The sequence below is a fragment of the Protobothrops mucrosquamatus genome, unplaced genomic scaffold (genome assembly GCF_001527695.2).
Source record: "Protobothrops mucrosquamatus isolate PMUCROS unplaced genomic scaffold, P.Mucros_1.0 scaffold672, whole genome shotgun sequence".
In the NCBI taxonomy this organism is placed as follows: Eukaryota; Metazoa; Chordata; class Lepidosauria; order Squamata; family Viperidae; genus Protobothrops; species Protobothrops mucrosquamatus.
The window spans coordinates 54,041-112,374 of NW_015386960.1; the positions used below are offsets into that span (position 1 = coordinate 54,041).

The window sequence follows — 58,334 nt, forward strand, 5'->3', positions numbered from 1 at the left end:
AATAAATAAATAAATAAATAAATAAATAAATAAATAAATAAATAAATAATTTGGAATTAATACACGTGTATGGCTTTGAAATTTGGGGACTAAAAGTGCTTTTGAGACTTTTATAAAGAAATTTGAAAAGCTTGTAATATAAGTTTGGATTAAAAAAGGTGGAAAATGCTGCTAATGACGTCTAGTGGCAAATTATGGCACTACAATTTGTTATGCCTAAAGGAAACTTGGCTTGAAGCCCAGATTTAGATAAGACTCTTGCTGATCTTGAGAACTTTCACTTTTGAAGACTGCAGCTGGGAAAAGGGAAAAAAAACTTTGGGGCTGCTTATTGGTGTGGTAGAGATGATGAACTACTTTGAAACCAGCCTGCCTGAACTATGAATATAAATATTATCTGACTTTCAGAGCTGTGTTGTGGAACGATTTACCTGCAGGAGAACACACATCGTTGCTTGAGATGATGGAATATTTTGAATTACAAATTTTTGATTGATGAATAATTTTTATTATAAAGATCAACTACAAAAAATGAAATGGAAGTCCCATACTCAGTTTTAAATGGTAAAAAACCCAATATTTAACACCTGTCCCCAAAGTCTTCAGTTTGATATACCACCCAAAAAATATGAAGATCAGAAAGAAATTCTCTCCATGTTGAAATCAATACAAGAGACTATTGCTTTAGCTTGTGATGAGACTAGAAATAACACAAAGGAGATAAAAGAACAATTTTCTAATCTAAATTTACAAACCCAGTACATGACTACAAAGAAGGAACTAGCAACTCAGAAAATAGAAAGAAAACTGGATTAAGCAGATCCAAAGATAGAGAATCTAAAGGAAGGAACTAACCAACAGATTCAGACAACTGAAGAACTAGAAGACGGAGCGATAATATCGGAAATGGAAAAGACATCTTACCAACCAAGAATTCAGAACACATTTGAGGAAAAGGAAGAAGAACTGATTGAATGGAAAATAGAGCTGTTAGGAGAACTGTGGGGAATTGGAGAAGGAGGGAGGCTGTTTAATGAATATCAATGGGTTCGTTCTTCCAAAAATACTTTAATCAAATGGTCTTTCTTATTCCAAACAATATACACAAAAACAGAGGAAAAAATACTTCATGATTCAAATGCACTGACTTGGAAAGTTAGTTGGCAAAAGAAGAAAGCTAAAGTAAGACTGAAGAAAATAGAGTTTTTGACACATTAGATGGGATATTATATTAACTAGATGTTTGAAGATGGTGGTGAGTAGATAATTGCTAGAAATATAAGTATTATCATAACTAGAAAGGTAAAATTTGTAATTAGAAGATTAGATTTTGATATGAAAAGGGAAACAGGAAAATGCTAAGAAGTTTGAATAAGGGAAGCTTTTGGTTACCCAAATATAACTTACTTTGAAATTATAAACAATAGAGACATTTTGAACACTGAGGGGAAATTAAAATTTTAAAAAAGCAAAAACAGGATACTGATTGAATATATGGATATTAAGTGCAAATACAATTAAGATATGTTTTGGTTAGAAAAGTGTTCTAAAACTGACATTATTGATATTATGAGAAAAATGTAACAAAGATGTTGATATTCAATTCTATATTTAATAATAAGAATTTGATGGTGTAATATTGGATCTAGATTGAAAAAGTTAATATACACCACTGAATTACTAATGAACGCAGACAACACATTATCTATTAAGTATTTGACTGTAAAACTAGAAAATTAATAAAATATTTACAAAAAAATCACAGAAAATAGGAACACACTGTGTATATCATCCAGAAAGATTTATAATTGACTGTAACTGTTCAGTTTTCAGGGAGTTGCCCTGCTGATGGACAGAGAGATAGACAGATGACATCTGATGTTCCTTTAAATATTTTTGTTCCAAGATTCCATTGGGTGCAAAGAAAAAAAAAAGAGAAAAACCAAATTGGAGTTTAGTTTTACCAAGTCAGGTTCTTGGTTCAGCCAATCACTGAGTTGTTACTATAATGAACTTTGTTAACCTTTAGTTGTCCATTATGCTGTTATTTCATCCTGAGTTGTAGAAATGTGCCACTAAACACTGAGGTCATAGGTGATAATAACCCAATGACAAATTACAAATTCAGGACTTTAAGATGCATACTTGATCTTTACGGGGGATTATAATCACTGTATTATTGGGTGGTTGTTGGGCAAATAACTTCTCATCTAAATTGAAGGACATCTTGTCTCTATCAAATTTTTAAGATCCTGCTGTATTTGTGTATTGAAGGCAACTCACTCCATACCCTAGATCAGAGGAATTCTGTCTAGGGAATTCTAGAAGTTGAAATGTACATATCCCAAAGTTGCCCAGGTTGAGAAACATTGTCCTAGATAATTTACTCTAATGGTTGCATGTAAATGTTAAATAACACAGTTGTAAAACTGAGCAATCCAATGATGGAATTGCCAGTAAGAAGAGCCATGTCCCCCCAATTCATCCTTTGGAGATGGCCATCAGTAGGAAGAAAATCAATGCCTTCTTTTCTGGTGTAAAACTGCCAGTCTTACCTAATGCATTACTGAAACCTTCTCCAACTTGATTATCCTTGAAACATGTGGACTTGAAGTTGCAGAATACTTTTGAGTAAAGAATGCTTTTGGTTGCCTAAATATAACTTGTTTTGAAATTATAAATGATTGGGATACTTTGAACATGAATGGGAAATTAAAATTGAAAAAAGCAAAAATAGGATATGGATTAAATAATGCAAATTCAATGCAAATGGACTGCAAATGCAATTAAGATATGCTTTGGTTAGAAAAGATATTTTAAACTGATATTGATACTATTAAAAATATAACAAATGTTGATATGCGATTGTATGTTTATTAACAAAAATAAGAATTGTATTTGCTTAGTGCGGAAATGGTTATTACCAGAAGAGGACGTACTGGCGGGTGTAATATTGGACTTAGTTGGAGGAAGCTTATATGTACCACAGAATCACTAATGGATTCAGTCATCACGTTGTCTATTGAGCACTTGTTTGTGAAAAAATAAAAATAAAACCTATGTGTGTGTTTTAGACGTATATATATATATATATACATTATATTGTATATATAATGCTTCAAAAGTTATTGGGTGCGTCTAGCGGTTTGCGGGCAAGAATTATCGTGAACCAACACTCCAGAAGTCAGCATGCCCCGACATTTGTTATGGATGGCTCATCTGAGTTTTCGTAATGTTTCAGATGTCTTAATTGATGATCGAACCATGAACTTCACTAGCAGTACTCCTTTGGCATCTTCACATTTGGCGGGATTTTCTATGACACCACTTCCAGTGTGGTGTTGGTTCATGATAATGCTCCCCCACATACTAGACACACCCAAGAACTTTTGGAGCAGTTCCGTTGGGATGTTTTTGATCACCTCCCCTTATAGGCCAGATTTGGCACCGAGCGACTACTAAGGAATTTCAAACCTTGTAAGATATTATGACAAATGCCTCAATTTGAATGGCGGTTATGTTGAAAAGTAATGTTGTAGTTTTCTAATGTGAATAATAAAAGTTCTATATCTGCGAGTGTCTGTCCTTGATAACCAAACAGAGGTTTATTTCTGAATTGCTCTTGTATATACAGGGAGATTGACGGAAAACCAAGCTGGCAAAATTCAGTAAACCATAATGTATCAGTTCATTTTCTAAACTATTTTGTATGATCAATTAGTGAGTTCCAATATGTAGAAACCCAGTCACAGTACTCTAACATACTAGAACATATCTACATGATGTATAGGTAGCTGCAGAGGAAAATAAAAGGTTTCCAGTGCATGACAAAATTGCACTCTCATTAAAATATCATCATATAGATAAGACAGTGCCTTTTTTCATTCATTCTGTAATGTGTCAAAGAGGAAAATCAGCTTTTATTATAACTGTGAACAGCATTTTTTTTTTAAAAAAGAAAGAAAAACTTACCTTCAACAAAATGCTAGCATCTTTTTAAAAAAATAATTCTTCTGCTAAGAGGTTGAGGCATTCTAAGTGACACTTAGTGGCAACAAATTAAACAGGTTTTGAAGTATTTGTGAAATATATATCTGAATTGATGTAGAAGTACACTCATTCTGACTGGATAGACTTATCACTGGTAACATGGGTTTATTTAGTATGACTTAGTAAAAACTCTAGCAAGAATGAAGTAGGTATTGTATATAAATAAACTCAAAATGTGCATTAGTCAAAAAGATTTTGAAAATATAATTTCTAGCCTAGTTAAATTCTGCACCTTTTGCAGGATCTAATCTGGGTCAGTCACCGGGACCAGAGGTTTAGTCTTCTGAGATTTTGGGACTCGTGCTGGAGCCCTTCCTCTGCATCTTTTATACAGCTAATTTCTTAATATTTATATTCATTTATAGCTGAAGTTTTGAATTCTTGTTATCAAAGGAAACTTCAAATACTTTCAATATCCTTCTAGCAATTACACTTGAATATTAGATAACATATACATACAAAACTTGGGTTGTAGCAACTATATGTTTGAAATATTATGAAATATTGCCTAGAGCCCATGAATGTATACATTCTTTATTCAGATCCTTATGCTAAAATGAACTCTTAAGAAGTTGGAGGAATTTCCATCATGTCGACTAGGATTCAATGGAAATTCAACAATTCTGGATATTTGGAAAACATTTTAAGGGCCAAATGCATGACAAAAGTATCATTTGAGAAAGGAATTTTATTTCAAGCTTCTAAGGGGAGGGGGAATTACAAACCATAGGGAATAAAAACATTAGAAACTATTCCAAAATTGGTTGTAGCTTTAAAATAAAGATTCAAGCAGGTTTTACAATGAAGAATACCCAATGAAACGGTTTTAAAAGATTTTAAAAGTATTGGCTTTACCATATTTGCTAACCCATTATTTTTTAAAAAAAGCTGGGCATAAATATTCCGTGCATTCGTATGCATTATTTGGTGTTGCATATTATATATCTTGGTACAGTATTTAAATTATCAACGAAGAGTCCAACGCAGTGCACTTATAAATAACGTAGTCATTATAAATCACATTGAAAACATTGCTATTTTCATTGTTACAAATTCAGTATCCCAGTGAACATAGAAAGAAAGTAGCTACAACAATCAATAGTTGACTTTATTTTTTAATATAAAAGATATTAATGGAAACCCCCCTACCACTTCCTTCCCTAAATGTAATGCTTTACCTCTTTGAAATAAAAATAAAGTACTAATTCTATATACATCACATGTACCATACAAAAATGTATCCAAATTTTCTATTGCTACCAAAGTGTTCTAAAATTAAAAGTTACATAAATCCCCTCACTGAAGCAAAGATTACAAGTTACAAAAAAAGTCAAATTACACACAACCCATCAAGTTATTTTATACAACCATTTTCAAGACAACTTTTTCTCTCAAAGCAAATTGTCTTATGTGCCTGTATAAAAATGTATATCAATATACTTTCTTATTTATTTCTCTTTATAAAGCAAAGTAATACATTTTCTATAATAAATATAACACAGGGAGGCACATAAAATCCAGGGGAGATAGATGAGATACAGGTTTGTGAGAAATAATACATTTAACAAGTTTAAGCAAGTGTTGTGTAAACACAACAAATGTCTAAAATGGTATCTTGGGCAACAATGGAGTGTTTTTAAAGATTTTTTCAACTGATGTATATAGCATAATTTTATTTTCGTTATATTTCTCACAAAGTACCCTCCAAAATAATGTAATTCCTTATTTAAAATATTTATTTGTTGTCATAAATTTACAGTTTAGGTATGTGGTACTTTGTGCAAAGAGTAATGATTTTTTGCAAAGTCAAACATTCAGAGGCCTTGTTAAAAACTATGGATCACAAAAAAGTTACATAAGCAGCACCGCATCATAATATATGATCTACTAAACCAATCTGATGTTATTTCCTTAAAAAGTCCCTTAGCACCTAATGCTGGATAGTGGTGCCTATGTATTTTTTAAAAAAAGTGAAAACAAATGGAAGCGACAATCTATCTTTTTCCCAAATAAAAGAAAGAATTTTTTAAAAAGCTACATCTAAAATCAGAATAAGTTAAGAGCTGACTATACATATATATACATTTTATGAACACTATGAACAAGATATATTTTAATGGAAATGCTTGAAACAGCAACATAATGATAAAACTTTAAATCAATATGGCAATGGCGATTCAGAGAAGCTGCTCAACCAGTTTAGTCTGCAGAATTCTGCCACTGGATCAATGATTACTGAGCTGTATCTTCAATACATTCTTGTAGACAAAGAGGTTAATTTGTAGTTCTCTATACAAGGTTGTTTTATATCTTGGTGACAACCTATGTTAGTCAATATCACTGAAGTCACTGACTGGCTCTCCATGAACTCTATTTAAATGGTTCATAGCACGATCAAAAGCAACTCTTACAGCTTTACGAATACTTGAGTTTCGACCTTCCATCATTTTTAATTTATCTATTGTTTCGTCGATCCCAAGTGGAATCATTTTGGATTTTGGAAGCCACTGCCTGTAAACAGATTAAAGAAAAGGCTTTAAAAATGATACAAAATAATTAAATACTGAGTGCTTATCCAGCAATCCTTTTTTAAAATGTCTATCTTATCATTTTAACTAACGGTGTATATCTTTTGGGGGCTGGTGAAGCACTGAGTCTTTGCTACAGTTCCAAATGTGATGGGGCCAAGACAAGAACAAGGTTTAATTTAAACTTTATTTCATTTTAAGCTTGAAAAAATATAATCTGACAATCCATTCAAATTAGAACATTATAATTTAGTGGCAACTTTTAGAAGAAATATGGGAAACATAATCAATGTTATTTATGGTTTATTATTTATTTAACAAATTTATATGAGCCCCCATCCCATTGAAAGTGTCTCTGGGCATTATACTGTACAATTAAAACATGTATCACAATATCACAACTGTTGAAAACTTAAAAATAAATAAAAAGAACATCTAAACACACGGGATCCCCAAGATTGCTGTAAAAAACACATTTTCAGGAACTTCAGAGAGGCAAACAGAGATAGGGCTATCCTTATATGGAGGGGAGGAATCACATTCTGGCTGCACAGAAAAGTGAAGTGAAACAAATATCAGTCAGGGGTGATAAGTTACATATGTTTGAACTTGTCTGGAAGGAGAAGAAAGGAATCTTACACACAAGCATATAGACACAAACACATATTTCTTTTTCTCTGTACTTTTTTTGTATTCTTCTTTATTTGTATCAGTTTGTAAACTTGTACAGGTAGTCCTTGACTTACAACCACAATTGAGCCCAAGATTTCTTTTTTTTTAAAATAATATTTTATTGATTTTCTAATTTTACAATTAAACATTTAAAAAGCAATGTGGTGACTGGGTAATCAATGATTCCATAACATACATAAATCTTTAGCAAAAATCTCAAGTTACAACAGCAGATATTTCCTCTCTTTATCCCTTAATATCTACTATCTCATATTAAATTAATATAATTCTTATTGTTATCAACTAAGTAAAATAATCTTTGTTACATTTACCAATAATTTTGAACTTATACATACCTTAATTGTGTTTACATTCAATCTTATATACATCAATGTCCTGTTGTAGCTTTTTCCCCAGGCTTTAATTTCCCCTCAGTATTCAACTTAACATTTGGTATGTTATAGTTTCTAAACTTTAGGTAACTAGAGTTTCCCTTATCTCAACTTCTACATTTCCCCCTTTTTATAACAAAATCTAATATTCTAAATATACATCTTATCTATTTGCATATAATCTTATTCTATTTAAAAAAAAAATTCACCATATTAAACCAAAACTCTATTGATCTTATTACACATCTTACCTATTCAGTTATAATATTACTTTATTTTCTAAAAAAAATTCTATATTCGACCATCTTCAACCTTCTAATCAACAGTATAAAATTCTCCCTAATAAATCAAAACCCTAGTTTCGTTCAGCCTTACTCTGGCTTTTTTCCTTTGCCAACTAACCATCCATGTCAATACTTTTAATTCATCAAACAGTTCTCCCTCTATTATTGTGTGTATTATTTGAGTTAAGAAAACCCATTTAATTACAATTTTTTGGGAAGAACTAGCCCCATTATATTTCTTTGATCGCCTCCCCAGTTTCCAGTTTTCCCCAGTTGTCCTAATAAGTTTATCTTCCATTCAGTCTGTTCTTCTTCCTTTTCCTCAAGTTTCTTCTGATTTATGAAAAAAATATTTTCCATTTTCAATGTTGTCACTTTCTTTTCTAATTTCCCCGTTGGCTGGATCTGTTGGTCAGTTGGGTCCTCTGTCTTAATATTTAGTTGTTCCATTTCTTCTGTTGCTTTCTGCATTGTTAGGTCTTTGGTTGTAGTCAAAATCTGGGTCTGTATATTTAAGCTGGCATCTTGTTCCTTTATGTTGTCTCTCATTTTGTTACATGCTGAAAGAATGGTTTCATGTATTGATTTCAACATAGAAAGGATTTTTTCCTGATCTTCATCCGTATTCTCTTGATAATGTATTAAATTAAGGATTTTAAAATCCAATGTTAAAAGTAGTTTTTATAGCTAGATGTGTGACATCTATTTCACGTGTTGCGAATAGTCTTATAGTGAAATTTTGGCAGGTAAGAATTTATAGTCCAAAGTATTCCATTATCTCGTGCAATAACAAAGACTTCTTATGTAAAGAAATAGGAAAACAGTTCCCCACATATAATTCTGAAAGTAAATAAATTCATAGTTCAAACAGGCCAGATAAACCGCCTTGCAGTTCCCTCTTTACAGCTGTGTTTCTCACAGGTGATATGTCAAGGTTGAGAGGGTTTTTTTCTAATTTCTGGGCTTCCAGCCAAATCTCTTTTAGTCAATAACAAATTGTAATAACATATTTCACCACAAGATGTCACCACTGCCATTTAAAACTTTTTAAATCCCAAGTTTTAGTAATAGTTTTTCAAGGTTTGTTTTTTTTTTAAATAAAAGCCAGTAACTCCAGTAAGAATAGGAAAACTTTTAGTTTCCAAATTTCAAAGGTATAGGCATCCAGTTAAATATAATTGCTCTTTTCCCCTAGGTAGTCAATCGCCGCTGTTCTTAGAGGGTTGGGTAAGAATTCCCTTCCCTCTCTCCTCACAGGGGGAGAAATACTTTGGGCAGCTTTTGCAGGAAAAATATTTAAAGTCTTAAAGAGAACTTCAGATCTCACCCAGTTTCATCTGTGTTGCTTTAAAAGTGCTTGGTTGTAGTTTTGACTTCAGCTGTCAGCAGCTTAATGACGAGCCATATTGCTATAGCCGGTCTTTTTCCTGCTGGTTTGGAGAGCTGCCCCAGATCAAGCGGAAGGGCTACTGCCCTTCCGCGATCAAGCAGGGGTCCTCTCCTTACTCGTCACCCTGTTTCGACCCTTTCCAGAGTCCCCAAGCAGGATAAAACCGGACGCTGAAGACAGAGCTCGCCTCCATGCATCCGCCAGAGCCGGGATGGCAAACCGGAAGCCGAGCCCAAGATTTCTGTTGCTAAGCGAAAGTTATGAAATGAGTTTTCCCCATTTTATGACCTTTCTTGCCACAGTTGTACTGCAGTTGTTCAGGTAGTAACATTGTTGTTCAGTGAATCTTGTTTCTACATTGACTTTGCTTGTCAAAAGGCTGCAAAAGCTGGTCACATGACCTCAGGACACTACAACCCTCATAAACATAAACCAGTTGCAAGCATTTGGATTTTGATCACGTGACCATGGGGATGCTGCAATGGTTGTAAGTGTGATAAATGGTCACAGGTCACTTTTTTCAGTGCTGTTGTAACTTCAAATGGTCACTAAATGGTTATAAGTCAAGGACTATATTATAAACTTTACACTTTAATAAAATTTATTATATAAAAAGAAAAGTTAAATGAAATATCTCAATTTTATGATGTTTCCTTCAGCTGCCCTTTGCTTTGCAGATCTGTGAAAGTTGTAACGGCAAGGACTGGTTGTAAAACTACTTTTTCATCAAAGTCATAACTGCAGATGATTGCTAAACAAGGCTGTACTTACATACAAAGTCTGTTTATTTTTACAAATAACACACTGCTCCTCTAATACAGCATTTGGAGCAATCTTTTCCTATCAAAGAGTATTTCCAATAAATATCTATTTGTCTTACAAAGAAAAATATTTTAAGATGAGAGAAAAATTACTTACCAACTTCTTTTATTATCAAAAAATAAAACCAAAAAAAGTTTTTCATCTGATTTGGTCTGCATTTGTTCACCAATTTTCAATACATCAAGGGGTGGCACTGGTATTGTAACACCATTGTGATGACCAGCAACACGAGGCATTTTAGGGTCAATTATCTATAAAATGAAGAGGCAAATAATGGTAAATAACTAGCAATATTTTAAAGATTCAAAATATTTAAAAATTAATATTACTATGAACTTATGAATAAGTAAAATCTGGAGTTGAGTGTACCAACATTTCTCTCCTGAGATATTCTAACTCAGAATCTACAGTAACTTCCACACTAACTTCTCCATTCCCTCCTAATCACAGCTCTTCCTCAAGCACTTCCAAATGCTCCACTGGAAATCAAGAGACTGTCATATTAAAGTCTGCTTTTGTAAAGGGATTCTTTGGAAGAAATTTTCTCCAATACTGGACGTAAATTAATTCTGTACAGACTTAATATTCAGTCTAGTAGACATAAACTTAAATACATTACAGGTGTGCAGGATTTGGGATTCAAAGGCAAAAATTGCTATTATCTGGAACTTTCTAACTACTCTCTATAGTTAGAGAAATTCTGGTAAAATGTACTGATTAATAGATCACGTGAAGTATTAATACCACTTTACAATGCCTTAGTAAGGCCACACTTGCAATACTGCATCCAGTTTTGGTCACCACGATGTAAAAAAGATGCTGAGACTCTAGAAAGAGTTCAGAAAAGAGCAACAAAGATGATTAGGGGACTGGAGGCTAAAACATATAAAGAACGGTTGCTGGAATTGGGTATGTCTAGTTTAACGAAGAGAAGGACAGGGGGTGACATGATAGCAGTGTTCCAATATCTCAGGGGCTGCCCCAAAGAAGAGGGAGTCAGGCTATTCTCCAAGGCGCCTGAAGGCAGGACGAGAAGCAACGGATGGAAACTGATCAAGGAGAGAAGCAACTTAGAACTAAGGAGAAACTTCCTGACAGTTAGAACGATTAACCAATGGAACAACCTGCCTCCAGAAGTGGTGAATGCTCCAACACTGGAAGTTTTTAAGAAGAGACTGGACAGCCATTTATCTGAAATGACTTCCGAGTTCCCTTGCAACTTTATTATTATTATTATTATTATTATTATTATTATTATTAATTATTATTATTATTAGTTGCAGAAAGTGCTACATGCGTTTTGCCTTTGAATCTGAAGTTCTATAGTATACAATCCTAAAATTCAATTTATTGTAGTTCTTAAAAAATAGCATGTGAAGAAATTATCATATAACAGATTGCATTACTTTCCAGACTATTGTTCTCACAATTAGTAACAAGATGTGAAATACACATGTATACAAATGTGTATACACACATACATATCTAACGAGTTTCAAATATGTTTATGGGTTTATCATTTAAAGTCAGTGCAATGTATTCCAAAGAGTTTCAGAAAGTTTTGGTTTTTTTAAACTTATGTTTGCCTGTTAACTGAACAATCAGATATAAACTTGTTATTTCATTAAGCACTGTACTTCCTATGAGTGCAAGTTGGTTTATTTTTATGATATGCAAAATACATATTGTTAAATGTTTGTATAACTGAATCTACATGGCAAACAGAGCTACATCCTGACAACTTCAAAAAACAAGTTATTTATCATATTAGGAATTAAGAAATTACATACTAAATTTTAGATGTGAGTAACAGGATAGTTGGTTTTATCCCTAATGAAAGTTGATTCCTATATACAGATCCTTACTTTATAAATTGGGTTTTCCCCAAAAGATTTTGTTGCAGAGTGCTAACTTACCAGTGCTGGATAGGAAGGATAGCCACTACATTTGGCCCAAACAACTTTTAGAGGTTCAAGGACAGAATTGGAAGCATCCGTTGAAATCCACATGTTATTGTGTCCAACTTCTAAAATGAAGAAAGTTATTTTAGAAAATAATTCATTGTGATCTGTATACTTAAGCTGATGGAAAGGTAAATTCAGGATGCTTTTTTGAGAATAAAAGGAGGAAGAAACTGATAAACAACTTTAATCAACAACATCTTCCCTTGTCCTATAGCAAGCAGGTCAAACTGTCGGCCCACGGGACGGATGTGTCACAGTGAAACTGCGCCCACCCCATTGCCAGCAATAGGGAAAAAGTCCCGATACATCACGTGACGTCACGAGTTTGACATGCCTGTCCTATATGAACTAAGATCTAGAGATGTAGTGGTTAAAGTGCAGTATCTGCCCACAGCCTGGAGTTCAATTCTAACGGGGCTCAAGATTGACTCAGTCTTCCATTCTTCTGACGTTGATAAAATGAGGACCCAGATCGTTGGGGGCAATGTGCAAATTATGCTTCTACATTGCAGACTGCCCAGAGAGTGCTGTAAAGCACTATGAGGTGAAATTTAAGCCTAAATGCTATTGCTATTGTTGTCTGGCATGATTAAAAATCAATTTGGTTTAGAAGTTGCCTTAAACCAAATCTTTGCAAGCAATCTTCAACTTACGACAATTGGGACAGGAATTTTGTTTTCCTAGTGAAGTGATTATTAAGTGAGTTATAACACGACTGGACTTGATTTTATAACCATTTTTACCTGGTTATAAAATGAATCACTGCAGTGGTGAAGTAAATTTCAGCCATTAAATGAATCTGGCTTCTCTCATTGACTTTGCATGTCAGAAGCCAGCTGAGAAGAACACAAATCTGGGATCACATGGCTGCAAGATGTTGCTGTTTTAAATGCAAGCAGATTGCCAAATGGTGCAATGTTTGTAACTTTGAGGTTAGGTTGTAGGTCACTTTTTCAGCACCATTCTAACTTTGAGCTATCGTTAAGGGAGTGGTCGTAAGTCGAGAACTACTTGTAGTGCAATATTTGATATTTGAGAAAATAATCAAGGAAAGATCATTTGCTGACAGAAATTTTGCCAGCTGTACTGTGGAGCATGAAAATACTCAGTGAACTGGATTCAAATTTTAGCACGCACAGATCATTTATTTACAATTATGTATACGTTAACTAGTACAACTGTAGATGGTTCACAATAAAACAAAATTAATAAGCAACCATAAGCACTGAAATCAGAATCAACTGTACAAATGAAAGAGGCCTGCCACTGAGAAAACCTAATTTCTAGCTCCTTTCATCTCCTAATTTCTAGCTCCTTCTGAAAGGAAAATTTTTTATTTGCCCTCTCTGCCTATGTGGATTAATGGGGCCATTTATAGGCAACATAGTCTCAAAAGTAGCAAGGCCCCCAAAGTAGATAACCCATAGTGGATTTGAAAGCCAATAGTAACCACTGCAAATCTCACAAAATTGCTGTTACTCTGCTGTAATGGTATCAACCAATTGTATTCTAGACCAGCTGAAATTTCTGAATTGTCTTTAAGAGTACCTCTATGTAAAGCAGAATTACAGTAATTCAAGCACAAAATGGGAAAGTACAAATTACTACAGCCAGAGCATCCTCAACCAGAAAAAAAACACAACTGGGACACCTGTTAAAGCTGGGCCAATTGTCAACTTTTGAAACAAACCTGGCTGAAGCCATCTTTGTCATTCTCAGTTACCACACTGGCTGGGGGAGGGGGGCTAGAAACCAGGAAAGCCTGAGTTCTAACCCTGCCATCGGCATGAAACGCAACTGGGTGACTTTGGGACAGTCATTCTCTCTCAGTTCAACTTACCTCACAGATTTGTTGTGCGGAATATAGGGGGAGGAAGGAGTATTATTTATGTTTGTGTTATTTACAAAAATGATATTAAAAAAATCTACCCCCCCCCCCCAAAAAAAGAGCAGCACTACCTCTATCTCAGTCAGGTATACATGACTGTAAATCCAAATCCTTGTCCCCTAATGGCTTGCATAGTTTCCTTTTTCTTCCTTCCTTTAATAAATGCTACAAAATTTCTGAGAAGGGAAAATATCACCAAATGATGATCTGATCTTAAATTCTCTTTAGGGATACTGTTCCCCTCCGACAGCTGGCACCACAGCTTTTTGTAAGAGCTCCCTGACATTTTTGGCTTATGTCAAATCTTTGTGTCTCTATTTGAATCCAACAAATAGGATTTACAGTATATCGAATGAGTGACAAATAGCCATGAAGAAACTGAGAAAAATGTGGCAATATTAGCAAAACCTTATCACAACACATCTTAAAAGGAAGGAAATGACATTTATGAAAGCTGTTGAATGGGTTTTCAAAGATAAGAAGTTGAAAATAATTTTGTTATATTTAAAATTTAAGGGAGCTTATGACCATAATTGAGCCCAGAATTAAAAGTCATAAGTTATGCCACTTATTTAGTGGATCACTACCTGACCACACTCAATTTTACAACCTTTTTTTTGCAGCAGTCATTAAGTGAACGGTGGTCGTTAGCCAAACCCACTGTTTGCAACAGCCATTATTTGCTGTAAACTGTAAGTAAATACCGATTTCCAGAAAAACTTCATAGAGTGTGGTCACAAGATGGGAATGCTGCAAAAGGCCATAAATGCAGAATGGTTACCAAGTGGCCAAACTATGATCCTGTGATCTGGGGGTGACCAATGTGACATTCAATGGTTGTTAAGAGACTGGCATAAGTCAAAGACTACATGTATGGTTATTAGTCAAAAGAAAGCATAAGTGAGGTTAAAAAAACACATGCAAATTGAAAAGACTCTTTTACACACCATGGCATTAAGTGATATATATAGAGAGATATACATGAAGATATGTCAATTACCAGCTGCAATTCTTGCTGCTTTTGCGTAGTTTCCATTTTCAATGCATGATATCAACTCACTTCTGTCTTCTAAGGTGTGCCTTCGTATTAGCGCTGGTTTACCTTTTCCACATTTTGGCAGGCTAAAACTACACATATTTTAAAATGTATTAGAAATCACCAAAATATATTTTTCTCAGAGATCCAAAAATTATCTTAATAGGGCTGTGTTCACGCTACTATCCAGCAGCAAAAGTTGTAAGGGCAAAATGAATTCTTTCAATTCTAATTCATGAATTCAAAAAAACACAGAGCATTTTTTTAAAAATGCTGAAATTTCAAACTATGCTTGCAATCCCTGATGAGAAGATAGGGACAGTGTTCACTAATTTCTTATACACAGTTATACCATTTCCCATATTGTTCCAATGCACCTGCCAACTGTTTAAAACATATTTTCATAATATAGCTAGCAAAAAAGTTGCTTTCTTTGAGAACTAAAAATCCTGTGTTTTATATAAGGACTAAAATCCATCTCAGGGAATATTGCAAAGATCTCTTTCTGTCTGTTAGTACATAAATTCATGCGACATCAGAGGAATTTGATTTTCTAAATTTAACCTCTGAATCTCTCTCTCTCTCTCTCTCGTGTGTGTGTGTGTGTGTGTGTGTGTGTGTGTGTGTATGTGTGATGGATTACATCTAGAATATTGTAAGTTTCACACTGTTGATCCCTCCACTATATTTTGAGCATCCTTTCATTTAAGCAATCATATTTTTACCTTGAGTTACACAACAGACTGTTACTTGAAGATATGCTAGACTCTGATGCACAACGGCGACGAGGTTCAACTTTTCTTCCTGGAGTGTCATCTATTTCTGACTCTTTATTGCCATCTCCAAAACCGTTTGAAAGGCCTGGCAGGTTAACAAAGAAAAAAAAGACGCCTAATTTGGAAGGATGCTGCAGTTTCATACAAGTTTATATATGTTAATTTGCATGTTTTACTGTCTCTATTAACAGAACTGTAGTATTTGAAAAGAAAGGATAAAATGTTAATTAAAAAAAAAACTCAGAAGATGTGTAGGCACCAGTGAAAAAAGGAGGTCCAGTCAAAGGAAATAATAATTGCAAGTCATATCAAACAGAACTGCTCCTGAAATAACAGATGCAGAATCAAATCACAGGAAGCAACACACAACTAAAACTCTTCATTCAATTATCACTTTAGAAAACATGTAATCTCAAACTGTAACCATGTGAATGATATTCGGTATAAACCACCATAGCTGCAAAAGAAAGTATAATTATTCTTCCCCGGTGGCCAGAAGAAAATGAAGTCATTGTCCTCCACTTCTCACCTCATGACTGGATCAAAAACAGTCAGCAAAGTGTTTATTTCCAATAAATTTAAAATCGTCGTCTTCTTCATCATCATCATCCAGCATTATTATTGTATACACATGCTATCCCATACAAAACAGTACAACACTCATTGAATCCAAACTTCTATAACCTAAACTATTTGACAATTTTAAATTTGAGAAAAGAGGCTGGCAAATCTAATATAGTAAGAAAATATTTGTAGGGTTATTGTGGACATGTTGAGAAAGTACTGAAAAGAATGATGGAATTTTTATGACTAATAATCAAGATACCAAAGTATGTATCATAAATGAAATATTTCCAATATTTCACTGTTAAACAACTATTTTAAAAGAATGCTACCATGTGATACTCATACAGCAAAATAATCCAAGAATATATGATCCTGCTGAATAAAATTCAGATTTCCACGCTGTCTTCTATAATTTCCATATAACATATGCGTGCCAAAAGAAATACATGGACTCATATATGAGGAAGAAGCAATACAAGAATATTTACCTACTACTATTAGCAAGATATTACTGTTTGGCTTGGTATTTAATACATATTAATGCATGACAGCAGGCAGCAGATACTATCCCCTCTATATTAAAGGCAGTCATTTTCTCATAGCAAAAAAAAACATGTTTTGCTTGTTGCCTAAAAGGTTACCAGAGGTATTAACATCAAATATTTTATACACATGCTATCCCATGCTCACTCTATACAACAGCATAAAGATAAAGTTGTTCCCACTATCAATAACAGTTATCATGTGCATGCATTTTAGTAAAGATTATACTACTAGAAACAGCAATTATATTCCTAAGTCATCATTCAAATGGGAAAAATTCATATTATTAAAAATTTCTTCTTAATGCAAAACATGGTACATAACTCTGACCACAGTACAAATATACACATACAGAGAAGATGGAACTGTGGAAGGACTGTATTCTTCTCAGAAGCCTAGAAAGTAAATCTGGCAAATAAAACATTGTATTTTCAAGCATATATATGCATTTTTTCCTATTTAGCCAATTAGATAAATGAATCTAAATGCATAAAAATATTTTATTGCCTATGTCTACATAGTATTCTCTACTCATATTATTTTATATAAAGGCTGAGTTTCAAAAAAATGCAAAATATAAAACATACCAAATGCTTGAATATTGCTGGGAACAGATATAGTCTATCTATAGTTCCATTCATATTCTGGATTAGCTGACAGGCTATTTAAGAGATTGACTTAAAACAATGAAGAGGGAAAATAATCTAGAAAATGCATACTGCTGACATTTCCAACAATTTTGGAAAATTTCAAAGACTGCCCTGTCAGGAAACTGATGTACATCTGAATTCAACTTCTGCCTATTAGATGTTCTGTCACATTTACCTAAAATATGTCCCAATACATAAGTTTTTGATTCAAAGGGTTATTTAACTCCCCATGATTTTTGCATGTATATATGCATGTGTCAATGTGTGTATATTTTCACATGGTCATCTCAAACAATAGTTCAAGATCACTCCATTCTTTGGTATAGCTAGATAAAACAATATTCATAAGAGCAAAATCAACTATTAATTTGGTTTTAAGAAAAACAGTTTATGACATTTAAGTGAGATTATTATTATTCACGGTTAAAAATACCTGTAAAGTTTATTTTCCTTCTAAAGAATCAGGCTTTTACCTCTGCAATATTAAAGGTTTCTTTTTATATTACTACTGTTCCTCATAGTAACTATATTAGCATATAGGCATATAAAATTTAACTGGCAATGTATGCATGTGCATGTGAAAACAGGAGGTTGAAATAAGTAATTGTAACAGCAATTATATTCTCCTTATCATAGAATAATTGTATTTATTTTAACAAATTGTTTTATTGACATACAACACACACACACATGGAAGGAAATTATTATTATTTTTTACTTGAGAGGATGTTACCGTAAACATAACTTAATTGTATTGAAGATGAGAATATGGTGGAGAAGGTTTAACACTGCTAACAAAGCCTTTTGAAATGTACACAACTAAATCAACTTGTTATTATTTCCAGAGTAGTGTTCTCTACTGATCCCTCTCGAAACAAATAAAAAAAGCAAAATAAATTTTAAAAAAGGCAAGCACAGCCACACAAGCAAGCATAAATAATATAGGAAACATAAAGGTAAAATTATTAACATTTGTAAAGTCAGAGATGAGATACTGAATTTAGGAAAATTATGCCCATCTACTTTAAATAGCACAAAACTACTTTACTTGTTTTCTGGCTAACTGAAGCACACAGGATTAGGTTATCTTATGTAGACATTAGCTAAGTTATAAAATGTCAGCAATTTCAACAATTAATTTTTTACAACTCAAGAGTTTGTGTAAAAACATGTGTATGCAAAAACATGTGTATGCATAAAATCATGCTTTATTTTTTTTAAAAAAAAACTATTAGTGACTTTATTGTATGCTGTGTGGATATTCATACTTAGGCAACGAATAAAGTGGAAAATTGTTACATTATTGGTGAAGTCTAAATCTGGGCCAATGGAAGACTGAATTAGTTTGCAGAGGAATGATAATGGAAAGGAACATTCTTAACCAATCAACCCACAAGTAAAATATCTAAGGTAAGAATTCTGGGGATTGGTAAACCTGCAGCCAATTTATGTCACATAGATTGCAACATACAATTTTATAACTTACGGAGATGGGAAAATATACTGAATGAAGAGCATAGGTTCATATATATCAAAGAGTTCCTCCAACAGTGTTCAAGATACTGATTTTGTTATAAGGATGGCTGATGTCTCCAACATGATCCAAAATAATTACTTGAAATGTAATTGTCTTTCTGCGTTCCAAAATGATCATTACATTGAATTCCAGTCCGTGTTCAGGATAATAGAAAATAATTAGGATCCAAATAGATAAATAGTCAGCATATTAGTTAATATGAGAACCTGGAAGACAGTGAAAAAGCCATTTAGTCTCACTGAAAGGAAAAGAGCTTGATATAAATAAGCCCTCCTCCCAGCAGATTTCAGAGCAAGATTAGCAAAAACTATGCAAATTATCCATGTTACTACTTGTTTATTATATGTTTAATCTATCTATAGAGAGGAGTTCTGTGGGTAAATGATAAAGTTATTAAAATAATACAAAATAGTAAAAACAGATACAACGGACTGAAACAGTCTGTTTTGAATCTGCTGCTCATTATTGAAATTGGCATCAGCAGAAAATGTTAAAGCATTTTAATAAAAATCATGGGCTGATTTTGGAGGGCAGATTTCTTTTTCCAAAACAAAATTCAAATGATACTTGTGCACTTATTTCTATATTTAATAGTCAATATTAGTAATTTGCCTTATGCCAAAATAGTACAGAAAAAATATTAGTGATGAAAACCTAAGAAACTATCCTGAGTATATATGGTGTATTATGGTAACACATTTAAGATTATAGAAGCTACTAATTCATTCAGGATATATAAAGGCAAAACACAGTTGTCTTGAATTTAGCTAAAATTACTTAATTTACCTCTATTTCTACTTTCTATTTAAAACTTATATAGTATTTAAAAATGTTCAAAGAAAACAGATTAAACCATAGAATGAATGTTGATAATGAACTTCCTAAGAATGTAAATAGATAAGAAAGTGAACCTAGAAAGCAGTTTAATGCTAGATAGGAAATTGAACCTATAAACCTCTAAGAAATTGAACCTATAAAGCAGTTTAAATATATAGGAATGTACCTTGAGAATGCATGATTTTAGATAGGATATTTTTTTTAAAAAATACTATGGACTGATATTGTCAATTGTTCAAAGAGAAGGAAAGATGCACTTTGTGCACATTTATCATTATTTGCAATTTTTTACAAACAAAAGATGTCATTTTCTATATTAGACACATCATTTGCTAACAGTATGTTTAGTAATAATGAGTTCTGACAATCAGAACACAAAGATGTATAATTTTTTATATAAAAATAGATTGCATAGATGTTGGAAATCCAGAGATTTTCTTTTTTTTTTCAAGACAGCATGAATCACTGTTATTATCTAACATAAATATTTCTTTAACAATCTTGTTTGATAAAAAATGAGAATAGTTATGCTAAATTCATTTTCTTTATATGAGATGAGGTACAATGGATATAAACCTTGAAATCCTTTTACTTGAATGCAGATCACAAGCCCTGGACTTAATTTTTACTCATTTCTACATACAACTTAACAATTATGATGTCATTTTAATTAATGGGTCTGTTTTAAATTATCTCCCTGTATTTTTTTTAAATGTAATCAGTTTTAAATGTATTCAGTTTACTAAACTAGTTGAGCTAATTTATCTATACAGGAATGAATAGGAAAATGAAGCTACCTTTCAAGCATCAGAAAAGGTACCTATATTTGCATTCATAGACAACACATTAGCAGCATCCATCAGCAAAGCCTCTGCGCATGCTCACACATATGGAGGCAAGCAGGGAAAGGAAAAGAAATAATAATCCTCTGGGAGACACGATCATTTTAACACTTTTAAGAACGGGGATTTTGCTTATATCAATGTGCTCTACAAGACTGCCTTTCAAATGCTTTACATTCCCTGTTTGTTTTGTGAGCTTATCTCACTTCAAGGGTATTAGAATATTTTGTTTTTGTTTAAGTATCATTTTTCTAATCATGTATTGTACAAAATAACCTTTCCTTTTAAAAATATTGAACAAAACATTGCAAGAGACTGTTAGCTGCAACCGTACATATTGTTCTAAAGGATTAGTTTGTTAGTTGGAAGATTAAGTTATTAGAAAGCATTATTTCTTAAAATGTCTGCCATAAAGTGTGTTGAGTCAAAAATGCTTATTTCACAAAAAGGCAAACTGATAAGGCTAAACACAAATCTATTTCCAAAGATCCTGAACACAAAGCAGAATTGAGGTCTGGAAAGTAAATATATTTCCATCTTTATCCAAATATATAGGGAATACCCCTACAGAAAACACATGAATGACTCATTCAGTATTTATCCAATCACAGGAGGCTAGTGCTTTATATTGAAGTACTCCCAAACCCTCAATTTTATGAATTTCTTTATATTATCTATCTCCGGATCATACGGTTTAGGTCTCAACTGCTGATGCATTTGTGAACACAGGGAAGCTGAAACTCACCCCGTCAATCTCTCCTCCTATATGCCTTTTTGGTCCTTTGCCATCCTGTGCCCACCCCAGCTGACTTTTGCCACTGTCTTCTTGATCCTGTTGAAAAGACATGTCCAGTCTGATGTTGGGCCATATGGAGCCGGCTTCACCAGGGAAAAAGAAAAAAAAAGTAAAGCAGCTCCTCCCTGAGCCCACATGCACCAAAATGCCATTCTCCTGGGCTTATGGGGTTGGCTTTGCACTGTGAAAAAGGAAAAAAAAAATAAAGGCACAAAGCAGCCCCTCCCTGAGCCAGAGTGGAACAAAGGGGTGTTTCTTTGTAAAGAGTTTCTGGGCAGAGCTGAGGCTGGCTTTGCACTGAGGGGGGGGGGAACTTGCTTCCAATCCCTCCCCCCCTGCAATCCAGCCAGATACAGCCAATATGGCACTAAGGCATTTTAGCACTATCCGGCTCAGGGAAAAACTGCTTTGGGTTTTTCTTTTCAAGCAATAGCATGGGTGCTATGAAATATGTGCTGGCCGAAGTGCCTGAACTGCAATCATGTGATGGGTCTATGTGTGCTGTAATAGCAACAACTTTGAGAACAGGCGCAAGTTTCCTTTTGATCATTGAATGAATCGTCTGTGAACGAGGACTACCTGATTTTATTAAAGTTTTAGGAGGCACTTTATGAATATATTAGAAAACTGAAGTTCTGAGAAAAATAAAATTCTCTTTTACTCCTAACTATATACTTCAAATATATACTTCAAATATAAATTATGCCTAGAAATATTGGTAATGATAGCAATAATAAGAGAACATTTAGAAAGAATATCTTTTCTCTACACTTCAGTGGAACATTTCTTGTAATTTTCACAAAACCATAGTGCCAAACAACAAAATTGCTTACTATAATATGCATGCCCAGAAACCAAATCCCTACATAAAGACACAATACATTAGAGTGGATTTAGAGTTGTATTTCATTCTTAAATATCATTGGTTCAATGGAATCAAAGCATGATTCAATCCAACATATTACTGGTTTAAATCCAGTATGGTGTCCTGATCACGCTTGAGGACTATAGATTGCAGATAAAAAAAAATGGATTAAAAATCATGTTACTCAAATCATTAACTGAAGCAATCCAATTCACTTAATATACACCATAGCACTGTGTTAGTTCAGAGAAAGATCATCACTCCCACTTGTGAACCTTCTAGAAGTATGTGGTCTGTTACTATCAGAAACACAACAGAACGGATCTTTGATGATTCAATACACGCAGGTATGAAGCATCAAATTTAAAAGCATTGCTCACCAAGTACAATTCTCCTGCTTTTATATTTTCACGAAGGCAGTGAAAGCTCTGATTATTTTTCACCTTTCTAAAATAGTAAAGCAATTTAAATAAGGAGTTGCATGAAATGTGAAAATTATAATTATATGCAAGAAGCTCATATATTTTAAAAGCTTACCTGAGCAGCTTTTTCAAAATCCTATTATATTAGGTCAAGATAATGCTCATGTGCCATGAAGTTATTATTTTTTTAACCCACTTCTATGGCACTTGCAAGACATTCAATACATGGATAGCCAGACCCCCCAAATTGCAGACAAACCCCAAATCTTACAACCCAGCATAGGAATACTTCTGGCACCAACTATCAATTGTGTTAAGTCCTTGAACAAGCATAATACGTTCCAATAAAATAAAATAAAATCCCAAAATGGAAGATTAAAAAATGCAATCTTTTGTGTAGCACAACATCTTGTATCCTCTTTATACAGCAAGGTGAAAAAAAACCCAGCTCTTTTCTCCACGTATCTACAGAAAGTGACTCACTCCTAGAGTAGAAATATTTTAACAGGAGTTCTAAGAAACCCGTATCATTTACCTTTACAGTTCTGAATTCAATTCAACATGATTAATTCACACCAGATCTTTTGTTTTCTATTTCCCTTCTGTGAAAGACAGTGAAATAATTTAAGGGCACTCTATGAATGGTTTCTACCTTCTTAAAAAATAGAGAGAGAGAGCCGTCTAGATTTGTTGGGTATTTTTCTCTTCTTCTTTAAAAAAAAATAATCTCTTCCTACTTATTTTGTTAACTTTTGGAGAGCAACTGAAATTCTTTTTATTTCAAGAGCTTTTATCTGAATTAGGTTTAAACAGACTAATACTTTCTAAGATTGACATTATTTTTTCCTGTTAGATGCTGTGTTGACATGTTTTATTCTGCCTTGTAAATTACTCTGAAATTCTGTTATGAAATTTCTTTTATAAATTCTGAAAATATATAAACTTTCATCTTTAAATAATTACAATGCTATTATGCATGTACAACTTATGCTTGATCATTTTCATACAATTGTTCAAAGCAAAACCTTAAGTAAGATCCACAGATTTAGAAGGAACATTCAACCTGAAAATACATACAGTATAAAAACAGTGTAAAGGCAACAATAGCTGCTGAACAGTCAGCCAGTTATTACTATTTTGGTTCATAGCTCCAAATTCAAAGGTAGAATTCATGGTTGCTAAACAGGAACTTATATAAGTTTACATCCAGAAATAAAAACATTAATCAACTATTTTATCCTATTTTATTGAAACACGGACTTCTTGCATATATTTTATATTGATTGGTAGACTTTGAATACTAAAATAAGTGATTTTCATGCTATAAGTAATTTGTTTTCAGGAATAAAAAGTCAAAGAAATTTGTAGACAGCACATTCGTAGATAACAGTATCGAGAAAACCCATTATACGCACACTGTTTCTAACCAAGCATTCTGACTTTAATGTGAGATAAAATTCTTGATCTTACATCAATTTATATCACATTAGGGGTTATGAACAGTGTAAGTTTAATTAATTATCTATGCTAAAATTAAACACAGTAATTAAGACGTTTGCTACCCACTCACTTGTAGAGATTTCAGATTAGTGTTATCAATACTGAGAACACCTATTTTTCAGCTTTCATTAGAAGCACTGCATAAAACATACAGAAAATACAAAATCTGAAAAGCACTTGTAGAAACATTTTATATATACCTATATCTAAATATAATAGATGTACACAGATACATACATATACATTTTCAAATGCCATCTCATGGAATTCACCCCCCCCAAAAAAGAAATAATTATTAAATTGTTACATGGAAATGGATATAATTTGCAGCTGAATTTTAAATAAAGTAATTTCTATTCATTAGAAACAAATGTAACTATATATAGTCACGATTTCAACTGCAGACCAAAACAGATTTCAACTGCAGACCAAAAATCTACTGTACCAAAAGCAGAAGTAGACATAAAAGAAATAAAAGAAAATTAATCTGATAAAGATATACCAAGAAAATCACATTCTGTATTTATATTATTAATTTAGCATAAATGATTTAATATATTTAATAGTTATCTAGGTTACCTTCAAAAAGTAGTTAAAGCAAATGTTTACCTGTATCCAGACGCTTTACAGGGGACTCATCATCCAACTCAGAATCTCCACATGCACTCCTTGATCTTTTCCTGGGCTGCAGTAGTGTCTCCAACCTTGGAAGGACTACAGACAAAAAGGTTTTGGTCCCTAGCTGTGGAGAAGTTGGCTGGGTTTCAGTGTTCTTTGCAGACTTTGGGGGGCTTACACTTTTCGATTTGCAGAAGAGAATTGATGTACGTCTGTTTACATCAGTTGATGACTCAGCTACAGCAGAAACAGTCGACTCACTGAGATTACTGTCAAGTAAGTGTTCTGGAGTGTGTCCGTTTATTTCTTTCTGAATGGAAGTACTATACAATTCATTGTCAAATTTTACTCTTTTGTAAAACTTATTCTGCTCTGGATTGAGTTCTACTGGTTTGAGGGTTGGTGGCTCTGAATTAGTCTCCGAGTTTGAAGGAAGAGGTAATGCATCTGATGGTTCAAGTTTAGGGGGAGATTTATCTCCTGAAAAAATTAATAAAGTTTTTTTTTGAAAACTGATAATTGTAAGAGCTACTACATAAAACTTAGTATCAAATAGGTAGCCCGCAGTAAATATTGTTTGATACAAAGTAAAGCATCTCATGTATGTAAACTTTAAACAAACTATCTGTCCTAGTTAATGCCTAAATTTATGTGGGAATGATGTAAAAGTAAAAAAGAGTGGCTTTAATATTCAATGTCATTATTTGGGAATAGAAAGTCTCACTGGCACTAATATTATGAATTATTCTTGGTGTTATGGACTTCTTATGAATGATTTAAATGTTTAAATATTAGATTTATACTGAAGTATTTGTGTTTTATGCTGTTATAAAAGTACTTCTACTTCAGTAGAATGCACTGAATGAATATTTACCTTTTTCAACTGTTCTTAACTAAAATAATAGAGGTTAAATTAATGTATTTAGAAAGCAATATTATAATTATGATAAATTTTCACTTTGATTACATTAAAATACTTTGGAAGAAAACATTAAAATATTTCAGATAACTAATTCTTATCAATTTCTCTTTTATCTTTTATTTATTTATTTATTTATTTATTTATTTAAGTGATATTTTAGAGATTATTTTCAGAAGTTTTGTTATCAGGATTTTAGAATATTTTAGAATTTTCTTAGTTAAGTTTCCAAATACAGGTATTCCTCTCTACCTTTGGTCACTGGGACTGAGAACTTTATCACTAAGTGACCCATGCATAAGGTGTGACATTACATGACCATCTGACAGGAGTTCCAGCAATCCCAGTTCTCATTGTTAGGTGAATACCATGCAATCGTGTTGTACCACAGTCATGTGATTGCTATTTGCTATCTCCTGCCGGCTTCTCATTGACTTTGCTTGTTAGAAGTAGGTAGTAGATATCACAAATGGCAACCACATGATTGCAGGAATGCTACAATAGCCACAATTACAAGGATTCATCTTAAATCCCCCTCATTCAGTGCATCAAAATTTTGAGTGGATATTAAATGAAGACTACCTGTATTATATGCATGAAACTGTCTAGATAAAAACATAATCAAGGTAGTTATTTCTATAATTTTCTTGTTAATATCTCAGTCTAGCTATATTACTGTGGATGTTTTTTGCATAGACAACAAACCAAAAAATCCCCCCAAACAGTTTACAAAAGTTACTCTTCACATGGTATCTGCCCTATACATACTGATATTACTGATCAATTTAACCAAATTTACTATTGTACAATTTTATTAATAAATCTATTTGAATCCCAACTTCAGATGTCAACCTCTACGATAATTTGATTGAGAAAATAATTTCAGAGCACAGAAATTTTTTATGTCTTAACCTTTTTATTTTATTTTGCAGAGGCTTAAAAAGCCTCGACTATAACATTTCTTTTCACATTTAAATAATCAACCTGATTATTTTGAAAATTTATGTTTATAAAGGGGGATATTTACATTCCTGCCAATTGAATAATTGGCACTGGAAGATCAGGGACAGCTGATAGCTTATAAGTATATGGCCATGATCGATAATGATATTACTATCCAATACACCTTTAAGGAATACATATTTTAGAGAAATATTAGTAATGGTATCATCTGTGTGACAGAATAAGAAAGGCATAGCCATCTGAATCCCACCAAATTAATTATTGGCCATAATTTCCATACTATTCTGTATAGTGAACTATTTAGCCACCTTTATGCATATCTGTTTGATTTATTCTTATTGTTTCTATTCAAATAACACCATTCAAGTTGGAATATATTTAAGAGTAATTTTGAGCTTTAATCAACATACTTTAAGAAACTTGTGAAGTTTTTCTAAAGGGAAAAAACCTGGCCTTTTCTAATGAATTAGAATTTGTCACTTCTTTATTCATATGGTAATTCATTTTACTACTATGTGAACTGCAGTTATTATACTATTAATAATGGTTGCTATGTAGAAAGTCACCAGCAGCTTCAGCCTGAAAAAAACTAAACAAGGCTGCATGTATATATAGCTTTTTTTTTTTTAAAAAAAGTCTCATTTATCTTTTATTGTGCTAGAATGCAATTTGATCTGTACATGTTTATTCAAAACTGTGGTTTATACTTCACATACTATAATATTAAAAATAAAGGTCAAAGGGGAAAAATGTAACATCTTAATCTTTCTTCCTACTCTCCCCCCATTTGAAGATGAAAATCCTGAAAATTTGATAGAATATTAAAACAACCAAAAAACCCCTAGAGTGTAATCTTTTGTAAGACCATTCTTTTTACTCTATTTATATTGTATCAAAATTTTGATATAAGACAATCTATAGCATTCAATAATTCTGTGTATATTCTACCTAAAGGATGCTGGCTTGTTTATGACAGAGCTTAAAGGGTCTTTGTTACTTTTGTACTTCTGGTGCCTTTTGATCTAATTTGGAAAAAATAAATAGAATAGCTTTCCTGTTTCATGCACTACAATTTGCAAACACTGAAATTTTCACAATGTCAGTTGTTGTCAATTGTTAAATCTGGGAAGTATGAGGTTATAAAAAGGTCTTCTGGGAAAGAAATCTTGCATCTTCTATCTTTATGACTTAGAACAACAATTTGGATTTTTTTTTTAACCTGTTCACCTCTCCCATTAAACTGGCTATGACACCACCAACAACCTCTTGCAGATTATAAATTGCTTAGGAATCAACTTAATTTCCAAATATTTAGTACTGTGATTGTGTGTCTGTCTTGGATGTGTTTTCTTTTGCTTTCTACAACATCTAAGGTTTCTATTTACAATATTTTTCCTACATTTTAGAAATAAAATGCAAAGATATTGTTACAACATTTTGCATTTCAGTCTCCTCTAGTATTGAATGTATTTACAATTCTGCTTGTAGAAAACTAACATTTTGGAAACTGCACTCTTACATGTATTACCTGAGAGTAATCTCTACAAAAGAGAACAGATTTTTATTTTGAATAAAAATGCATGGAGTTGCTTTGCAAGTTTATTAAATGCATCAACAAATTTATGCTGAAGCGTTAAAGTAAATTTAGGTATTAATAGTGACCACTAAAATATTTCTACAATCTCCATTCCCCTCCCCTAAAAAGAATATGGGTTCAGAATTTACCACTTAAATATACTGTTTGAATCTGGGTAGGGAAAAATAGAAAAAAATTCATTTCAAGCTATATTTATGTAGTAACAAAAAAATACCCCTTATACACCTATTTAGAACTGTTTTGGACTTCTAAAACTTTACAACTAATAGTAAATTAGCTCTTCTATCCACCCCCAACCCTTTCCCTCTGAATGTACTATTATGATTTAAATCAAGATGTCTCTTACCTTCTTCCTCACTTTCGTGTTCCACCACTGCATTTTCTTCTTCAAAGCTTCCAATACCTGATTCAATTTGAGGGGGTTGATGATGTTGCTGACTTATCTTGCTGCGAATCAAGTTAATTTCCTTTTTTAGAAGCTTTGCTCGTTTGCTCCGAGACCCACTGGATTTCATTGCACAAGTGAGATCAAGTTTTTCTAACAATTCTTTCAGCTGCTCTTCCAAAGACATGTGCATTCTGTTGGCAGGATTCAGTAACCTATCCACTGAATTAAAACACAGGCATTTACAATACTTTTCTATAGTATGAGAAACAGCATGACTCTGCTGCACAATGATACTCAATAAAACAAAAGCTATTAGATTGCTATTTCAATGGACTTTCACTGCAAACACTAAAGCAGCATCTGACGTTAACGCAGAACCTTTAGTTCTATCCTAGTTCTTATTTTGAAACAGGAAATCTCCCTATGCCTTTGTTGAATGATTTTGCTGGCATAAAAACTGGATGGTATATATTTCAAATTCAATTCTTGGCACCTTAAGAACAGATAATACTGCCACTCAACAGGTAACTATGAGCTCATCTGGCAATCAACAATACATAAACTTGATATATTGGTTGCTAAACATTCTTCCAGCAGCAATCCAATATGGAGTATGGTATTACTAATGAGAGCATCACTTTTCCGAATCCATTTCACAGACAAGAATCACACTGCACATAGACTTTTACTCCTGAAGTACAGCACAAATAGTTGCCACTTACTCCATTGCAAGGTAAGAACTGATCAAATCTAACTTCTGCCTTAAAGTTAATGCTCAAATCAGCTTTTAATTTTAAGGAGCCAAAAATTGTTTTCTGTATCATTCATGCAGTTTATTCTTGTATCTCAAAGTACTAATTCAATGTTTTCAACTTGTGCCACGTGGTGTTTGAACACATAGGCTGTTATTCAAGACACTAAGCAGTCTCAAGTAAAGCCCGTCCTTCATTTTATTTTCATAGTGCAAAGTTCTATAGCAAGGGTGTCAAACTGCCCGCCCGCAGGCTGGTTGCATCATACGAAGGCCGCAGCCACCCCAGCTCCAGCAATGCAAAAAAAGTTGTGATACATCACGGCATGTCACATGACGTGGCAAGTTTGACACCCGTGTTCTATAACAATAAAAGACTTCAGCCATTCCATTAAAAGAAAATGCAATTAATTTGTGGAAGAGACATTTATATCCAATGTATATCCCTGAATTAGGTTGAACTTTATTCTAAAAATTATGAAACATTAACAACTTGGGAAGGGATTTATTTAATGATGCAGAACATAATTTATTTACTGAGAAAGGACTGGTGGAATAATGTAAGATGAATAAGGCAATCAATAATTCTTTGCAAATCTACTAAAATGTATTAGTGTGAGCTGCCATTATGCTTTTGTTTTCCATTAGTATTCAAGTAGGAATACATATTAACTGTATAAACAGTACAATGGTAAGATCCAAGGTTTGATTTAGCTTTGAACAAAAGAAATTTCTGAAACATCATTGCAAAGTAATTGATAAATTGTCACCATAGCAGTCCTAGAAAACAAACCACGTTTTCTAAAAGGACAAATTTAATACAAAATATAATAATACTTATCCTAATTAATGTGGTTCAATAGCTGAGTCCACTATTACATCATGTTGTCATAAAAATCTATGGGAAAGTTCAGCCCTACTTCCATCACTCCCAACTCCAGTTTCACAGTTATGTTGTTCCACTTCTGTTAAAGATATCACACTACCTCTACTTTGATCAAGAAGAGGAGGTTTTTAAGATCAACTGAAAGAAGTTCTTGTTCTAAGTTTTGCAATTCCTCTGTAAAGCTTGCTTTTCCTGCCTTGTGAATTTAGGTTTAGTAACTCTATATTAGAAGAATCTAGTGCATCCCTATTGCTTGCCCAATAAATATATTATGTAATTATTAAATTAAATTAAAAGCTTCTAAGTAAAAGTATCTGTAAAGTAAGGTACTCCATTTACTCCATTAATTGATCCACAACTGCCTACATCAATCATTCAAACCAGTTCGGGATATATACAGACATTATCTTCCAACAGAAAGAACAGTAAATAAATAAATATAAAGATGACAATATGGGAAGGAACAATAGGAAGGGAAGTAAGAGAGAATACAGGAAAAAGTAACAGACAATGAAGAAAACAGAGAGAAGTTATATTTAAGCATTAGAAAAAAGAATTCCATTCATGAAGTCTCTTCCAAGCAGCAATTCAAAGGCATATAACACAACATAACACATATATACTTCAAATACTGTCTCATCTTTTCCTTTTTTCTTATTAATAGTAGTCCATCCGCATAAATATTCAATTAATTTTAAAACAATTTGTGGTATAGGATTGTTGTTATGTAAAGTTAATTATATACAATTCTTGCTTAAGAATATAGAAGAACATGCCTAAAAGTGTTCATTTACTGTGTACAATATATACACAAAAATTTGTCTGTTTATACAAAAATGTGAAAATATTGCTGCAATAGTTGACATTTATTTCCTTACCATCTTCCCAGGTAAAAGGTGGAGGAGATTCAAGTTTAGGCCGTTCAGGTAAGTGCATTCCAGTTTCATTATTATATCCAATTGCTTCAGCATCTCTTCCAGCTTGTCTCAAAACAACACCTCCTTGATCTCTTAACCGCACAGCAGCCCTGTAGAATATTGTATCTTTTGCATTGTACTTCATACAGTTCTCAATAATAAGATTGAAATCTTCTTCAAACTCATTGAGATTTTTATAACCTTGGGCATCTAACCGTTTTCTCATAGTAGAAAAATCCATGGGATGTTTGATGTGATCCAAATAATCAGGAACCTGAAATACAGTTTTTAAATGGAAGACATGTAGATAATGCATGAAACCAAAACATGTGTTTTGCTCCACACACAGAAACACTGTAGCTCAGAAGTTAAGTCAGACCATTTTAGTGACTCTGTGTGTGTGGGGGGGGTCAATCCTGATGAACCAAACCCTGCAAGATGTCAATGGTTTTTACCAAGAGAAATATGAAGGGGTCTTACAAGGTTAACAGAACAAGGCCGATACAGTTTGTACTTATTGCATGTCTTCATCTTCCTGATCTGAGCACCTTACTCCAATCTTCCCTCCTCCTTAAGCTGTATGTTGCCATTCCTTCTGTGTCATCTAAATTCTAGGAGCGAATATTTAACTGATCAGCAACCCTCGCCAATAATCTCATGATTTCTTTTTCTTTATTTCTTTTTGTTGAATGTTACCACCAGAATAGCACTCTTGGTGCCACTCATGTCCAAATAGTCTGCCCACCTTTCCCATAATCATCCCATGCTTTCTCTTTCCTCCCTTAAAGTTTGCATGCTACATCAGTCCCCTAAAGATGATTAGGGGACTGGAGGCTAAAACATATAAGGAACGGTTGCTGGAATTGGGTATGTCTAGTTTAATGAAGAGAAGGACAAGGGGTGACATGATAACAGTGTTCCAATATCTCAGGGATTGCCACAAGGAAGAAGAAGTCAAGCTATTCTCCAAAGCACCTGAAGGCAAGACAAGAAGCAACAGATGGAAACTAATCAAAGAGAAAAGCAACTAGAATTAAGGAGAACAATTAATCAGTGGAACAACCTGTCTCCAGAAGCTGTGAATGCTCCAATACTGGAAGTTTTTAAGAAGAGACTGGACAGCCATTTGTCTGAAATGGTATAGGGTTTCCTGCCTGAGCAGGGGGTTGGACTAGATGACCTCTAAGAACCCTTCCAATGTTGTTGCACTTTGAATAACATACTAAAATTCAAAATATTGTTTTGAAAAGCTGCAACGGATTATTAGAAAATACTGAGAAAAACCAAAATGGCCTGATTTTATTGCAGTGCATTTTTTGACACTTAGAACTTGACTTTTGCATCTTATTCTAAGCATCCTATATTTAAATGCGTTTTTTAAAACCCTTAAAGTGAGTTTAACCTAATTAAGTTAACTTTAACATTTAAGCCTGGACTTCCAAGGAAGAAATAGTGAACAAAGCAACTTGGTTTGAAGCGAAGCAGATGACCATAATGGAATGAAGAGTCAACGAGTAGACTGCTTCTTTGTAATTCCTCTCCAGACAAGGAGAAAACTTGAGATTGTTAACAAGTGTTTGAAATAGTTGTTCTTCAGAAGGAAACCATAAGATAGCATTCTCTGGTGGGTTTAACACTCTCGAAGATATAGGAATTGTCATCTTGCTCAAACCATGGCTTGGTGCCTCAAAAGGGTTTTTTGCATATTTTTTTAAATCATTTTTTTGAATCTGCTTGTTAATTAGTTTTAAGCTATTAGAAACCTTTGGATTTTATAACACTTACCTTTAATCCATAGTGAAAGAAGTTTTAAATATAAATTTAAGGACTTTTTTTTATGGAATAAGCAGCAAAAGGGCAATTACAGGTAATCCTCAATTTATGATCATTGATGTAATGACTGTTCAAAGTTGTAATGGGATTGAAGAAAATGACTTATGACTGATTCTCGCATTTATGACTGTTGCAGCTTTCCCCGTGGTCAAATGATCGAAACAATGACAGATGTTATGTCTGTTACATTCTACTGCATCAATGAAATTTTCAGTATATCAGAAATGTTTCATTTTACCTCTTTAAGATTCACTGGTTGAGCAAATATACGAGCAGAATCCTTTTCCTGTAGCTGGTCCAGTACCGAACGCAATAATACAGTAAATGGAGTCAGTTGAAGTTCCATGGCAACCTGTTCGACTTTGATCTGCACAACGGAGGACAATTATCATCAAAATATGATCACTGGCTACTTTGCTGCTATAATAAATCACAATTAAAGTTCAAACCCATGAAAACTACACTTAGCGATAAATTCTACCGACTAATGAAAGAAACTTTCAGAATGAAATTATAGGCAGAAGGAATATCCATACATGCATAATTTTATAACAGCATAGGAAAACAGATAACAAATTGCAGAAATTACTTATTTAGCATTTACTTGGTCAGTTCAGACTTTAATTACGTGCATTGTAGTGCATTTGATCGTTTATCAAATCCAACTGTGGCATTTACTAATAAAGATTATTAAGCCTGATAGGAGGCAAACTGTGTATCTGACATGTAACTAAAATGCCCTCTTAAAAGATTCAATAAACATCACCATACTTAACTTTGGTATTGATTAAAAAGGAGAGATCTAATTTTTGTTTGTTTGGTTTTTAAAGCTATCAATTCTGAAACACAATTTAACAAAAATAACCATATAATAGCAATTATGTATTGAATATTCAGATGGTTCCCCTCCTTTCCCAGCAAATGATTATGTTTTCTACACTTAAAAAATAGAACTATAAACGATTTAGCAGATATGGTGATGCAGGCATCATTAATATATAGTATATGTTGATCAAAGAATTGTTATTCTTTCCTTCTTCTTTTGAGAATCGGTTATTAAAAAACAATATTTACTAAGCTTAATCAAAATTCAACTTTATTAGAATTATATATGTTAAAGCAAACTTAATTCTCCAAGTAGCAAGCCTTTATGTTGTACCACTCATACACAAGAGTGAATCCCTATATTTGCAGTAATGGGTAATACTATTGTTGGGGTAAGCAACATTATGCAAAATATAGAAAGGAAATAAGAAATAATAAGCAGAAGAAATACCAACATAATTATACTTCCTCATATCTTAATAACCTTGCAAACCATCCCTGAATCTATCAGGTCCAATACCAATTCATATATTGTTTTTATTTTGTTTTTTAAACTTATCTCTTCTGACCGTCTTGAGGATCTTATTAATTCCAGCCAACCATGACTTCTTTCCCCTTTCTCTTCAGCTAATTCACATTCTTAAATACATATATAAGTAGTTCTTGTTTAACAACTGCCTCAGACAGGGACCATTCATAATTATGATGGGGATGAAAAAGTAGCTTTGCAATCCTTGTCTAAATTTAGACCTTCACAGCATTCATCACATTTGCCATTATTGTCAGTTAGTACACATTGTCTTGTGCCTGACCCATTCCCCCTCCCCAAAGAGCAGAGAGATCACCTAAACAAGCTATCGCTACCTGACAATACAGCACATCCCTAAAAAGCACTAACTTCCTTAACTGGCTGGCAGTAACTGCCTGAAATTAACAATTATTCAGTTTTACACTAAAGGCTTTTGTTAGCTTCCTAGGCATTTGGTGTCTCCTAGTTGATTGGCTTCAATGTGTATTCCTCATTGTGTACTTGCTGTCTTCTAATTCAGTGCTTTTCAATCTTTTCACAGATTGTAACACTTTTAGGACATGCCAATATTCGAGTACCACCAGTGCTTAGCAAGGTGTCAAAAACATGATGACCCAAAAAAGAAAAAGTAAAAAAAGTACCGGTTTTAATTTCTTTGGTGGTGGTTCCTTTGCTGAATCACTTTCACTTTGCACTGACAAATGTATGACAAATTTATCCATATTTATTAATATGCACCACTACCTTGATGGTCGGGTCGCTGGTGGACCCTACTTTCTTCTCTCCCTCTCCTTGCTCTTCCTTTCCCAGCCTCTACTCCTTCGTTGATCCCTCTTGCTTGTCTCACAGAAGCCTCTTCTCCTTCTCTCTTTCTCCTCATTGCTTGTCTCACAGAAGCCTCTCTTCTTCTCCGTTCCCTTCTTTGTTTTTTTCTCTCCCTCTCCCGCCAAAACCTCCTTTTATATCCCTTCCCTTTCTCCCCTCCCTCCTTTTCTTCTCTTTCGAGTGTGCCACTCTCTGGGGCTCAGGGAGAGCTACAGCATGTCACTACCCCACTCCCTCATGCAGTCACCCACTCCCCTGCTGCCGATTGCACACAGCACTGATCAGCTGGAGCTGCACATGCCGATCCTGGGCCTTCAGCAGAGCCCCGGCAGCCCTGCAGCTCCAGCTGAATTTTTGCCCAAAGACTGCGTGTGGCTGCTGGCCATCCCTGATGGAAGGCTGAGTCAACCATGAGCCAGTCAGGATTGAGGGAATCGAAACTCTGGGCAATATGAGCAGAGTTAGCCTGCAATACTGCACTCTAACCACTGCGCCATCACAACTCTTAATAGCTTTGTGCCATATAGTATCAATATATGTATGTATGTGTGTGTATGTGTGTATAAAGTGTGTGTGTGTGTGCGTATAAAGGTTATCTATTACCTTTTTCTGAGTAATTTTTTAAAAATATTCATTTACAAAACTTTGTTGAAGGTGAAGGTGAGGTTACAGCATTTGTTTTACATGAAGACTTCAGAGTCTTAGATTTAGATTCAGAATTTTAATGAGACTAAAAACATAGAACTGTTCAGACACAAACACAAATAGAAAGAATAAATGGATTTCTAAAAAAAAAAGAATTTTGTGCTATTTTTAAAAAAACCAAAAGGATGGTGAATATTAGAGAAAATTGCTGCCACAATAATTTGCCTATTTTTTATTTACATTTAATCAAGGTTCGCAGCAATTTAAGCTAATTTTGGGGAGACTTAAATTTATCAAATTTTCTCCATAATAAAATGAACAATTCACCTATTTCTTTCCAATTAGTTAGTTCATAGTAATCAGAAAATCTGTACAGACACTGGTAAAGCAAAATATAGCTCACCAAAATACATGTAAACTGAGACTGACAGCCTATTTGAACAACTCTATAGAACTTGTGCTTGGGCAGAATGAGTATCATAGCAGTATATTTGCTGTATTAGAAGACATGGGACAGAGAAATTGGAAAGCCTCAATAAATTATAAAGACATTTTCCAAATTCCTGAAGTCAGGGCAAAGGCTTATGTTTCTTTATAGCTCCAAACCTAGAAATAATTAATGAATTGTGTTTTATAAATAAGATAATTGCTTCAGAAATGCAAAAGTACATAAGCCTTTCTTTGATGGGCTTATTCCTCCCTATTATGATTATTACTAGTACTCAGACTTTGAAAATATGGTAATTAGATATACCATGTTTCTCCGAAAATAAGAGATAGTCTTTTTTTTTTTGCCTCCAAGAGGCACCAGGTCTTATTTTCGGGGTTCCGGATCGCGACGCCAGCGGACGCATGGGGAGAGCCCCCTCTCTGCCATCCGGTTTTCCTTCTTCGGAAGACCCTGGAAAGGGTCGAAAGTCGCCCTGGAGGGGTGACCACCATTGAGGAGGACCCTCGCACCAGCTGAAAGCCAAAATTACAACTAAGCACAATAAAGTACCGTGGAGGATTTGGGTGAGACCCTTCCTTACCTCTCTTTTACCCTAAGCACTTTCCTGTGAAAGCCTCCTGAAACTTCTCCCCTGCTCTTAATATAGCGGCATTTGCCTACTATGGTAATTTAACTCTTGAAAAGAAAAGAATAACTAATCTCAACAACTAAGTAACTGGATTTTTATTTTTGGAATACTTTGGGGTCCCAAAAGGTTCCTATTATAGAGACGTATCATTTTATCTATTTATTAACTCTTTAAAAAATATCTTATTTTCCTTTTTCTAACTGGAATAAAAACCTAATGGGCGTCTGGAAAAAGAATTCATAGCCTGTGGGGACATCTTGTGGTGAAGCCTGGTACAGCAACTGATTTTTTTCTCCCTGTAAGGCCTGTTGACTCCCTTGATTTGCCCTTCACATTATGTAAAAAAAGATAAGAGTTGGAAACAGCTGGGTGGCGGAAACAACTTCTAGAAATTGTGGAGGTGGACACTGGACTCTTACTAAGCATAGCCTCCACTAAAAGACTATCTCTAACCACTTACCAACAACTTAACTATAAACTGATACTTGAAAAAAATCCTTGAAGCCACTGAGTTAATGAATTCCAGAGTGAAAGCCAAAGATGTTACCCCAAAACTACAAATTGAACTCCAGACGCCAACTGATCAACTTACAAGCCAAAAAACAACAGAAGAGGAACAAATTAATACTAAAGAGGATTCTACACAACAAGACGCACAACTTATTGAGAACTTTGATAACCAAATATTGATTTCAACTAAAGTACCTGTAACTCCAAAAGCAACAGGAACTGAACAACAAACACAACACATTGAGAACCTAGACAATCAATTAACAACTACAACACTGGACATGACTTTCTACTCTAGTCAGACGAAATTGGAAGAAGACGACGACCAGACTGAACTGACGATAAACACTTTAAACCAAACATGGAGATTGGAATTATTAGGCCAACAACCTAATAACTACAAAGGGGCCAGTTCCTTCGAAAAATTGATAACTGGCTGTTCTCCCTTGGTTCAAACAATATGTATAGGAATGAAGGGAGACCTGTTTGAGGACTTAAAGGCACTGGTATGGAAACCTGCCTGGCAAAAAAAGAAAGGCAGAGTTAGATTTAAAAATGGGACTTTTTCCATTTGTCTTTTTTTTTTTCTCTTCTCCTTCTCCTCTTTAATTGATGATGGAATAGCTTAAAATTGTATTTAACGGGTTAAGGAAATTTTTAGAGATATTGATCGATTTAATATTTAGGACCTAGATTTATAATGGAAATGAAAATTGTTAGATTATAGTTTTGAATTGTAATATGGAAATGGGTTTTTGACAGAAAGATATTTTATTAGCAAATGAGGAGCTATCAGGACGAGAAATAAATATATTTGTGAAATAAAGTAAGAATTTAATTTTCGGAATAATATGTGTATTCTACACACAACAATTATTTGGTAATGAAATGAGGGAAATTAGGGTTACCCGAAGTTTAATTATTCTGATTATTAATGGCTAAATTGGAACATGGTAATTGGAATTAAGTAAAACTTAAAAAACAGGATTTGGATATGTATAACTTAAATTTTACTGATAAATGTGTAGCGGGGCTATCTGAGAGTGTTTGCAGGAGCTCGGTTGGGAAGGGAGAGATTGGGACAGCTGATGCTGGCTTTGGGTGTGGCCGGCGTGGGCAGAAGAAAAAGATAGAAAAGCGAAGGAAAGAAAAGGGATGGGGTGGCTGTTGCAGTTCGTCAGGTGAAGGTAAAGAGGGAGTGGAAGTTTTATTTGCTTTTCTTCGTAAGGAGGATATTTTAAACGGAGGCGAGAGAGTGGAATTTTTATTGCTTTCCATCGTAAGGAGGATATCTCAAATGGAGGCAATGGGGAGTGTGTAGAAAGGAGCTGGCTGAGGCTCCTAGCCTTGGATTTTAATAGTAAAGATGAGGGGGGAGGGCTCTGACGCCGAGACCTGACTGAGAAGAAGCAACAGAAGGAGAGGAGAGACTAATGGTGGCTACTGTTGCTGCGAAGCCTGGAGGCTATTTGGACTGTGACTATTGTTGCTGGTACAAGTCTTAGACTTTATGGGGGAGTTGCCCTGGGGGTCGAGCTATTGCTACAGCACACTGACTGTTGTTGTTTCTACTACTGTCTGGAGCCGGGGTTTTCCTCCATCCCACTTGACTCTGAACGACCGCTGAGGAATCCTTAATTATTGCTGCTATAACGGCCTTGGGCTGTTGGATACCATCATAGCATTGACTATCAGGGCTGGTTATTTTCATTCCTGGGAGCCCCTCCTTGACGACAAGAGCCTGCTACCTCCTAACTCTACATGAGCTCCGGTTGGAAGAGACATCTTGCCAACCCCTAGAGAACTACGGCAGGGCTTGACGAAGGGGGACAGGGCTGGGAGGGCCTGGGCTTTTGCGGCCTCTGAGGAGGAAACGCTACAAATGTATTGATTGAGCCCTATCTAAAAATGTATTAACTTGAATATGATATAAAAATTAAGGGAAATAGAGAGGGAACTTTTAATCAGGTAACCTGAGATATATATGAATGATTCTGTTATTGGATTTTTTATTACGCTATCACCACGCTGCTTCCTAATCACTTGGATGTAAAAATTGAAAACTTAGTAAAACTTTTTTTTTTAAAAAAAGACACGGTCCTATTTATTTTATTTTATTTTGCCTCCAAAAGAGGCATCAGGTCTTATTTTCAGGGAATGTCTTTTCCATGGTCTCACCTCGCGGCAGCGGCACCAACAGCCCCACCCAGCCAGCCCACTTCTGCAGCTGAAGGAAATGCCTCTGCAGCTGAGAATGGAGCTCCAGACTGATGCGTGCAGCGGCCCTCGGCCTGCATTTTCCCGACAGAGGCCTTCCAGAGAGGCCTCTGTAGCCGAGAACCAAGTACAGATTGAATCTGTAGCTCGGTTCTAGATTGCAGAGGCCTTTCCAGAAGGCTTCCGATGGCGAAATGCAGGCCACGGGGAATCCGGAGTTCCATTCTCAACTGCAGAGGCCTTTGTGGAGGCCTCTGATGGTGAAATGAAGGCCAGGGTGTGTGTGTGCATGTGCTGCAGAAGAAGTGGTTTGGCGAGGCGAGGTAGGTGTCAATTCATGGGAGGCCTGGCTGCAACGGTAAGCAGGTGCAGGGTGCGTGGGGCAGCTCCCTATTGCTGTCCCTTCTTTCCACAATCTTAGAGGATGTCATTAATCCTCACTACAGTGCTTGCTATTAGTATAGATATTTTGTAAAAGGGAAAATAAAATCTCTCCCATTACAGGAAAAACAGCCCTATCATTTCTATTCACTACGTGAAACTTAAGGTATGTAAACTCAGACAAAATCATCAACAGCTTTATACCTGTTCTCTTTTTAATTTTTCTCGTTTTCGTATAAGCTCTATCAACAACCGTGCTCTTTCAAGATCATGACGGAGTCTTTGCCAGTACTTCAATTTCTCTTTTAAGGCTTGTGTTTCTTCATCATCTTCCCTCTTAAGAAAGAAAGAAAAATCATGTATTTGTTAATTTAATTGTAACATTAAGTAGCTAGTTACTCTATTGCAAAAACAACTGTTAGTACATTTTGCCTGTAGTACAAAATTATTGGCAATTGAAATATTTTTTCTTCATGTAAAACAAGGCATCTCAATTTACACTTTTTATTGTATTCATATATTTTGCTCCTTGTGTAAAATATACCATGTTTCCCCAAAAATAAGACCCAATTGGAAAATAAGCCCTAGCATGATTTTTAGAATGTCATAATATAAGCCCGCCCCCCCAAATAAGCCCCAGTTATGATCGTCAGCCAGACAGATGCATTTAGTACCATATTTTCCCCAAAGTAAGACCTAACCAGAAAATAAGCCCTAATATGTCCTTTGGAGCAAAAATTAATATAAGACCCGGTTTTATTTTAGGGGAAACACAATAAGAACTCATTCATAATGACTTCCAGTGATGCTTGTAGCACCACGGGTGCAGAGGAAAGAAGCTCCGTTTCCCACTCCCGAATTCTACCCGCTGGGGGGTCCAAAAGCATCGAAAGTCGCCCTGTAAAGGCAATGGACCAAATGGCGAAATCTTTGTAGATCGCGGGTTAGCGGTAGCTGACTCGCTTGATCCAAGGAAGCCTTCGGGACCGGCAGGAAGGCTGACCGCACCCATGCTGTCAGCCATAAGCTGCTGATTGCTGGAAGAAAACGATTACAATCAAGTGGAAAGCAAAACAGCTGATCTGGGTGAGACTATTTTCCTTATCTCTCTGACCCTGGAAAAAAGCTTCCGAAAAGCAAGAAATCCCCAAAGCTATGGGGGGGGGGGACTTTTCTTTTACTCCTCCCTGCTCACATGGAGAGGGAGTGGGCCTCACTCTGACCTACGCACTTTGCCCTCCTGCACCCCCTATGAGCAACCTGGCCAAGGAGAGTGGGCACATCAGTAGCAGCAGCCTTCACAAGGAGATAAGCGCAGCCAGGCGCCCCCTTGGGGAAGTGGGGATGGACTGGGTTGGGCTGCAGGGTCCTGGTGCCCCAGGAGCTCAAGGGCTGGGCTAGGTGCTTGCCTTCCACTGCCCATGGCTCTGGGCAACCCACGTCAGTGGACAAGAGAGATGGCGAGACTCCTCCAGGGGACCATGCCCTGGTGCCCACCCCAGTCCCACCTCCCTCCACCGGAAACCCCCGGATCCCCCCCACAGGAGCCCTGTGACCTGAGCGACATTGAGCTGGCCACCACTCCCCCCCTCGGCCACTGACTTTGCTTGTCAAAAGGTTGCAAAAGGGGATCACATGACCCTGGGACATTGTGACTGTCATAAATATGAATCAGTTGCCAAGCATCCGAATATAAATCACATGACCCTGGGGATGCTGCAACAGTCAGAAGTGTGAAAAATGGTCATGTCACTTTTTTCAATGCCGTTGTAACTTCGAACAGTCACTAAGCAAACTGTTGTAAGTCAAGGATTACCTGTACTTTATCATTTTGGGGGGGAGGGTCATCAAGTTTTTGACACCTTGCTAGGTGACTGGTGGTACTCGAATATTGCCATATCCTAAAAGTGGTACAATCTGTGAAAAGGTTGAAAAACCCTGTTCTAGAGTACTATGAAATTCACCCAGGGAAACAGATGGTGTTAATATTTCTTGATGCATAGAAAGCGTTTGATAACGTAAACTGGCAATTTATGTTTCAGCAATTAGAGAAAACTTTATAAATGTAATCAAAACTATTATAAACAAAAAGCCAAAATAATTGTAAATGAAGATTTTACAGAAAACTTTGATATCAAAAAAGACACAAGACAGGGATGTCCACTATCTCTATTATTATTTATACTAACACTGGAAGTATTGAATAGAAACATCAGACAAGATATAGAAATTAAAGGACTGGAGATAAAAGATGAAAAATATAAATTACAAGCATTTGCAGATGACTTGGTTTTTATATTGGAAGAACCACTTGAAACAAGCACTAAACCTATGGAGAAAATAAGAAAAATTTGGAGAAGTGGCAGGATTGAAAATAAACAGAGAAAAGACTAAAGTGCTAACTAAAAATCTAACAGAAAAACAAAAAACCAACTAGCAAAAAACAACAACAACAAATCTTCAAATAGTTAAAAAAGTTAAAATATTTGGGAATTTATTTAACAGCAAGATGTGCAACAATAAAAGACAATTATGCAAGATTGCTAAAACAAATAAAACTGGATTTGGAAAAGTGGAAAATTTTACAACTTTCAATGCTGGGGAAAATAGCAACAGTGAAAATGAATATCTTACCGAAAATACTCTTTCTATTCCAAACGATACCTGTAAGACTGGAAAAAGCCTTTTTTGATGAACTAAACACAACAATACTGAAATTTATCTGGCAAGGGAAAAAAGCTAGAATCAGACAGAAAATGTTACAAGAAGCAAAAGTAAGTGGAGGATTTGGATTGCCAGACTGGATGTTATACTACCAAGCAACTATATTAACATGGCTTAAAGAGTGGATAATGCTCAGAGATAAAAGACTATTATACCTAGAGGGGCATGACCTACAAATTGATTGGCATGCCTTTCTGTGGTATGGGAAGAATAAAATTAATAGATAGTTTCAAAACCACTTTATAAGAAATGCACTTCTTTTAGAATGGAAAAAAATAAAAGCGAGAATTTATATCAAAATACCTGGATGGCTTTCAACAATGGAAGCATTTGCTTATCCAAATTTAATTAATTACGACAAAGTTGTGACCTATAAAGATATTTTGGACAATGAAGGGAAATTGAAAGACAGACAAGATTTACAAGAACAAGGCATTGATCTACCATCGTGGCCATATTTGCAAATCCAAACGAGATATGAAAAAGATGCTAAAACAATGGGATTTTATAAATAACAGAATTCGACCAGATACTGTTAAAAACAGATGAAAAACTGATTAAGAAACTCTATAAATATCTGTTAAGCTTAAAGATGGAAGAAGAACAAATAAAGGAAACAATGATAACATGGGCAAAGAACTTTGGACATAATACAGAATTAGAGAACTGGCAAAAGTTATGGGAAAGAAATGCTAAATTAACAAAAGCAGTAGCATACAAAGAAAAAATATATAAAGTGTTTTACAGATGGCATTTAACACCAGTGAGATTAGCAAAAATGTTTAAAAATATTTCAAACAAGTGTTGGAAATGCAAACAAAAACGAGGTACTTATTACCGTATCTGGTGGACATGCCCTAAAGCTAAAAGATTTTGGTCAAAAATACATTTATGGTTGAAGACAATGACTAAAAAACAAATAGATTTTAAGCCAGAATTATTCTTGTTAGGAGTAATAGGGGCAAATTATGATAAAGACTGTATATATTTAATTTTACATGTATTAACTGCAACAAGAACTGTATTTGCCCAACATTGGAAAAATGGAATTTACCAACTAAAGAAGAATTAATTAAGAATGTTTTAGAGTGTGCAGAAATGGATAGATTGACTTTAAAGATAAAAGAGAAAGAAGACTCAGTGGGATAATTTTTATCAATGGCTAGAAAAATGAGTTAGAGGGAAAGGAATGTGATATGTAACATTGAATATATACCAGTAAGAAGACTATCGAGTGATTAATTAACATATTGTTTATGATAATTAGTTACTACTTACTGTTTTTTTTCTTTTTAAATACATGTACCCAGACAACATGCTGTTTGCTAAATATTAAGAATGTTATTTTAAAAAATCCTAGCCCTAAACCCAACCCCAACTCCGATCGTACCCTATTCCTAATCCTATAAAAACTAATAAAATATATACATAAAAAAGAACTCATTCATAATTATAGTGGTCCTGGATAATTGTACCCATACATTATGAACTCAAATATGCCAAATAATTTAATTATAAGTGAAGTAAGGAAATAAAGGTACCTGTTGTGTGTTTCTTTGTGATTGCAAGCTGGATTGTAGTCTCCTCAATAAAGGAACACCATTTCTGGACAACCTTTTAAGTAGCCAGTAACTGTGGACTCTTTCTACAAATTGCTTCTTTCGCTGAATTGCCACCTGATTCATAATTTTATTTAATCTGAAACAGGAAAGAAAGTAGTAGCAATATTTTCAAACAAAACACTGAACATATTTTTAATTATAAATCTGACTAGAAATTATTGTTGTTTCAAAACTATTCTACTATATGAACATCTTTACATGATTGTTTTTTTCAATCCTTTTTCTAATATTGAATACTTGTCACAAATTATTGGTAGAAATCCTTTCAAGTTTAAAATATTTATTGTATATTAAAGAAGAATGCTAAAGAAACATATAGTAACGTTTTTGACATGGGGAATCCATTACAATTATTTACGTTCATCAGTCACAAAGAAACTACAAAATCTAATAATTCATATTATTTAATCTTTTTGTACTTTGAAGTATTTACTCAGATTTCCAGAGTAAAGTTACAAAACAAATTCTTAACAATTCACATATTCAAAAACCTTCAATAAGCAAATATTTTGTTACTTATTTAACACTTAAGAGTAAGGTTACCAAACAAACTCTTAACACTTAAACACTTCATACAGACAAAAATCTTCAATAAATAAATGACACAATTCATCTATCTATCCATCCATCCATCCCCCCCCCCTCAGCTTATGGACCTAAAAATCTCTACACCCTGTTTAACAAGCACATTAGGTGTTCCCCAAGTAATAACTCATGCTATTTGTGAGCAGTTTCCATCAATTTAATATGCAGAGGAAACTTGGCTACCAGAATAAAGTGTATTTGCTCCTCCAATCTCTTATTATAATGCATTGTGAAACCCTATATCCCCTTAGTTTTACTGCAGACATGTCAAACTTGCGATGTATCAGAACTTTTTCCCCATTGCCGGCAATGGGGTGGGCGCGGTTTCCTCGTGAAGTATCTGGCCCATAGGCCAGCAGTTTGACACCCCTGTTTTACTGGGTTTAATTATTTAACACTATCTACAAATACATATTAAGTCCTGATCATTATTTATCTTACAACCTAGAAAGACAGGTGTTTGTTTTTTTTTAGAAAAAACTAGACTACAAACTATCCTTGTTTTTGAGAAATACCACAATTATTAGATTTTAGCTTAAAAGTCTTCCTTTAGCCCAGGACATTCAGAATGGAAATTTTCAACAAGACAACATTCTAAATAATATTTAAAGTAACAAGCCATGCTCCTGATGGAGTATATTCCAACTGAAAGTATTTTATAAATTTATAACATGAAAGTACCACAAGACTGTTTTATTTTAAGACACTTGAAGACAGGGCTGCCTGACATATTTGTATTAGTTAATGCTAGCAGCACATTATCATTTAATAGTTTCATAAACATTTTAAAATATTCTTAAATTCTTAATATTAAATTATATAGAACATATCTATCTACATATCTATCTACATATCTATCTATCTATCTATCTATCTATCTATCATCTATCTACCTACCTACCTACCTACCTATCGATGTTCTGAAGTTACTGTTACGTTAAACATAATCTGGAAATTGTTAGAAATCAAGTAAGTAATATCATAATATAGTTCTACATAGCTTATTCCTGACTTCAAACTGTGGCCTGCCACAAAGGGAACAAACTATAGATATCTGGTTCAAATATCAAGCTAAATAAACTACAGAAAGAAATTCTTGGTTTTGTTTAAATATAAGTCATGGACAAGGAACAGCATGCATTAGTTAAAGTTATCTGTTTCATAGCTTATAAGCTTGCACTTGAAGTTCTAGAAACATTATGGAAGTCTGAAGAGTTAAATGTTTGGTATATTTAAGGTATAAGGCACAACAAGAACAAGCAATATTTTGTTTTCCAAATAGCCAGACTATGCAATGCCAATGATGTAGAACTGTGGAAGCTGCATTGCAAAATATTTAAAGGACAAAATTTTGTTTCTTCTTAGCAAGCACACAAAATGCAATACAACTCGCTTCTTCTTTCTCCATAAGATATGTCTACAACTTGGGTAATACCTTAGAAACTGATATCCTTTCTGCAATCACTTTAAGACTGAAAGGACTCTTAGCCAAAAATGTGTTTCTGAAGCAGCATATTACTAAAATCAATTATACACAAGGAAACATGTAATGCTTCACCATTAAACAAAATTGAATAATTCCAAATAGTTGGAATAGGCAGCTGAACAGGGAGATAATCGAAGTATGCATAATTTCTTTCATGGAATACTGAATATAGATAAGGAATAATCAAATTAGAATTAGAATCAGCCTACTAAGCTGACTGAAAGAAAATTTAATAGAAATGAAAAGAAAAAATTTCCTCTCACAGTATGTAATTAACTTGTGAAATTCATTACTATCAGATGGGATCACGGTCACTCATTTGGATGATATTAAAACAAGAGAGGATAAAGGCACGAAGAACAGGTCTATCACGGCTTTCAAGTCTTGAAAAGTCAGTGTTACTTCCAGATTGGAAATAACATGCCTTCAAATACCAGATGAAAAGAAACAACAACAGGATGGGGTTATGTTCCTACCTCTGGCTTGCATAGCTTCAGATTCAAAGGCAAAAAGATGCTCTGGAGCATGATTGGGCACTCACACAGCAACTCCTTAAAGAGCTGGATTGTTTCCCAGGATCATGTAGCTATTCTTTGCAGCTGCGGCATTATCCAAAGAAAAATCTTTATTTTAATGAGTTACAGACAGATGCTACATATGCAAATCCACATACTCCAGGGCAACTTTCTGCCTTTGAAACATAAACACTGCATACCCTAATACATATCTAGCAGTCTTTCTCTAATAGTCACCAGGCTTATAGTCCAAACCAATACAAGAAAAACAAATGAAAACTATTTATGACTGAAATTTATTGCTAAAGTAACATCTAAGAGAATGACCATTTCTAATTTCCCTTTAATTGTTAATGATCTGGACCCTTGTTCTGAAAAAGCCTATTAAGCATTAGTTTTTGCTCATCATTAATAAGTTGGTAACACTAACAACTGTAAAGAATTTAAAAAAAAACATTTTCTTACCTCTGGGGAGGAATACATGGAGCCGATACTGCAGGCATAACTGCACACGTTTCAGCTTGTTTTTTCTTTGACTTTTTAGCTTTTTTTCTGACCCTTGATGTAGACCTGGTTTTAACAAAGCCCTCTTTTCTGTAGAGGCCATTTTTCATTTCAGCTTCTCCATAAATATTCAGAGGCCTCCGAACAGATCCTGGTGGTGTGTGTATATCACAATATGCAGTTTTTTTCACTGAGAATGTTGTGCCACCACCAGTTAATTCTTTCACGGGTTCCATTTTCATATACAAACCAGCTTTTTGAGCGCATGTAACATGGAATGCTGTATAACAGTTTGCTTTGTGGCACTGGATACAGGCACCAACACCTTTCTGTTTACAGAGGTAGCATGTTAACTTCCATCGGGCAGGGGGAATGTTTTTGACTCCATCTATTGGCTCAATAAAAACTGTATTGGCAAATCCAACTTCTGGAATCCAAAGAGCACACACAACATGTCCCCACCGATCATCATCAGTCTTTTTAAAGGCACCTCCTTTGTTTGGACAAAGTACACAGTCTACAGGCCTTGAACGGGATTGCAGGCATTGCCTGCAAAGCCACTGGCCCTCAGGTATATATGGCACCCCGTAACACTCCTGATGCACAGCTAAATTACACATGTCACAAAAAAGAATCACATTGCTGTTCTGACATTCTCCATCCATGCAAATGCAGCAAACTGCATCTTCATCAATTAAAGACTGATGTTCACCCTGTTTTTGAGTCTCACAGTAAGACTCTTTTTCAAAACGGTCCATAAGAAATTCAAACATATTTTGTGATACAACTGAGACTCCATCACTCTTTCGCTTCTCATTGATTATTTCTAACCATGCGTAATCTTCTTCATCCATATCATATTCCACTTCATTATCTAGTTCTTCTGAGGACTTTTCAATAAATTTATAATAAGTTGGAGGTCTACGAGGTGCAGAAGGTGGGCTATATTCAACAACATGCACTTTTGGTTCTGGAAGAGTACTTGTAGTGGGTGGAATGCCATGTGTGTTTGGAAGAGTTTCACTTTTCTTTTTAACTTTATTGTTTCTGTGCCTCTTTGCTCTCAGAGAGACCAGTGGCCTCTCACTATTTTCTTTATTGCTGTTGCATTCACTTAATTCTTGGGCTGTAAGATCATCTTCCAATATAATCTCTAAGGGTTCAAAGATACTGATTCGGTGTAATCGACCTTCAATTTCTATTTCTACCATCCTTTGCGCTTGGGCATAGGTTAAAGTTTCTCTAGTAGGGGACCGTTTAATACTGCATGGAGAAGAAGAGTGCCGTGTTGAAGATACTCGATGACATCTTCCTTTCCTCCTCATTTGGTAATGATTACCTACAATTTAAAAGAGTGATTGTTAAAGCAGTAAGCTTGAACTATACTATGAAAACAGGAACATTTACTTTTTTTCTCTTGAAGGGTAAGGCTAGTACCTGCATTTTTGAAAAATACTTATGCATTAGAAAACAAAACCCATCACTTAAAATGAATTCCACATCTTTTACAATTACAGTAATCAATTTACAAGTAATCAATATTAGTATCTACCTTTATCCTACATTTGAAACATAGTCTTACAGGAACAATTTTGAGACAAAATGAATTAATAGAAAAGACTGCTTTAATTGAAAAAATGGTCTAAAAATGCAAGTCCACTCATATTATAATTATCTTAAAATATTCTGAAATTGTTACTTTTAAAAACTCATTTATAGATATTCACAAATTAGTTTTGTCTTTCATATCATAGAATTATAGGGCTAGGAGAGATCTTGGAGGTCTTCTAGTATCTAGTTCAATCCACTGCCCAAAGCAGAAGTCCTTATACCATCCTGGACAAATAATTGTCCAATCTTCTCTTGAAAACCTCTAGCAATGGAGCACCCACAACTCAGGAGGCAAACTGTTCCACTGATTGTTTTCACTGTCAGGAAATTCCTTAGTTCAACATTGAATTTCCCTCTGAGGAGGTTCTTGCCCACAGACCGGGGGTTGGGGACCCCTAGTGTATTTGTATAAATATATCAAATGGTATGAAATTTTTGGTTTGCTCTTAAATGAAGTCAAAACAAAGACAGTCCTCACATAATTATCTCGGGGGGGGGACTTTTAACACACATACACTTTTGCATTATTTCTTCAATTCCAATAATTATCCTCCTCCTGACACTCAGGTGATGCCACAGGATATATGTTATAGATTTCTCCAGCTCTCACTTTCCACAGGGTACATATGTCAGCCTTTTTAATGCAGAGTCATTTGCTGAGATGGGCAGCTATAGAAATCAAATAAATAAATAAAATGTCTGACATTTTAAGACAGCATTGTCTATATTATGAACTTATCTCTATTCTCCTCAGAACATATTTCAAAGCTCATATTTCAAAGCTCTGGCTAGGAGACATGTGGAACAAAAAGGTAATTCTAATGCAACATTCCTAGTTAGAAATGGCACTTTAATATGTCTTGAACTTGGAAGAAAATATCCCACGTTGGGAAGTTTTATTCTAGGTTCAAAACAAAATATTTCTTGCTTATTCCAAGCTCAGGACAAAAGATCCTGTGTATGTATACATATACATGTATGATTTTGTTCCAGTTGTCTCAATAAATCAAACCACGGTATGATTAGTTCATTTCATTTACATTCTTTAAAGTCAAAGCGACTTAGAATTACAGTTTTTGCTGCACTATCTGATGCTAGCTGAAGAGATGGATGAAAATGAAGGAGTCAAATAAGCACACGTGGCTTGAGTTTTGATGATGTTGTATTATGAAACACAAATGAAGGAGTTAAATAAGCACACGTGGCTTGATTTTTGATTATGTAGTATTATGAAACATCTACATTCCTTTGTTACTATTTTTTTATATTTCTAATCATGTGTTAGCTGTCCAATATTGCTACTTGTGAGTTGGACAACCACATTATTTAAATAAGCACATACATTTTAAAACATGGATAACATTTTGAATATTAAAAAAGACTTGTGAATGCTCAATGGATGTATTAAATATCAGTTTATATTCTTTACTAAGCAAATAAGAATTCATGGTTTCAACGTAACCTTATTGTTCCTGTGTTCAATGGGGACTAGGTTTTCCTTTTCTGTCAAATTCTCAAATGCAAAAATGTAACATGAAAAGCAGATAGTGAAATGCCATTAAACTTATAGATGTTAAATGCAACATTTATATTATTTCATTTGCTGATGTCTACAGATGTATATTTTTATACTATGTTGTTTGTGGGTTATTTGAAGAAAAGCCATTGCTGTGGTTACTTCTTTGACTCAGTTCTATGTTGTGAGGGCATATCAGAGAACAAGAAACTAGCTTTAATTATTGGTCCTATTAGTGGAGAAATTTATTTTTAGCAATTCATCAAGTTGACCAATTTCTAATTAATAAAGTGGATGAAGAATAAATTGTTGACTTCTGTGTTGATGCTAGTATAAGAAAAAAATTGGGGGCAGGGAATTCACATGTATCTAGTTCCTACTAGTTTTTACAACTGAATAATAGGAAGATTCACTTTTGAATGTATTCCCAATTTTGTACACTCTTGAGGAAGTTTAAATAAGCCCCCCGGACTATAGCATGAGACCTTAGGGACAGCTGTTGAATGTTAAAATCCTTGTAATATAGTTCAAAAGAATTAGATGTTTTCCCCATACTGTATTACTGATGAAATTAATGGTAGTTAATTTATATTTGGATGGTTGATGTTATACTAAAGGAATTCTGCTTTAAAAAAATCAAACGTTATATGTAGCTTTCAGACAAGTTGTGAAAGGATGAGATTCAACAGACTATTATTCCTATGATGAATTGCTAAGAAAAGTTGTAAATTTATCTAAGCAAGTAAATTTGTCATTCACTATACTTTCTAAAAAAATCTTTATGTTTACAAATATTAAAAACCAAACATTTACTGTTTAATTTAAATGTATTACCTCCAATAAATAATTTTGAAAATCCAGAATTTATAATTACCCAGGGCAGGAAATCCCTTGTAAATTTATCAGATTCCACTGGTACTTTATCATTCTAAGTGTTATACCTGGAATAAAATATATCCTCCTCAGAAACAATTGAGAAAAAATATCCAGAATAGTAATTGACCAAAAAGTAACTTCCAGTAATGATGTAGATCCCCTATTTCTTTCCAGATCATGTTATGTTGTTGAATTACTGCAGTCAGCATTTAATTTTCGGTCTTGCCTGCCCATTCATGGCAGCAGCAGTTCTTCAAGGAACTTCAGGAATTAATTGTCCATGGAAAACCTTCATTCCCAAAAATACAATGGGAGGAAATTATCTTTGTTGCAATCGATTTCTTATATACACAGAGAGAGGATTTATTAAAAAAAATAATCTGGCAACCTTTTTATGAAGACTAGAACCAAAAATGGCAAGAAAAATGGACCAAGATCACATATTGCCTCATTACTACTGGTGGGTATTGATGTAGATTTGGGGGGGGGGGGAGAAAAAATGCTAAATGTAATCTAAATGTAATCCAGTGAGTCAATCAGAGGTCATTTTTTCTGATTTCTTCTGGAAAGTTTCACTGATGCAATTGATTCTATTTTAGCAAAAGTGCAAGATAGGACAAATGATAATCCTTATGTACCACACAAATATTATGTATTCTATTGGGAAAAGTTGTAATGTGAAGTAGATTAGTCTTAAAGTACACATTTAAAACATGTAGAAAAATAATTCATGTTTTGACCATTCTGATCAAGAATATCCAGATGAAGACTCTACATGAAAACATTTATCTGCTATTACCAGTTAATTCCCCTCTCAATCTTTAGCATATGGATATAAATAGTACTTAAGAACACCAAAGAGAACAGGACATTTGTCTAGAGCTTCCTTACACCAATAAGTCAAGGAATATGAGCAAAAAGAATCAAATAAGCTGGTGAAGAGTAGGGCGCAAAGCTGAATAATATCATATTCTCATATATAAAGATTCTGTACCCATTCAGCAAAGAACCATGTCTTCTGATTACAAATAAGCAAAAACAAACTGTTAGGAGGAAAATATATTTAATTATCTTCAATTATCTTCTTTTCCAAATGAATCTCCAATACACTCTATAAAATACATTTAAATCTTTATTCAAACATTTTGTTACCATAAATTTAACAGCTGTCAATAAATTAATCCTTTCAAATGGACAAGCTTTCTGAAACTTGGCAATTTGAAGATGTGTCTTCAACTTCAAACTCTCAGAATTCCACACAACTTTAAGTTGTGAAAGTTGAGAAATACTGGTGTCTTTCAGAAGGAGACTGGATAGTCACCTACTGGAGATGAATCCTGCAATGTGCAGGGGTTGGACTAGATTACCTTCTAAATTTCATCTAACTCTCTAAAGTGTATGCTTCTTCCTGTAAAAATTTATATCACATGCAAACTATGTCTTAAGTCGCAGTAACAGTTTTTCTGAATGACATTAAGTTGTGCTCATAATTTACTCAGATTAGGAGCTCAATTTCAACTTTTTCAAATTCATTACAAAGATTTACTAAAAAATATAGAATCCTAAAATCATATAACTTGTTTTTAAAAATAATTTATTTTTGAAAGCATTCCTGTCATAGGTAATGCATAATACCAATTACTGTAGAATTGCTAAGCAATCAAGAATTGCTAAAGCTGCTATAGACTAAAAATGTCTTTTTAAACAGTATATATTTTAAGAAAAAATATATTAAAATAGTGATAAGAAACATAAGCATGTGCAGAGTTCCATAGAATTAACATTGTTAGGCATAAAAGTTTATTCCATGGGCTATTTAATATATATTCCATATGTACAACAATGTATTACCAACCTTGCACCAAAATATTTTCAAAACCCCAATGTTGTTAGGCTTATTTAAAAGTTTTTTTTAAAATAGCACCTTATAGCCAAGTTTAGTTTCTAACCAAAACCAGTAATCTTTTACTTTGAATAAGTATATATAACTTTAAAAGTATCTGTTACAAACAGCAATTTAGAATATAACTTTTAAGATTTCAACAGGTTTCACTCTCAAATATAAAGCGCACTACAGTTCATCCAAACATTCCTATGGCATTATTATCATTTTACAGCCAAAAAGACAAGATATCCCAGAGATCTAAGCATGCAAACATACCCTGAGCCATAATACAGGTACCTACTCAACTTATAACCATTTGTTTAGTGAGTGTTTGAAGTTACAATGGCACTGAAAAAGGTGACTTATGACCGTTTTTCACACTTACTATCACTGTAGCATCCCCATGTGACTAAAATTCAGAAGCTTGGCAACTGGGTCATATTTATGACAGTTGTAGTATCCAGGAGTCATGTGATAACCTTTTGCAACCTTCTGACAAGCAAAGTCAATGTGAAAGCCAGATTCACTTAATAAGTTACTAACTTAACTGCAGTGATTCACTTAACAGCTCTGGCAAGAAAGGTTATAAAATGGGGTAAAACTCAAGAAGTGTCTCAGTTAGCAACAGAAATTTTGGGCTCAATTGGGGTCATAAGTCAAGGTCTACTTCTACAACATAAGCTATCTACATCAACTTCATAGAATGCTTAAATCACACATGCTACCCTAATTATTTCAGACCATAGATATGACTGAATTTCTCAACATAATAATCAAGCTGCAGCAATAACAGTCAACACTTCTTGCAGCTGAAGTTATTTATTTATATCTTGCGTTTATTATTTCTACAAATAACCCAAGGCAATGAACATATCCAACACACCTTCCTCTTCCTATTTTCTCTGTGAAATGATTTGGGCTGACAAAGTAACTTTGGCCGGTCCAAAGTTACAAAGCTGGATTTCATGGCCAAAGTGGAACTTGAACTTTGGTCTCCCACTTTCAATCCCTGGTTCCTTAAGCAAGAGGTCCCCAACCTTTTGGGCACCAGGGACCTGTGCCACGGAGAAAGGCTTTTCCGTGGACAAGAGGGGTGTGGTTTTGCATACTGCCTGCATCCTGCAGATGTGGCTTTGCTTGTTTGTACACCCCGTGGCTGGCATGCTGCGGACTGGTGCCGGTCCACGGACTGGGGATTGGGGACCCCTGCCTTAATCACTAGACCAGTGGTGGCAAACCTATGGCATGGGTGCCAGAGGCGGCACTCAGAGCCCTCTCTGTGGGCACGTGCGCCATCACCCCAGTCCCAGGCCTTCAGCTAGGTTTTATAAAACCTTTTCGCTTTAGGCCTCTGCCGCTGTGTGCAAAAAAAAAAAAAGGTTCAATCAATCAGTCAATTTCAACTTCTCGTGGGAAAAAAAAAGATCTTGCAAAGTTGGAATTGATTGATTGAACTTTTTAGTCCCATCCAGTCTGCCTGTTACCACTGCAGCCACGCCCACCCAATGGGCCACACCCACCTGGCACCTGATGATGCATAAGTGGCTTTTGGGTTGCAGTTTGGGCACTCGGTCTCTAAAAGGTTCGCCATCACTGCACTAGACCAAAATGACTATCACATTAAATATTCTAGACAACACTAATAAGCAAACTTTACTATTTGCTGAATTTATGGTATCTCTAAAAGCATAACAAGAAACACTTTTTTTCAGTTCATTTAAAAGAAACGTTCAGATGAATAATAATGTATTAAATTTGTATGCCAACCAACTCTTAACGACTCTGAGCAGAAGAGAACCCTATCTATAAATGCTATTCTTAAGAACTCCAGCAATCTGATCCTCCTGTTTACATTCAACTCTATAGCCCTGTGGTGGTCAGAACCCACTGGAGCAAAGTAACCCAAGTCAATGGAAGGGCAAACTGCATTTCATCCAAAAAGTGAAAGTGATCTTCCCAGAAATTAATCCTTCCCCCTGACGTCATCAAGCCTAACCCTTTCAAGGAAGACAATCGAGATGAAAGCCTGAAATGAGATACAGAGAGCAGTTCTCACCCGATCCCGCACCGCCTCCCAGCTACTGAATCCCTTGCACAGGAGAAAAAAAAACAAACCCCAAAACATTTAAGCTACAATGCCTTCTTAGCTTAGAATGGTTCGTCCCGCACGAGTCAACCCCCCTGCCCCAAACATTGGTTTCTCCCCGCCCTGTCCGCGCCCATCGTGACATAAACACACACGCTGAATGGCTCCGGAGCACGCCTCTTTTCCCCGCCCACACCCCGCCCCCGCGCCAATAGTTCCTGCCCAGATCCACTGCGCTCCCCTCCCCCCCACGTTCCCCCGCACTCCCCGAATGGTTCCTTCCGCACCAGGCCCAGCAACTCTTTTCTCCAGCCTTCTCCACCGCGAGCGGCCCCCCGGCGCGCCCTTTCCTTCCTTCGCCGCTTCCCCCACCCCTGCCGGGACAATACTCGGGCCGCAAACATGGCGCCCGCCCAATGCCATCCTGCCCCCGCGCCCTCGCCCCAGCGGAGCTCCCTCAGAGGCTGTGCCAGAGCCGGCCAGCTTTTCCCTCGCCCGAGATCTTCAGCGCTCACCTGAGGGAGCCGCAAGGACGCGGCTGACAGGCCCTCCTTTTTACGCGAGACGCCGAGCTGGGTCTGAACGAATGGCGGCGGAGGCGCTCCTCCGTTTTTTTTAGCGCCCGGCGGAACGGAGACCGAGGCGGCAGCGGATAGTCCGCGCCGTCGCGGCCGCCCGCGGGCTCCCGGTTGTGGCGGCGGAGGGGGTGGTGGTGGTGGCTGGATCCGGCTGCAGCGACGCATTCGGGGCAGGAGGCGGAGCGCGTCGCCAAGGGCCGCAGTCCGGCTGCGGGTTGGGTGCGGAGGCGCCCGTGGCCGAGAATCCTCCCCTCCTCCTCCTCCTCCTCCCCCCCTCGGCACAAACAATGCGGCGGCTTCACCACAGCGCTCGCGCCGGCGGGGGAGGGGAGGGAGGGAGGGAGCGCGCTGGGGGGGGGAGGAGGAGGAGCAGGACGTGAGGGCGCCAGGCACCTCCCAGCCCCGCGGACGACGCCGACGCGAACGGCAAGCCGAGACGCCGCGCGTTTTGTGGGCGGAGCCAATGGGTCGCTTTCCTTCCTTCCCCCCCCCACGAAGTTCGTCACCCCTCCATCAGCCAATCAACTTGGAAAAGTTTTAAGGTTTCCCCTCCCCCCCAAGCCTCTCTTGGCGAACGTAAACTGTGCGTCTGGATCGGGGAACCGGAGTTCTCGCGGCTTAGGCTGGCTTGCTGTTTGCCGCCTCGCTATTAAAACTTGCCGGCTGAAAAGCAAAACGACGGTTGGGAAGCCAGCGCTCTCGGTGTGGTTGACTGCCATTTTGGTTCACTCCTATGAATCCCCCATCATCGTTAAAGGATGACGGCTCGGGACTAATTCTGCTTTGCTGGCAGAGACGCGGATTGTAATATGTGAGCAGGGACTCCCGCATTTCTCTTGCCAGAAGCCATTCTCTTTGCTTCTCCCTATGGTAGAGTCTCTGCAGGACGTCGGGGTCTTATGTTAATAAAATCCGTGTGTTTAAGTTCCAGCTAATATTGGGTGGCTGCTAGTCATTTTTTTTCAATTAGCCTACCCCGCAGGGTTGTGGGGGTTATAGAGAGTAAAGGAGATGATCTTGACAGAAACGTGCAAGAACATTCACTTAAGTAAAGTGGGATAAAACATTGTTTTTATTCTGGGAAGGAAGAATAACAGTGTTGCTCAAACAAAAACTTCTTCCGTATCTAGGTCAAATTTTAAATTGCCAAAATGAAGCCAACTTTCTGGCGTTGTTGGGCAAAAATAAGTCATTATCGGTACATGTTTCTGAAGCTGAGAGGTGCAACTCTCATCACTGAGGGGAATCTGATTTTACAGCGTTGGGCTGAGCATTTCCACTTTGTACTGAACCGCCCATCCACCATCAATAATGAGGCGATCGACAGAATACCCCAGGTGGATATCAACTATAGCCTGGATGTCCCACCATCAGAGGCTGAAACCTCACAGGCCATCAGTCAGTGTTCCAGTGGTAAGGCACCAGGATCTGATGTAATCCCAGCGGAAGTCTATAAGGCTGGTGGTGCTGTGCTTGTTGAAAAACTCACCCAGCTGTTCCGGTCTTTCTGGAAACAAGGTTCCATCCCTCAGGAACTGAAAGACGCGTCCATCGTGCACCTCTACAAGAGGAAAGGAAATCGACAAGTCTGCGATAATTATAGAGGAATATCACTTCTGTCGCAGGCAAGATCTTTGCACGAGTGTTGCTAAATCGCCTGATTGACCATCTAGAACAGGGTCTACTACCTGAGACACAGTGTGGTTTCCGCAAAGAGCGTGGCACGGTGGACATGATTTTTGCAGCTCGACAACTCCAGGAGAAATGTCAGGAGCAGAATCGTGAACTATACACCACCTTCGTGGATCTCACCAAGGCTTTTGACACAGTCGCGAAGGATTATGGCGCATTATGTCGAAGTTTGGGTGCCCTGACAGATTTATTCTGATGGTACGGCAGTTCCATGATGGCATGGCGGCTCGTGTTCTGAGTAACGGTGAAGCTTCAGAGGCTTTCCCTGTCACAAACGGCGTTAAGCAAGGCTGTGTGCTGGCACCAACCTTGTTCAGCTTGATGTTTTCAGCCATGCTGTCTGACGCCTTTCAGAACAGCTCAGTGGGAGTCAATCTGAGGTACAGAACCGATGGGAAATTGTTCAACCT

At 35.5% G+C, this 58,334-nt stretch overlaps 1 protein-coding gene across 2 annotated transcripts; it reads right to left on the bottom strand.

Moving 5' to 3' along the window:
* Nucleotides 1–4,739: 4,739 nt before the first annotated feature.
* BRD1 (bromodomain containing 1) lies at nt 4,740–49,005 on the bottom strand. Of its 2 annotated transcripts, none has more exons than XM_015818063.1 (12): nt 47,642–49,005; nt 44,510–44,666; nt 40,449–40,580; nt 33,472–33,600; nt 31,362–31,674; nt 28,805–29,065; nt 24,971–25,075; nt 15,752–15,887; nt 14,991–15,118; nt 12,055–12,164; nt 10,235–10,389; nt 4,740–6,561 (listed from the first exon to the last, which is right to left on the bottom strand). In XM_015818063.1, exons 1-12 carry the CDS (start codon nt 49,003–49,005, stop codon nt 6,378–6,380), a joined length of 3,174 nt encoding a protein of 1,057 aa, XP_015673549.1. In that variant the 3' UTR covers nt 4,740–6,377. The 2 variants fall into 2 exon arrangements, with proteins under 2 accessions (XP_015673549.1, XP_015673548.1); XM_015818062.1 differs by having other exon boundaries at nt 24,971–25,459.
* Nucleotides 49,006–58,334: the final 9,329 nt, after the last annotated feature.

What these genes read in the sequence shown, in the direction of transcription:
- BRD1 (XM_015818062.1), bottom strand. Translation starts at nt 49,005, where the DNA reads ATGAGGAGGAAAGGAAGATGTCATCGAGTATCTTCAACACGGCACTCT. An exon ending in AACCAGTGAATCTTAAAGAG is followed by an intron (nt 31,675 to 33,471) that starts GTAAAATGAAAC and finishes ACTGTATTTCAG; the next exon opens with GTTCCTGATTATTTGGATCA. An exon ending in ATCCTTCCTATCCAGCACTG is followed by an intron (nt 10,390 to 12,054) that starts GTAAGTTAGCAC and finishes TTCATTTTATAG; the next exon opens with ATAATTGACCCTAAAATGCC.